Source organism: Chenopodium quinoa, unplaced genomic scaffold (assembly GCF_001683475.1).
Source record: "Chenopodium quinoa cultivar QQ74 unplaced genomic scaffold, ASM168347v1, whole genome shotgun sequence".
Lineage (NCBI taxonomy): Eukaryota > Viridiplantae > Streptophyta > Magnoliopsida > Caryophyllales > Amaranthaceae > Chenopodium > Chenopodium quinoa.
Window position 1 is genome coordinate 2,603,277 of NW_018742418.1, and position 72,089 is coordinate 2,675,365.

The 72,089-nt window shown below is 37.5% G+C and overlaps 2 protein-coding genes across 2 annotated transcripts; one reads left to right on the plus strand and one right to left on the minus strand.

Moving 5' to 3' along the window:
- The first annotated feature begins 26,165 nt into the window (after positions 1–26,165).
- Positions 26,166–31,647, plus strand: LOC110707110 (tryptophan aminotransferase-related protein 1-like). Its single transcript, XM_021885130.1, has 5 exons — positions 26,166–26,339; positions 27,633–27,963; positions 29,750–30,030; positions 30,502–30,854; positions 30,992–31,647. Exons 1-5 carry the CDS (start codon positions 26,197–26,199, stop codon positions 31,168–31,170), a joined length of 1,287 nt encoding a protein of 428 aa, XP_021740822.1. The 5' UTR covers positions 26,166–26,196; the 3' UTR covers positions 31,171–31,647.
- A 763-nt stretch (positions 31,648–32,410) lies between these two features.
- Positions 32,411–40,417, minus strand: LOC110709217 (AP-1 complex subunit mu-2). Its single transcript, XM_021887429.1, has 11 exons — positions 39,935–40,417; positions 38,800–38,946; positions 38,604–38,666; positions 38,348–38,524; positions 38,167–38,270; positions 37,426–37,533; positions 37,198–37,294; positions 36,993–37,090; positions 36,742–36,883; positions 36,502–36,624; positions 32,411–32,947 (listed from the first exon to the last, which is right to left on the minus strand). Exons 1-11 carry the CDS (start codon positions 40,061–40,063, stop codon positions 32,849–32,851), a joined length of 1,287 nt encoding a protein of 428 aa, XP_021743121.1. The 5' UTR covers positions 40,064–40,417; the 3' UTR covers positions 32,411–32,848.
- Positions 40,418–72,089: the final 31,672 nt, after the last annotated feature.

A 72,089-nucleotide genomic window follows, 5' to 3' on the forward strand; every position in this document is an offset into this window, starting at 1 on the left:
TCCTTTAAAATACCTGTTTTGCCCCTTTTAAAATACGAAATAGGAAAAATCTAAGACATTACCGCCACGGTGAAAACGGCTAAGGCAAATATCAAAGACACACAGCGGAAGACTTTCTTTAAAACCATTCAAAACAAGTCAACTCAAAAGTCAAACCAAACGAAAGTAAAGTCAAACCAAAGTTAAACAACGTCAACCTACAACTTAGAACCATTATAGGCCCTTAAAAACCAAACAATACTGAAAGCCTTTACGTTAGTCTCATGAGCATAATAAAATAAATAACATTCAAAGCAATTAAAACACATCATATTTCTATGGAAACTAAGCATGATTCGCTCTTCACTCATGCCCATAATAAAAATGCTTCATCACCTGAAAAACTTCTCTCTACTTGTCCCCACTACTCGCCATTAGAAATAGGTCGTCGTATGGCCAAGGTAAAGACAAGGCCAAACAAACACACAAACACACAATCAGCAATGTTGAGTAAATAAGCGTAATAAAAACACACTAACATGCTTTCATCCTATCATCACGCAACTTACCTTGTTGCACCTGTAAACAAGCATACAAGACATTCAACACTTAACTAGACAAAGACTAATGTCCATTTAATTTGATTACCCATCGAACGGGTTTCCCCCTAACCTGTCCCAATAAAGGGGTACTAACACGAGAGCTAACCGTGCCAGTATAAAAGAACCACTTATAAGTGGCGGAATTCTTGCGCATAATAAAAAGGAATATACAGCGTCCTATACTCCAAGTAGAAGTTATGGTCAAATATAAAGTCAACTCACCTCATATGTTCATACTCAAGGTATATACGTTCCAAGAGTTTTGGTGCGTAATCTCTTTCACTTTACGTTGTTTACATATTATTAGACTTGGTGATGACTCTCAACCATAACAAAATCCAACATTAATAATCATTCGAGCAATCCAAACATACCAATTTAAATTCTTGAATAATTAGTGACCACATAAATTTTAATAGTTGAACCCTTTTTAATCTATCTCGGTGTTAAATAACACCTTAAGCGAATAAAACACCACAAATCCTATCCCTCGGTGTTTAGAACACCTTAAGTGCACTTGGGCACCAAAATATAATTTAATCCTCGTGTACATAGACACTTAAATAGTTCATTCCTCATACTTATAGCATTAAAAAAAAATTATATGAACCATAATAAAATTCCTTTTCAATATTCCAAACCAAATTAAATACTTAGTTTAATTAAACATGCTCTCAATCATGCCAACAATAAAAGTGTGGTTCATATTCAACATGCCAACATAATTAATTCCAATCATCAATTCACCACAAATAATTCATACTCTACAATTCATTCACCAACATCAATCCATACAACAATTCCAATTAATACCTATCATGATACTTGTTTCGGGGTTTTTTGATGTGTCCTACGGGAGAGTTACAGTTCCGAGAATGCCCTTCACCGCTTGTACCTGCAAAACCACGAAGTCTCTGGTTGGTTGGAGCTCCGCCTCCGACGATCAAGTCACTAACGTACAGGAGGAAAAGTGTGCGCAAATAGTGAAATTACTTCTCACGTAATGGGAGAATTCTGCAATTAATATTGCTCGAGATTGGTGTTTTTGTATTTATGAATGAATTGAATGCCCCATTAATGAGGGTCCTTCCACTATTTATAGTGGAGAGCCTTAGTTCCCCATTTAGGGTTCATTAGACACGTGTCAGCAGGGGATTGGAGCCTTGCTGACCAATGGCTGGGTGCCACGTGTCATTGGGCCATTGGGCCACGTGTCTGGGGTATTTTTTACCCCAAACATTTTCCCCTCACAGGTGCTGACGTGGCAAGCTGCCACGTGGTGCCTGTGAAGAGTGCTGACGATTTTTTTTTTTTTTTTTTAAAACCTCTTATGATTCTAACTGAAGGAAGAGGAGGGAAAAGCAGAAGGGGAAGAGTCGTGACTCTTCGCCTTCTGGGACAATTCCTATAAATAGGAGAAGGTGCCCTCAAGCTCTCATTTACAAACTTCGCGAAATTTCTTGATTTTGAGAGCATCCGGTTTTCAGAGTTGAGAGTAGACGGAAATTTGATAGTTTGAGAGCAGCCAGTTTTCAGACCGCCTGCGTTGTTGCGAGCAATCAAAGGATTTTCGTGAGGGTACCCAAAGGAACTCAGCCGGTTTTCAGACCGTCTGTGTCTTCGCAAGCACCCCCAAGAAATTTATTGAGGTTTCAACAAATTCTCCCTTTCTTTAGGTACCGTCTCTATTCCTCCTAGCTTTTCCATGTATTCCTGTTTGCGTCTTTTGCTTGTTCTTTTATTTCTTAGTCCCATAAGTAGATGGACCCTTTATACCCATACCCGAAACATAGTTGTGAACTCAGCCGATCAATTAGTACGGCTGAGTCTAGAACTGGATCTGCCGCCTCTGATCTTTGGAATTTCCCCTTTTCAACGCCTATATCGACCGACTCCTTTTCTGTGCAGGACACGATGGCCAGGATTAGGGGAACAGCTATGGACCCTAATTATAGAGGCGGGAACTCAGACGATTTGTCGCCTGAGAGACGAGCCCCGGACGAGGTGGCTAGAGACTCACCCGGGGGCATCCCCGCCACCCCAAGCGATAGCATTTTAGGCTCCTACACCGAGGAGTCTTCCCCTGCTCAGGAGGCTGAGCTGCCAGGATCCGTCAACGAGGATCCCAACTCCCCATCCGGCTCTGATGCCGATCGTATTGAAAGCAGTAGCACTAGCTACCTGACCTCGTCTGAAGATAGCGAGGAGGCGGAGAGGCCTACTTGGCAAAGTAGAAACGACCCTCTCATGATTGCCGTGTCTACTAAGGACAGGGCCCTCATGCGGTCCTCCCTGACGGACTTTGTCACCAAGCGGCCGCTAGGAGGGGGTTATAAACTGTCAATACCGGCGGAGTTTGGAATGGTTGTATGGGAGGATGACCAACCCCATGCGGATAGCTGGTTTGGGTGCTATGAAGCAGCCTTCCTGGCCGGGCTCCGCTTCCCTTTACACAACACAATAAAGGCCATACTTAGGGGATATGGCCTAGGCGTCTGGCAACTCACCCCTAATTCCTGGGTGAATATACTCGGGTATATCGCCGCCTGCGAGATGTAGGATCTCAACCCCGGCTGGGAGGCGTTTGCCCATATGCACTATTTGAGTAGAAGCCCAGGCGGCTGGAGAGCCTGGTACACTTTTTGACGACTTATCCCCAATACTTGATGACGCTGGATAAGCCGTCTAAATGGTCGGACTGGAAGAATCGGTTTTATCTGGTTAGAGCTCCGACTGAAGAAGAGAATAGGGAATTCCGGATCTACAACCGGAAACAAGAACTTTTAGGGCAGAAGTGGCGGTTGCCTCCTGTACCGGAGAACGATAGAGAGGCTATACTGGACTCCGGATTCTTTGAGCTAGTCCCTTCCACTCTCTCAACCGGAGAGATAATAAGGGTGCCCAAAAACTGGGTGCCCAAACATGAATTCCTTAAGGACGAGTGCTTCTTGTCCGCCTGCAGGCTTAGCAGCATGTTCGAAAGACGTAGGTTAAGAGCCTCAGCCGGTTTATTTTATGTCGGCTGGCAATTTTCTTTTGATTGCAATGCTTGTGATTTTGTTCTGATCTTGACCGGATGTATTTGTTTTGTGTTTTGCAGAAGAAGCAAAGAACATGTTGCCCACCGCCAAAACACCTGCTAAAAAAGCTTCAGAAATCCGGAAGGAGAATCAGGAGAAGAAACTTGCCGCTCAGGCGGCTAAAAAGGTTAGACCGCCTGACTCTTTCTTGACTTGTTTTCCATGCTTCTGTTTTGGTTATTTCTTCACCTGACCATTTGTGACTTCGTTTTAGGATGGGAGCAAAACTCCTCGTTCCCTGCAAAAACAGATCCGGCCAAGGCCGACTGTTGAGGAGCCTGCACTTAAGGTGCAAAAAACTTCTTCAACCGCCCGGGTTACTACCGGCGGTAAAACAATAAAGACCCCAGGCGGGTCTAATGCTGAAACGGCCTCGAAAGAGGTCACGCCAATAAGGACCACAACCGGTCCATCTTCTGTCGGAGGCCAGAGAGGCTTCTAACAACAAGGTACAAACCCTTTCAACCTCACGCTGCTTGACCTACCCATGCGGGTTAAGTCATATTCTCAGTCTCAGCCGGGAGATTCTCCGATCAGCCGGTTGTCCGTAGGCGGAGCATATGCAGCTTTCTCACCGTCTGTTTCTGGTGCAGATAATTCCCCCGCTAGCCGGATGCAACTCAATATGCCCGATCCATGTTGAAAGCCTTCCCCCGGGACGAGAAGGAGGCGATCCTTGGGATCCACACCTTCAATGCCGACCGTGTAATGGTCGAGCTGGCTGATGTAAGTTTACGAGTGCTCACCTGGCATTTTATTTGTATTATGTGCACCTGATTTTTCTACTAACACCGGTTGTGTCGTTACAGGCACTGCTGCGCGTGGAGGGCCTCAAGAAAGCCTACATCCGCAAACAAGAGGAGGTAAGGAGAGCCAAACGGGCTGCGGATGATGCACATAATGTTGCTGAATATTCAATAATTATGCATGACTTAGAAACTAAATCTATAATCATGCGACAGGCGGACCAGGTTAAGACCCTCCAACAGGCCCTCAAAGAGTCCAAGACCAAAGTGGACAATCTTCAGGCGGCCTTGGAAAATGCTGAAGATGAGCTCAAGAAGCATGAGGAGCCCCTCAAACGGCTGGACCAGGCGGAGAAGACCAGCTCCTGCCTGCAAAAAGAAAATGACCGCCTGGTTATTGAGGAGAATGACCAGGACTGTGAGAACAGGATGAAGAGGGCGTTCTTTATTATCCATCCGGGGACAGACTACAACGTCTGGGAGCTCGCCTACAAATACGCAGATCTTGCCATTCTAGTTGAGGAGGAGGGCAAGCCGGGGCCTGAACCCTATGAATAGTGGGTTGAGGCGGAGTTCCAGCGGATGCAGGAGGAAACGAATGGCCAAGAGGAGGTAATCGAGGATGAAGTTGTTCCCGGCTCTGTTCCCACCACCGACCCATCTCATCCGGAAAGGAATCAAGCTCAGGCTAACCGGGTGACTGTGCAGCTAGAATAGCAACGACCTCCCGGCCTGCGTGCCGTGCATTATTTTGTAATAGCGCCGGAAGGGTCGGCTTATTTTGAATATTGATATACATTTTCACCGGCTGTGCCGGTTTTTGAATGAATTTCTTCTGCCCTCTCTTTGTTTACTCTTTGCAAATATATAAATTTTTACTCTTTGCGAGTATATTTACTCATGAACCTAAACCAGACTGGGTGGGGTTAGGGTAATTGCCCCTGGATAGGAGGCTGGGAAAAATGAATATTAATAATTTAGCTATCCATATGACATGGTGCCAGGCGGCTATCCATATGCCATAGTACGAATATTAATAATTTAGCTAAGTGCTAACATTAGAATGATTGCCAGCCGGTTTCTACTGATTTGCCGGCTGCTATTTTTGTAAAGGCCTTTTTGTAGGTTTAGGGTGTCCATTTACCGATTGGGCTTTTGCAAGAACACCCTTGCATAGGTTATAGCCTAAACCAAATGTTTGAGGCCTGCCTTCTCTTAGTGAATCAGGCGGCGACATTGGGTACCGGCTGTCTGTTTTGAGACTAGCCTTTGGTGGTACTTTTCCCAAAGAGTGAGCCAGCTGCATGTTTGGGAATGCTAGCCTGCGTTTCTTTGGTGCAATGGATCATTCAAGCGGGTAGGGCCGCCTAAATTTTGATCACTAGAACAATTTTCCACCCAAATGGGAGATGTTCTCTTCGATGAATTCACCCGTATGGGTGTCACCAGATGATTCGTTAGTTCTCAGGACCGCTTCTGTTGAGCACAAGACATGGCGCATGGAAATTTTATAAGAAGAGCCGCTTGTGGTAAGCACAAGACATGGCGTATGTAAGCATAATATGTAGTAAATTTTTCTCATTAATCATGCAGAAGTTTACAAAAGCTATACAACTTCTAGAAGTAGTATTTTTTGAGATTGTCTACATTCCAGGTTCTAGGCAGCTTTCTACCGTCTAGGGTTTCCAGGCGGTATGTGCCGCCTCGTACTTCTTCAAAGATCCGGTAGGGTCCCTCCCAATTTGGGGTTAATTTGCCTTGTTCATTGGCCCTACCGGTTGCTTCCATTTTGCGAAGCACAAAATCTCCTACTCTCAAGGGCCGTTTGTGAATCCGCTTGTTGTAGGCTCTTGTCATTTTCAGACGGTAGATCTCATGACGCAAGGTTGTGTTGCCCCTTCTCTCTGGGAGAGCATCCAGTGCAAGCCGCATGGCTTCCCATTTGGCTTCCTCATCATACAGCATGATGCGGAGGGTTGGCTCATAATGCTCAATGGGGAGTACCGCCTCGGTGTCGTATGTCATAAGAAATGGGGTTTCACCGGTTGCCCCTTTCTCGATTGTCCTGATGGCCCAAAGGACATGAGGTAATTCCTCTGCCCATAGTCCACCGGCTCTTTCCACCTTCTTCTTTATACCGTTTAAGATCAGCTTGTTGAAAGCCTCAACTTGCCCGTTTGCTTGAGGCCGGCCAACGGATGCAAAACCATAGACGTTTCAAATTGTGCTCCGTTGTCAAAAACATAGAACTGGAACCCCAAACCGGGTGATGACGTTTCTCCAGATGAAGGAGATCACGTCCTTTGTTTTTCTGCCTTTAACCGCCTCTGCTTAAACCCATTTGGTGAAGTAGTCCACTGCCACCAAAATGTAGCGGCGACCGCCTGATGCAGGTGCATAAGGACCTAGAATGTCCATGCCCCCTTTTGCGAACGGAACCGGACTGTGGATGGCTGTCAGGTCAGTTGCCGGTCGATGTATCAACCGGGCGAACTTTTGGCATTTGTCACACCGTTTCACCAAATCCATGGCATCTGCCTCAAGAGTGGGCCAAAAGTACCCTTGTCGTCTAGTTCTTCTAGCTAGGGACCTGCCGCCTATGTGTGAGGCACAAAAACCCGCGTGCAGGTCCTCTAGGACTTCTCTTCCCTTATCCGGGGTTACACACTTCAGGAACGGCTGTAGGTACCCCTTTTGGAGGAGCTCCCCTTGGTGCATAACAAAACTCAGAGCACGCTTCTTGAGTGCTACTGCTTCAGAAGGGACATCCGGCAGACTACCGTCTGTCAAGTAAGCCCGGATGGGGTCCATCCAAGTGGCACTTCAGTCTAGAATTCCAATGGGGTCATGATCAATGCTTCTTTTCTCAATGACTTCCCAAAAGACTGTCCTAGGTGCATCACAGGAGGCGGATGATGCCAATTTGGAAAGGGCACCGGGGCACCTGACTTAGATGAAATTCGTCAAGTGACCCGACCTCTTCTCTGACCTCCTGCAGATATTTGATCATAGCCGGATGGGTGGCCTCGTGGTCACCATGGTACTGGCTAACGATCAACTGAGAGTTTGAGCAGGCGCTAACTTTTCTTGCCCCTGCCGCCTTACACATGCGTATACTGGCTAGCAGGGCTTCATACTCTGCCTCATTATTTGAGGCTTGGAACTTGAACCGTAGTGCATATTCAAACTTATCCCCTTCCGGAGAATGACATATAACGCCTGCACTACAACCGTTCACTATAGAACTAATGTCCACAGATAACTTCCAAACTTGATCAAGATCTTCCGGTTGCACCGGTCTAGTCATCTCGACAATGAAGTCGGCAAACGCTTGACCTTTCGCTGCCCGCCTGGGTTCAAAAGTTATCTCAAGGCCTTGTATTTCAACAGCCCACTTGATCATTCTGCCGAATGACTCGATGGTGGTCATTGGGCGTTTGAGCGGCTGATCTGTATATACAACCACCGGATGAGCCAAAAAATAAGGCTTCAACCGCTTAACTGCTACGAACAAGGCCAACCCAAATTTTTCGATCATAGGATACCGAAGCTCAGCATTTTTAAGAACATGGCTGATGAAATACACCGGGAGCTGGTTACCATCTCTCTCAGCAAGGAGGACCGTCTCTCTCAGCAAGGAGGACGACACTGAGGGAATGATCAAAGACGGCTAGGTACGTGTAGAGAACCTCATGGGGTAGGGGGCTCACTAGCCTTGGCAAAGAGTGCAAGTGTTGCTTTAGCCACTGGAGTGCCACTTCCGCCTTTTCTCCCCACTCAAATCTGGACCTCTTCCGGATGGCCTGGAAGAAGTAGAGGCACTTGTCGTCTGACCGGCTGAGAAACCTCCCCAGCGCCGCCAGGCAACCGGTCAACTTTTGGACCTCTTTTACAGTGCGGGGAGACCGCATGTCAATGACCGCCTGTACTTTTTCCGGATTAGCCTCTATGCCCCTTTGGTCGATCAAAAATCCGAGGAACTTCCCAGACTCAACACCAAATACACACTTCTTTGGGTTAAGCATGACCCGGTGCCGCCTGAGTGTGGCGAATGTTTCTCGAAGGTCCAGTAGGTGATCCGTCTGTAGCTTGGATTTGACTATCATGTCATCAATGTACGCCTCTACATTCCTGCCAATATGGTTGATGAAAATTGTGTTTATCATGTGTTGGAATGTAGCCGGTGCATTCTTTAACCCAAACGGCATCACCTTGTAACAAAATAACCCCTGATCAGTGACGAAGGCCGTCTTTTCTTGATCTCTTTTCCACAGGGGTATTTGATGGAAACCTGAATAGGCATCCATGAAACTCATCAGAGCATGACCAGCTGTCGAATCGACCAGACTGTCGATCTTTGGAAGCGGGTAACTGTCCTTGGGACATGCTCTTTTCAGATATGTGTAGTCTACACACATCCGCCAGGTACCATTCGGCTTTTTCACGAGGACAACGTTTGCTACCCAATCCGGGTAGTAGCATTGCCAGATGAACCCAACATCTAACAACTTTTTTACCTTAGCCGCTGCCGCCTGAGATCTTTCTTCACCGTGATCCCTCTTTTTCTGCCTGACCGGCTTCTTTTTAGGGTCCACGGCGAGCTTGTGGACGGCTAGATCCGGGCTGACGCCTGACATTTCTTCCACTTCAAAGGCAAATATGACTTTGAATTCCTTCAAAAGTTGAAGTAGGTCTGCTCCCAACCGTTCAAAAGCACCCGTCCCAATCTTGATGGTTCTGTCAGGGCGGCTGTCGTCTAGGACGACATCGAGGTAGTCACCAGCCGGCTGAGGTCGTTGGTCATCTGACCTTTCCCCAGCTAGTGATTGCTATTTTTCTTGTTTGACGGGTTCCATTAGGTCCGCCTTTCTTTTCTTACCGGCTGCCCTTGGAGCCGGGACTGCTCTATCGCAGTTATCAATGTCTATGGGCTTACCGTCACCGGCTTCCCCCATAGTCGGTTTGACGTCAGAGAGATAGCACTCCCTAGCCATCCTCTTGTCCCCTTTCAGGGAACCGACTGTACCATCGTCCTTTTCAAATTTAACGAGCATGAGCGAGGGGACGATGACAACCTTGGATTCGTTGAGGGTCGGCCGGCCAAAGATCATGTTGTAGGCGGCCTGTTCCTCTACAACTAAAAATTTTACAACCATGTGGCGTCCTTCCCCCTTTTCACCCAGCCGGATGGGAAGATCTATGCTTCCTACCAGATGCACTACCCCTCCCCCAAAACCAACTAGTGGGTGAAGCGCCTGGTGCATGTTACTAGGTTTGTACTTGAGCTTGGTCAAGCACTGATAGCTAATCAGGTCAGACGAGCTCCCGGTATCTATAAGGATCCGGCCAACCCTCTGATTGGCAACTTTACATTCGATGACTATGGGATCATCGTGAGGCCGCCTGACCTTGCCTCGGTCCTTTTCAGAAATAAGGACCTCAGGAAAGGTGTCTTTCAACGCCTGGCCCTCATCCACTGAGTTGACCAGCTTCCTGATGTTATCTTTGGTGCCCCTAATGGTGGGGCCCCCTCCGGCAAAACCGCCTGCTATGGTGAAGATAGTTTCTTCATCCGTCTCAGAGTTGGTAAGCACAGGCTTTGCCGTCTGCCCCTTCTTTGCCTGGGCATTATTCTTGGCTTTGGGCAGATAGGACTTCAGAGCCCCCTCATCAGCCAGACGGTCTAGTAGCCGCCTGAGGCTATAGCAACCATTAGTGTCGTGGCCGACATCCTCATGGTATTGGCAGTATTTTCTTTTGTCCCGGTTGTTTACAGGACTTTTCATCGCAGCCGGTTTCTCGAGAGACATCCGGTTTTTGATCTCCATGAGGATGGAGGAGCAGTCCTTCGTGAACTCGTACTTGGGAACGTACGGTTCAGATTTCCGTCTGAGCTTTTGAGCCGGCTGACCAAGTCGGTCTGCCACCCAGACCTCTTTTCTCTTCCTTTCTTCCTTTTTCGCCGGCTGTTGCTGTTGCCGGCTATCTTTTCTGTCGGATTTTTTGGAATCCGACAGCTGCTTCAAAGCGCAAAGCTCCGTCGCCTGTATATAGGCTTCAGCTTCCATTAACGCCTCTTGAAGGGTGGCTACCCTTTTTCGGACGAGGTCGAACTTAAAGGTCGACCCATCCTTCAGACCCTTACAGAAGTCTGTGTAAGCAACTTCGTCAAACAGTCCTTGAATCTGAATTCTCATCAGATTGAACCGTCTGACGTAGGACCGGAGGCCTTCTCTGTCACCCTGCTGTATTGCCCTAGGTCAAGGCTAGTCTTTTTAGCAGGGATATTCATTGAAAAATTGGACGTAAATAAGTACGCCAAGGTTCTGAAGTTGTTGATGCAGGCGGCTGGTAGATTACCAAACCACCGTTGGGCAATGCCCTTCAGGGTAGCCGGGAAGCATCGGCACCAGACGACATCGTCCAACTCCTGTAGGTACATGAGGTTAGAGTAGGCCATTAGGTGGTCTTCTGGGTTGGAGGTACCATCGTAGGCCCCTACCAACACGTTTTTAACCTTAGCCGGCTATGCCGCCTGGGTTATCTCGGGGGAGAACGTTGTGGGTTGTTCTCCCAGATTTAGCAGGCGCAGCTGCTAGTCCATGGGCTGGTACGGCTGTTGCACATGCCCACCAAAGAGACCCGGTTGGGTGAAAAGGGATCTACCCAGTCCATTTGGCGAACCAAATAGACCAGGCTGAATCACTTTGGGTCCAGACCGGGCGGAGGGCTCGCCCGTCTGACTCCCTAGGCTTGTTCCCGTACGCCTGTTAGAGGTGTCACGGAAACTGTCTAGGAAGGTCGACGTTGAGGCCGACGCAGATGCTTGACTTCTCTTTTCCTGGAGAAACGTCCGGGCATCAGAGAAAATCTTCTTGGAACCATCTGGTTGTAAGTGCCGGATGGGTTTCCTAAGTTCCGCTTGAGGGAAGCGGAGCCTGTTTGGATCGAACTTGAGGCCCTCCCCCTCCTTTGGCTTTGGGTGAGGGGTAGGGACCTGATCTTTGATCATCTTCTTCCCAGAGGAAGGCTTCTTGGCCGGCTGACTCTTTTTGGGAGTAGCTGACCGAATAAGGTTCTTGATCTCGCCCTTGAAACTATTCATGAAGGTCATGAGTTCGTTCCTGGTGACGGGAGCAGAACCTTCTGCCGCCTGGGCAGCTCCAACCGGGTTGCCGGCTGAGTTGCCTGGAGCAGCTTGGTTGTTATCCCGTTCCTTCTTATCTCTGGAACGAGTGTGTTTTGTTCTGAAGGACCCGTCTGGGGCCACATAGGTGTTGACTTCATAGTCGTCACCACTTTCATGGTCCGTCTGGACCTCAGGCTCAACCGATGGCCGCTTGTCCTGATCCGGTGGTACAGGGTTAGAAGTCATCTCAGAAGTACTCTCCCCACAAACGACGCCAAATGTTTCGGGGTTTTTTTATGTGTCCTATGGGAGAGTTACAGTTCCGAGAATGCCCTTCACCGCTTGTACATGCAAAACCACGAAGTCTCCGGTTGGTTGGAGCTCCGCCACCGACGATCAAGTCAATAACGTACAGGAGGAAAAGTGTGCACAAATAGTGAAATTACTTCTCACGTAATGGGAGAATTCTGCAATTAATATTGCTCGAGATTGGTGTTTTTGTATTTATGAATGAATTGAATGCCCCATTAATGAGGGTCCTTCCACTATTTATAGTGGAGAGCCTTGGTTCCCCATTTAGGGTTCATTGGACACGTGTCAGCAGGGGATTGGAGCCCTGCTGACCAATGGCTGGGTGCCACGTGTCACTGGGCCATTGGGCCACGTGTCTGGGGTATTTTTTACCCCAAACAATACTACCTTGGAATTAATTAATCAAAGCCTAGCATGCTTCCACGTACTCAAATAACTACTAAGTACGCGAACGTACCTTGAATACGATCTCAAAATCGCCACGACTAAATAAAATTACTCACTTGAAAAAATCCTACAATCCAAAATTACAAAGAGACATTAATACCTATTCCACACAAATTTCCAGCAATATATAAACTCTTTAAATCACTCATAAACCCTCTAAAACAAGCTAAAATTTAATTTAAAACCCTTACTTTTATTCCCAATTAATAGATAAGTAAAAATCCTTTCAATAAACATAACTATAGCTTATATAAAAAAAATTCCAGCTTTATTAAATCATCTAAAATTGCTGTAATTGTGTTTTAAAACACTTATTTCAATAATTTAATGGAAAAATTGCTTTAAATAATACCACCTTTCACCCGTCCGCTAAAAACAAGTCGACCTTTTGATTATTTCTAAATAATACCACCTTTACCTAGTATCCTCTTTAAACAAGTTTATTTAACCTGCAACCTGAATGACCGGTTGACAATTTTGTTTTATTTTTATAAATTCGTTTTAACACTTTAATAATCTCTTAATTAAAACTTTAATTATTATTATTTTAACATATTATCATAATTATTAATATATTAAAAATAATAATTACCTCTTCTTCCCTCTTCCTCAATTACCTCCCTGCTTCAAAAATTAAAATTACCTCCCTGCCGGAGCTTCCCCCTCCTCCTGCCAAACACCAACCTGCCGGAGCTCCACCCTCCCCCTGCCGATCCCAGCCGCCCTTCTCCAACCTTGTCAGCCCCACTTCCTTCCCCGCCGGCGAAATCCCACTCTTTTTCCATATAACCAAACAACAACCCCCTTTCCTCTTTCCTCTTTCCTTTCCCCATCCCCCTTTCCTCTTTCCTGTAATCTTGCCCTTCCTCCTCCATGAATCCGGGCGACCCTTGCTTTTCGGCAGCCTCTTCCCTTTATTTTTCATTTTCTCTTAACCTTTCTTTTACCTTTATTTCCCTTCCATTAATTGATAACTAAGCTTATTTCATTAATTCATCCATCGATATCGACAACAAAAATCCCAATGACAAAAACCGACCACCCCAACAAACCCCAACCCACCGTTAAAATCCGACTCCACCTCCCCTCGAAAAACCCGATGGCCACCACCCCAACTCACCCCAAAAATCCGACTCCACCTGCCCTCACAAAAATCAACCGCCCTAACTCACAAAACACTCTCCCACGAAAATCCCCACCCAAGAAACCCTAGCTTTCGTATGTGGTTTTTAGGTGGGTGGGTCGGGTTTCGGGGGAGATTTTGAAGAGGGTCGTGGGTCGACGATGGCTACGGTCTGGCTGGGAAGAGAAGAGGTGGTGTGGTAGTTTCAGGCGAAAAAGGAGAGAGGTTGTGTAAGGGTGGTTGGGTGGAGTAAAGGGTGTGGCGTGGTGTTTTTGGTGGTGGGGGTGGGAGGGGTGGTGATTTTGGTGGTGGGGGTGGGAGGGGTGATGATTTCGGTGGTGGGGGAGGTATTGATGATGGCCGAGGGGGTAAGGGGCAGGGAGGGGGCTAGCTGTGGTGGGAAGGAAGGGGATGGTGGTGGCTGATGGAATTAGGGTCTTGGGGTAGTGGTGGGGGCTGTTGGTGGTGGGGTTGTGTGGTAGTTTCGGGCTGTGGGGGTAGGGTGGGGTGGGCAGTGGTGGTCGAAAATGGAAGGGGCAGTTCTGGTGGTAGGGACGGGGTGAGGGTGCGCCGGGGTATTTAATGGTGGTGGAGATGGGGTGGTTTAAGTGGGTGGACCATTGAAATGGGTAAGGAGGATGAAAGAAGGTGGGAGAATTATTATTTTTTTTAAATAAAATAAAATAAAATAATAATCTTTTAAAAATTAAAAATATTAAAAAAAAAATTTTAATTATATTTTTAGACCTACAAAATGATGACACGTGTCTATACAACCTATTAATCAGGTTACCAACAGGTTACAACTTGTTTAAAGCGGATACTAGGTAAAGGTGGTATTATTTAGAGATAATCAAAAGGTCGACTTGTTTTTAGCGGACGGGTGAAATGTGGTATTATTTAAAGCAATTTTTCTTAATTTAAATCACCCATAAATAATTTCCATCAATATACATAAACTTAGAAACCAAAATCTAAAAATTTGGGGCTTTTTAATTCAAAACCAAATCTGAAAATTATATACAAAATACTTATTATCAAACATCATAAAATTCATCACAAAACCCAAAATCAATAATTAAATACAGGTGGATTGAATTAAAAATCAAAAAAGAACAAATTATACTTTTTTCTTTGTTCTTGAAGGTGTGCGCACAGCACCACCACGACAAGGCTGCTGCCGCGCTTGCCGGTCGGTGCTGCTGCTACCGGCGCTCGCTGGTGGTGGTAGCCGATCGGGTGGTGGCCAGCCAGTGGTGGTGTATGTGTAGGTGGTGATGAAACAAAATAAAAATAAAGGGGAAGGGGAAAATAAGAGAAAATAAGAGGAGAGAGAAAGAGAGTGTTACCTTGGGTATTCTCCACCTTGGGCAAGGTTCAATTTGCCCATGTGATGGGTATTTATACCTCCTCTCTAAACCCTCCTACTTAAAATCCCCTTTCTACCCTTAATGATCCCTTCTCCTATTCAAACTAGTATTTTGGCTTTCTTTAAAAAATTGTTGACTTTAAAATTTCCTTTTATAAAATAATATGCCCCAAAGTTTCCAAATAATGAAATAAAATATTTTCAAGATTATTAAATAATTAAAAATAAACTTTTAATTAAAATAATTCTTTTTAAATTAATGAAACACCATAAATAATTCATTTCGAATTATTTAAATAATTTAAGGAATACTTATTTAAGTTAGAATACGTATAAAAATACGGGGTATTACATATACCCAAATGAAATATTTCTGAATATCTTTTATCAATTTTATATTTTGTAATATTATTGTCAAAAAATTTTAACAGTTGTGCATTGCATGGAATTTTAACCTAGTATAATTTAAGAGCAAGTTAATGGGGTTTCTCCAAAACCTCAATTCTCAATTCTCATGCATTTTTTTTTTTTTTGCACTATCCTCCAAATAACTTCCACCTTTTATAAACAAAAAACAAAACAAAAAAAAATCGAAATAACTTCCACTTCTACTATTTTTTTTTCTTCCCTATTAACGTATTCTATCTATTTTATTCAATATTACCAAATAATATAAGCAAAAAAAAAAATCACAAAAAATTACCTATTTTAATATACTCATATCATCCAATTTGCTTTTAGAAACCCCAAAATTACATGGAATCTATATTATTATTGCACATTTTTTCCTAACTTTTCCGAATAACACATCAAAATCAATCTTTAAATTATGTGTACTTCATTTAAAAAAAAAAAATACAACCACCATGAGATCCACTATTTATAATACTAACGTGGTTACCTGTATAACACTGAATGGATAACCCCTATAAAATTGATGAAATAACTCCCATAATAGCTGGCCACACAGTGTGACTAGCCACATATAAGAGTTAGTTACCATATAAAATATAATAATAATAATAATAATTTTTGTTAGGGTAATGCTATATGCAAATATGCAGCCCTAAGGGCTACATATAAGCATTTAATATACTTCGTTTTTTAGTATTAAGTTGGGAATTTATCAATAATTCACGAGTAAATTGGTCTGGTGTATTAAATGTAAAGTTTATGTCTTTTCCTTTTTACTTTTAGCTTCTCATATGCAGCCTTGCATATATTTTTTTCCTTTTTATTATTGGATTTTTTGTAATATTATTCTGTAAAATATATATCCCGTGCATTGCACAGGTACACTCTAGTGAATTATTAATTTAGCAGTTTTCAGGCTTAAAAATAATTACTGATGGTTAATTATTTAAATTCCTACAAGTGTATTATCTAGCTCACATTTGATTTTGAATAAAAAAAAGTTCTTAGACTCTATTCTCTTCAATTAATTTGAACTTGCTTGAGTTAATTTTAAATCATCACAATCGATTTTTATTGAGGTTTAAACCTAAAAAATTGTCCTTTTTTTTGTTTTTTTTTTAAAAGCTTCACCTGATGTACAAAAATGTTTTCTTATATTTTTCAGCTGATTTATCAAGCCATAATTGCTGATTACATACAGCTGATTTTTTCTGTAATTAGGCCACATTCACTTTCTTGATTATTGAATTTACAAATCATTCTCCCTCCATTCTTTTAATTTTATTTATCTTCGTGTTCTCTTCATCTTATTTTTTATGAACTTAAATTATGTTTACTAATTTGAAATTATTTATGTTGAACTTAAATTAATTTTACTCGATTGAAACTAATTAGACTAAACTGAAACTATTTGTACTGATTCTCTATTATATTTCTACTTTAAAATTATTACTGATTTTTACAAAACTGAAATTATTATTTCAGAATAGAAATTAATTTTACTGAACTGAAATCATATATACTGAATATTATTTTTTGAAGGTGAAGAATATAGGGCCTTGCTCTTCATATAAAATGAAGTCGTAAGTGCAAATTAGAAACATACATTGGTATTATTATATAGTTTAATATGCACCATGTGGTGGGGATAAGAAATGATAAAAGTAAAAATTATCTTTATCATAAAAGGAATGAAGCAAAAGTAAGAATATTAAAAAAAAAAAAAAAAAAAAAAGAAGTAAGAAGATAAAAAAAAAAAGAACGGAGAGAGTACAACATACTTAAGAATCTTATATAATTAAAGATGAATTTTACTAATTCACTAGTACTTTGTATCTTGGTTATATACGATTAATAAATTGGATTTTGACAGAATTAAAAAACAATCTTGGATTTCAACTATCAACTTAAGCCATTAAATTAGTTGACATAATATCAAAGCTTATGTGACGAACAAGAAGGTCGCATGTATGTTCAAATCTCTCATTCACATCTTTCAAAAGTGGAATATTTAGTATTGTACTAAATATGAGGGTCTTATGATGAATGAAGTTTCAACCACCAAATAAATTTTTTGGTTGAATTGGTCCTTTAACAAATTTTGTTGATTACATGGATACAAATTTGAAATACTTTTATGAACTAAAACTATCGGATTTTTACCTATCAAATTTAATACACAATGATTGTTTATATGAATTAAAGTATAAGGAAATTGACTTTATTATAATTTTTAATATAATTATTCAAATAATTTCATTGACAGTTTTTTGCGTTATGATCAGCTGACTATTCCATTATAACCATATAATGAAATTACGCTTAATAATTGGATAACAAGCTTTTGCTCTCAAATGACATACTTAATCAACAAAACATGTTATACTTAGACTCAAAGACATACGTAGTATTATTTGTTTATTATTTTGGTAGACAGTCAAAGACATATTTTATAATTAAACAAATATGATTATCTATATTTATAATTTGGTGGCTGTTTTAAATCCAAGCTAAGTATTAAGAAAAATTGATGATGACTTTCAGCAGCATTGACCTTTTAAGTATCTAGGCTGTAAGTTTATTTGCAAGCGAGTTGAGCTTCAAGTTTCCGACACTTAGCTTTCTGTTAAATTTTAAATGTATATGGGTCCAAAAAAAATCACAAGGACATCTTAAATTACAGTTGGTCCTGATATCACACTGCCTTTATGGCTTTATTTAAGAGTTTAACTAATGATTAGGAAACATTATGTTAAGGCCTTGTTCACTTCTCCTGTAAAAAAAAATGTAAAAATAATTTTAATTTAGTAAAGATTAGTAACTTTATAGAAGAAATATAATAGAGATTTAGTAAAAAAAAACTATTTTATTTCAGCAAACATAATTTTGGTTTATTAATAATAATTTCAGCTGTGTAAATAATAATTTAAGTTCTGCAAAAATAATTTAAGCTCAGTAAAAATAATTTCGGTTTAGCAAAAATAAGGTAGAGTGAACAGAGTCTAACTCGATTCTTTGTAATACTCACTAAGTAATTATTTCACAATAATACCACAATGAATTAATTACTAAACACGCACCGTGATTATTGAATCAGTAGATGTGATTCACCGTGATGAATAAATGAGCACTATTAATTGATGATTGTCAATTTTTTCAACATGTATGTATAATTGGGTATGCTCTTGTTAATGAGAGAACGGACTAGTCAATAAGATATGCATAATCTTAGATTAGAGAATACTTCAATTATTTAAAGTATAAGTACACTAAAGCATAAAGTACATATTGTTTAAGCATATGGTTGACATTTAGACAAGACTATTCAATCCGATCACTAAAACTAGGTAATAAATGTACTCCAGCGGATGTTGTGTTGTCTAGTAAAGTCGAGTAATATACTTCGTATTTACTACGAGTATTAACTATATCATCTACGTTTCAAAAAAAAAAAAGTTAATAATAATCATCTACGTACGACCAAGGAAGATATTCTTAACACATGTTATTACGTAGTATATAGTAACATGTATGGTTGCATGCAATGTATAGTCTCAATTGTCAATCATTTATTATCATTAGTTATATTCTTATCATTTCAAAATATAAGCACCCGCCATGTTATGATTAGAATTGAATTTAGACCACAATTTTACATAAACATATACTTGTACTAAATTAAACTTATTTTCTTTAACATGTAATAAAAGTTTCGGCTTTTTCATCATATACCCCTGAGTTTAACGTTATTCACCATATACTATCGAAAATTTTCAAATTCACCATATACCCTCGAATTTCACAAAAATATCACCAAATGCCCTTAATGACTAACGGCGGTGAACATCATTAGCCATAAGGGTTAATTATGCCATGTGACGACATCTGATAGGTTGATATTTAAATTATTTAATTAATTATTAAAAATAAATAAAAAAACTTAAAATGAAAAAAGAAAATCCCACCACTCCTCCACCCACCAGCCCGACCTCCCACTGTCGGGGGCTTGGTACCCAGCCTTTCCGGTTGCGCCGGCGCCGACATGCATCCCATATCCCCTTCCTAACCGATGCCGGCAATCCCAACCCTCCCTTTCCCCCAACTCACGACACCTTCCTCCCACCCGAAACCCTAGATCGAAAACCTTGAAGCACCAACAATGGCGGAATTCCTAGACCTACAAACAGATGATGGAGGTCGTATGTAATCCCAAATTTTCTCCTCTACAATCCATCAAAATCGTTCCCTAATCTCAACCATTTTTGGTCATCGACTATGCCGCCAAAATTTGGATTTACCCTTTTTGTGTTCGAATTGGAGAATAAGAGTCGCTGAAACTAATGAATTGGGCAGCAATGGTGGTGAGAAGATGCTAGTGGCAAGCATTGAAGTTGTGTGTGGCGGTGCTAATGGAGTGTCATGCGGGGGCAGCGATAGGGTTTTTGTGATATGAGCCAAAATGTGAGCATGCATGCACTGCACGTGACATCAGAGAATGAAGGAAAGGCAGCAACAACAAAAGAGAATAACGGCTAGCTGAGCTGTAATTAAGAGTTCTAGAAGAAGAATCTTTATATAACAAACTTCCTATTATTTAGCATTCTGTTATATTACAGCTAGATGAATCCAGTATGAGGGGGGATGTACTTGGCCGTTATAAAAGGCAAGCAACCTGATGTAATAGGGTATCCAGTAATCAATCAATTCCTTTCCTTCTTCTCTATCCTTCTCTATTGCTCTCAGCTGTGCACTATTCCTATTTACAGTTTGACCTCGTGAGTTCCTTTCATTTCCTCCTCTACTTCTATGTGAAAGAGGCTGGGTCTTCTGCCTCTACATTTGTGCCCTGCTTCAAACTTTGCATCACACCAGAAGCAAATTCCTCTAGCTCTTTTATCATTCATTTCTGCGGCTGTGAGAGTCTTTCTGTTCAGGTAGGGTCTGTTTATGTTTTGCTGGGCAGTATTCTGGGAAGGCTTTGGGGTAGATAGTAAGGGAGGTAAGGTTTTTTGAGGGATTTATGTGGTTATTCTGGCTTTAATTGAGGCTCTTGGAGCTTAGCTAGGCAGTGTGCCTGTTGGAGGGTAGTAGGATGGAACATTCTTACTGCTAGTTGTACCTCATCTTCTAATCCTCCCAAGTAATAACTTAAGAGATACTCAATGGGCATGCTTAGTCTACTAGCAATCTCATCAAAAGCATCATGATATTCCTGTATGCTGCTAGTTTGTTTAAGGGCCTTTAATTCTTCCATAGGGTCATCATAGAGGTCACCAAACCTACTAGTTATATCAGTCACATAGTGAGCCCAAGTTAGAGGATGATTATCTTTGGCATATGCCTGGTGCCATAACAGTGCTTTGCCCTCTAGGTGAATAGCGACCAATTTTAGCCTCTGAGACTCAGGTACATTGTCCAGTTCAAAAAATTGGTTACATTTATATAGCCATGCCTTTAAGTTTTCCCCATTAAATTTAGGAAATTCAATTTTTGTCAGTCTAGCAGAATATAAAGTTCCAGCACTGTTATCACATTTTTCTACCATGCTTTCTGAGCTACCCTCTTTTTCAATGGTTTTGTCTTGTATTAACTTGGTTACTTGCATTGACGGCCCTATAATCAGGTCATTCAAGTCTGCTATGGATTTAGTGTTCTTATCAAAATTTTCAGAGCTAAGTTTGTAAGCTTCAGTTAGTTCTTTATTCTGAGATTCAATTAAACCTTTGAGAGTTACCTCCATTTTCTGTATGTCTGAGTGAGTGGTTGTATCTCCATCATCACCCTGCTCAGTGTTCTTTCAGGGTGGCATTTCTGGTCTGAGGAAGGTGCAGCTCTGATACCAATGATGCAACCTGGATCCTTGCTACTGACTAAGATCAATGGAACCGTGTTTATGTAGATAAATAATTATACCAATCCTACCTTAATCGATTATAAGGAGTATTGGGTCACAGATTACCAGTGAATATCCGATAGAAATGAAAGGAACTCACGAGGTCAAACTGTAAATAGGAATAGTGCACAACTGAGAGCAAGAGAGAAGGATAGAGAAGAAGGAAAGGAATTGATTGATTACTGGATACCCTATTACATCAGGTTGCTTGCCTTTTATAACGGCCAAGTACATCCCCCCTCATACTGGATTCATCTAGCTGTAATATAACAAAATGCTAAATAATAGGAAGTTTGTTATATAAAGATTCTTCTTCTAGAACTCTTAATTACAGCTCAGCTAGTCGTTATTCTCTTTTGTTGTTGCTGCCTTTCCTTCATTCTCTGATGTCACGTTCAGTGCATGCATGCTCAGATTTTGGCTCATATCATTTTGCGGGTTGGGTGATGTGTGGTGGGCAAACTGGTTTTTGTGGTATGTTGGGTAATTGTGGTGGAGGTGGCTGCGGTCAAATGGTGGTCGTGGGTCTGGTGTTGTGGGTTTGTGAGGCGGTGATTTGCGAGAGGGGTTGTGTGAGAAGCAGCAGCAAAGGGGAGGGAGGGGAAATTCGGGGTGGGATATGGTGGTTCAGGGGAATTTAAGGGGCGGCATCGGCGCCGGGCTGGGTGGTTGGCGGCACCGACGCCGCGCTGGGTGGTGGGGCGGCGCCGGCAGGGATGGGGTAGGTTATTGGCTGGGGGTGGTGTAGGGGAGCGGGGAGGGTGGTGGGTTTATTTTTAATGAACTATTTAAATAATTATTTAAATATTATTAGTAAAACCAATCTAAGACTGCCATGTGGCACAATTAACCTTAATGACTAACTCCGTTAGTCCCGTTAGTCATTAAAAGCATGTTGTGATATTTTTGTAAAACTAAGTGGTATATGATGAATTTGAAAATTTTCGATGGTATATGGTGAATAAAGTTAAAACTCATGGGTATATGGTGAAAAAGTCATAAAAATTTTATTATGTGTTTATCTAATCTAGATGTCTACTTTATTTTAAAGGTTTTTTTTAAAAAAATTATTAATTTATTCATTCCTAAAAAGTTTGAAATAACTCTTATGAATAGTATGTGAACAATTACCCTCTAAAATGTTTATTTACTTATTTGTCCTCATTAATGTTAATTATTTCTTTTTTGAACTCTTAAGAATAATGTGCGGACATTTATACCCTTAAAAGTATTTATTTACATATTTCCCTAATTAATACTGCCAATAATTTAATTTGTGATAAGGCCCAAATTGAAAAAGCTCTTTAAATATGGCTAGTTATAGCGCATGCATCGCGCGAGTTAGCCTTCCTAGTTATGATAAAAATTAACACTTAAAGTCATTAACTATTGATGTATGTCAATAACATATTCTCATAAACATTGACTAATTGGTGAATTACAATTTTTAACACACGAAATATAATAACAGTATATTCAGATAGCATAGGATTAAAGACACTTATATTCAGATTAGCATAGGAGTAGTATGTGTATGTGTGTTGAATCTAGCTAGATGTTGTTAATACCTTCACAAAGCATTAATTGGTAACAAATGTTTGTTAAGTGACATAGCATCCAATTAAATTGGAATGAGGCCAGGAGCAAAAAATCAATCAAATATACGACCAAATAAAAGAGAAACTATTATTAACCTAGCTATAATTATATACTCTGTATTACTTAAGTGATTGCAATAAGTGATTGTCAATGACGAATTGACCAAACTAAATGACATTAATTAGCGCCTTATGAAAAAACATGTCTATGTATTCCACGCACGAAAAATTACAAAAAACAATTAACTACAATAAATAGTAACATCCAACAGCATACGACAAATTAAAGATTTTTGAAAAAGATGTATTATTGTCACCATCTGCTAAAGTTGCTAATTATATTTTCTCATCTTTATCTACTAATAGATTGCTTCATATACGTGTTGTTATAGCCATCTTGAACATGTTGATTGGTTAAGAGGTAGAATAAACATAAATTCAGAAACATCCAGTGTAATTGGAAATATAAGCGAATAAAATCAATCAACATTTAATGAAATGATAAATCTTTTGACACTCAATCAATATTCGCGCATGTGCATGTGTGACCTAATTGCATGATATACAAGCTGATAATTGTACTTATTGCAATCCACATAAGACATTGTTAATTAAGAGTTTGACCACATAATTATTGAGACATGATAAAATTACTATCTATATAATTGGTTCGAATATACATGTATAACCTTAAGGTTGTGCGTGTCCAGCTCACAAGATTTTAAATTATTTGAACTTAACTAAATCTATAGGAACTTATCTAAATTTATCATAACTTAATTAAGCTTACATCACATGCATTTGAACTTTTATAGAATTTACTTGAACATATTTTAGCTCTAAACTAATCATCTATTAATCCTAATAATTATCAGAATTAATATGAACTAAGTTTTTCTAAATTTAGTTAACGTTCATCTTGGTCAAACAATCATTTTTTTTTTCTTTTTTAAGAAAACAATCATATGAAGAAATAAAAGTTTGTTAAAAATGATCAATTAAAAAAGTTACTTAGATGAATGAAATGGAAACAATAAACATGTAGTCCACTTACAATTTCAAATATGATTAATTATGATTTACAAGACTCATAATTTAATTAAAAACAAAATACTATGTATCACAATTCAAACAAGATGAAACCAAAATTTGAACTCATAGCTTTTGAAATTATTGTAATTTCACTAGCTAAAGTATTTTGTTCCTATTTATTTAAGTCCCATTCACTTCACCTTATTTTTGCTAAACTGAAATTATTTTTACTGAACATAAATTATTTTTGCTAAACTGAAATTATTTTTGCTGAACTGAAATTATTTTTATTGATTTTCTATTATATTTCTTCTTTATAGTTACTGAATTTTACTAAACTGAACTGAAATTATTTTTACTAAACTGAACTTATTTTTACTGAATTGAAATTAATTATAATAAACTGAAATTATTTTTAAAGTGAAGTGAACAGGGCCTTAATAAATTTATTTATTTGGGGTTTGAAAATGTGACTTGGAAAAAGCAAGGGGTTTTTTTGTTCACACAATTCAGCCTAGAGGATCAGCACCAAAAAAAAAAAAAAAAAAAAAAAAAAAAAAAAAAAAAAAAAAAAACCACTTTTGAAATGGATCAATTATCAGGCTATGTTCGATTCACATGATCTGATCTGATTTGATATGTTCTTATCTGATTTTCATATTTGACTAAATATTGACCTAATTCATACACTAATCCATACTATAAATAATTATTAAATGAGATGTCATTAGATTCAGATTAATATGTACTTTCCAAAATATGAAATTTTCATAATTTTTAAATTACGAAAATTAAAGATATTCGATGATAAATAAACGAAAATAAAAGATAATATTTGATTTACTTTGATATTAGCCAATCTGATTATTTCTGAAATAAGTTGAACTAAATATAGCCTTACTCTAACCCACCTTACCCTCTTGACTGTTGACTTGTTGAGTCTACTAGCTAGTGTATTGGTCCATCAAGTCCTTCAATAAAATATAATTTTCTATATTTCTCAATTATAAGCAAAATAGAGATTCACAATTTTGTGGCTTTATTTGAGATTCATTAACATCCTTTGTTGATATTAGATAAGAGCAACTTCAATTGAAATATTAAGGATTTGATTGCAATAATAATGATATGTAGATCTACAATCTACAATAATATGTGGATTTGCTTGCAGCTTCAATGGTAAATGTTAAGGGGTACTAAGATTTTTAAAATTAGGTCGATATCACATCCTCGCCCTTGCCTTTTATATTTTTGCAACACAATCCTATGAGATACAGTGTTAGAAATATATGTACAAATTAAAGAATATATTGATAACTATATATGAAAGTAATAATCCTATAAATAAGAAATTAATTAATAAGTATGATATTAATACTAAAAAGCCAGATTTAGGCAAATGTTCATAAAATATAATCACAAAACATATATATATATATATATATATATATATATATATATATATATTTGACAACACACAGTATATTATAATTTGGCTACAAAATAACCCTCCAAATATCTGGGATTTTTTTATGTTCCTTGTAATTTTAATTAGTAGGAATAAGCATCCATGACTAAAAATCATTTTTAATCAATATTCTGTACTTTGTAAGAAAATCAATAACTCCAAATAAAAACTAAAACAATGAATCGGTGTAATGATCCATTTTAGTCGATAAAAATATTCAAACTTAAATCTAATCGATCAATTGATGTCAAGGTCTTACCTGAATTTAAGTACGTCATATATGAACTTGAGCTTAATTAAATTTCATCCACATCAGTGTTTTTATAATGACGATTATTTCTCCCACCAATAATTAACATATAATTAGCATATACTTAGGAGGAGTTTGGTTCATTAAATTGAAATGAATTGATATGGAATCTCATGCTAAAGAGAAATGAATTATAGCTTCATTCTAATTCATTGTAAATGATCCAACCAAACGACTTCTTAGTATAAACATACACATCACTTTTATTTTTACACAATTTCATCCAAAATATCACATAAAAATGCAGGAAATCTTCTAATTAGGTATTAAATAATATCAGTAAAAGCACTATAAAAATATTTAATTGGTCAAATCTCCCACTGATCTCATTCACACTTAACAAAAAACAGTTTCCTCAAATTACTTCACAGCTTCGCACTATCATCATGATTTACATGCCAGATCACAATATGTAAAAGTATCACGTGGGATTTGATGAAAAGAGTAATTAAATTACTAAAAATAAATTCATCAAACATGAAATAATTATAATTGAATAAATTTAGAAAGAAAAAATAATAGACAATGTAAAATATCCGAAAATAAAAATGAGTACTACCAAAGTATAGTAAGTTGGTGATTTATTAAATATTACTCTTGTCACACTTTTTTCCCTATAAATAGGCTGAAGCTAAGGTTCTTAGAATCAACATAAAACTCATTTTCAGTACTAAATAATATTGAGAAAGAAAATATGTGTCTTACTGAGGAAAAGCAGAAAAGTAATAATACTACTACTGCTAATCATACTAATGGCAATGGTAATTGCAATGGTAACGGTGTTGTTAAGAGTAATGGTAATTGCAATGGCAACGATGTTGTCATTAGCCTTGATCGGTTAGTTTTTTTGTTCATCTGTTCGTTTTTTTAATTTTTTTTTTTTTTTTTTTTTTTTTTTGGGAGTTACCGTAACATCACTTGCTTGACAATTTCTTGTTAATATATATACCACATATATATGTTATTCAAAGGGAGAATTTCTAAGTAATTTGGTATGGATTTTACCATGCATGCATACATCAAAGTACATATATTCAATTAGATTATAAGTTGTTACATGTATTCAGATATACATAGTGTTTTTTGTACTTTTTAAATGAGCAAAAATTATCAAGAGAGTGGAACAAAACACCTTAAATTCATCCTCCAATTTCAAAATTGAAGTTACTTTTTTTTATCAATCACTTCAATACTAATTTAATGTAATTGTAGTTTTATCCATCCGCAAAATTTCTCTTGTTATAAAAATTATACGGAATATCTTTTTTTTATCATATGACCAAAATTATTGTAATATCAAACATAAACTCACCTTTTTATTTTCTTTACATTTATAACGTAGAAGTATTACTTAACTATAACTCCGTATCATATGTAAGATGCGTTTTATTCACCTCATTTTTAATTATTTGAGCTAATCTTATCTTATCTTATATAAACTTAGTTGTAAATTAAACTTGGATAATCCTTATTAACTCATTTTAAAACTTAATTAAGGATTTATTTTTAGGGACATGCGTATCATCCTCTCCAAATTACTCTGGACATCATTCTGGTAACATGCATTGGATAAAAATTAATGTGTAGAGATTCTACAAGAAAATTAGTTCAATGCATAATTAATCTGTCGAGATTCTACAAAAAAATTAGTTCAATGCATGCATGAAAGGAAAATTACAACAAAAATTGAACTATTTACAGAAATAATCTCCATCAAATGAAAATTAAAAGAGATCATTTTCTTCTTATAGATCGAAATATTATCTCTTTTCTTTTCTTATCTGTTTTCTTTCAAAATGCATGCATTGTTTAGCTATCCTTATATGCAATTATGCACACTTTATAACTATACGTCATAAAATATTAAATACTTGCACCAAAAAGAAAAAATAAATATTAAATATTTATATACTCCATTTGTTTCTTAAACTTTTGGACCGTTTCTTATTATTTTCGCTATTTATTTATTTTTTGTTCTTTTTCTTAAAGAAATTCTATTACTTTACCTAACTTGACCCATTTTGTTAATCTAGTTTTCTTATATTACATTATTGCACGTGAATTTTTTTTTTTTTTTTTTGGTTACTTACCAATATGTTTTATTCATTTGATTTTTGTTTTGGAATACAGAGGTGATCCAAAGATCTACTACACATTTTGGAAGAATGTGGATGATAAGTGCAAAGTGACCATTAAGGCGTCGGACCTTATGAGCTACTTTGCTGATTTCGATGAGGGTGGCGTCTTCTACCAGCTGCCGGAGTTTAGTGAAGCCGTGCACCAGGTGCACCGCGTGGTGGGGAATGCTGTGACCGAAGGCCGGTACATCATTGGAGGAACAGGATCATCTCAATTGTTCTCCGTGGCCCTTTGTGCCTTAGCATCCACTGTGAACGTAACACCAAATAATAATATGAAGAAAAAGCAAATTCCCGTTGTTTGTGCTGAGCCCTATTACTCGGTAACTATTTTTTTTGCCCCTTTTTTTTTGGCATGGTAAAAGAGAATAGGTAACACTTATCCTAGGTGCATAAAATTATTTACGACAACTTTTATAATATTAACCCATTATAGGAGGACTCGAACATGCAATCCGTGTGTTTAGAGGTGGGAGTTCTACCACTTGGCTCTTAATTAATAACCCACCTATATTAGTTGATCAAACTTTTTACATAAACTCCAATAATTCTTAGAATCGAATGAAATTAATTAGCTTGATCTGTCAAATAATAGTGAAGTATAATAAATTATATGGTAGCGAGAATATAGGTTGTATCAAATGCTAATTACGAATTGTGCAGTGTGGTTTATTTTACGTGTTACAAGCCGTGTCTGTTGCTGCTACCTTTGCTTACTTAATTCTAAACATTTGCATGCAACATGTTTCAATTTCTTCCAACTTAATTTAATTTTGGCATCCATAAAAATAAGCAAAAGAACATAAATTTAATTTACTCGACTTTTCTATGATTTATTAATTCTCATTTAATTTTCTAATTATTCTATATTTAAAAAAAAATACAAGTTGCAATCATTTTTTTGAATTATTTTTCACTCTACAGTCATATATGGATAATTTTATTATATTGATCCCATCCTTCTTTATCTATCCCTTTTAACAAAAGACCAAGAACTAAAAATGTAAATGGGGAATAAATTATGTTGCACCTTTATTCTTTTTCACCATCTTTTCCCTAAATTTGTTAATTTATGCATTAATAATTATCAAAAATTAGTAAAAAGCTGTCAAATGTTAAGAATTAAGTAATGGTTAACATGTTAAGTGCTTCAAAAAGCAATTTAATGTTCGATAATGGGTCCTCTAAAAAATATTATTACAATGCAACTATATATATAGCTCATATTATTACATATATACTCATTTGTGGAAGCCACGCATTTAATGTGTTAATATATTGTAGAATGGACCGACAATATATACTACGAATATTTAATAATTTTGTCTATACGAAAAGTGGAAACATTTATGTTTGAAATTATATATTGAAGATTGAAAAATCAAATAAAGCTAAGAGAATATTGTTAATTATGAAAGTTTACTTTAAATTAACACATGCAAATTTAGATGTATGCTCTCCATATGAACAACCATGAGCACATGGTCATGTGTATAATTAGATGAAGCATTGATGATGATCATGTTGAATTGGCCGGTCGAACAACCCACTTTTTTTCATGTTATTTCAATTTATGATTTTTGCCATTTTGATAACAAGAAAATAAGGCAATTACAACTTAATCATTTTCGTCCGATAATAGAGAAGTAATCAATTAAAAATATACTGAACTAACGTTGTCTAAATTGAAGCTAAGTGACTCTAAACATAAAGTTTTACAGCTTTGTTTATGATTTTTATAGAACTGAACGGCTTGTAGTTAATTTTTTTTCCAATTATTGATCAAGATTGATACTGTAATGGCTAACTAAGTATTTTCAATGAGTGCGACTAATTTATGTTTTGCCTTTTTCTTTTGAGCTGGCTGGAATGGGCTGAGTTGAACTCTACTAAAACGGTCTGAACTGAATTGAACAGAATTGAAAATAAGTCCAAAGAATAAGGCCTAAATGTACTTAATGACGATTTCACTGATTAAAATTGATTTAGCACGCCCTCATGATAATACGTGCATGCATGTTGGCTTAATCCTAGGGTATAAGATAAGGTCATACACTACTCATAAAATGAATTTTGATGACAAGTTTCTCCTTTTCTCTTGCTTGGCAGTGCTATGAGGAAGCATTAGAGGAAGAGAAATCGGAGATATACAAATGGCAGGGAGATGCTAACACCTTTGATGAGGAAGGCCCCTACATTGAAGTGGTGACAACTCCCAACAACCCGGATGGTAGGCTCCGTGAGCCGGTGGTGAAGAAGGAAGGTGGGATGGTGATATGTGACCTTGCTTACTACTGGCCACAATATACACCCATCACCGCTCCTGCTGATTATGATGTTATGTTGTTCACCTTATCTAAGGCCACTGGCCATGCTGGTTCCCGTGTTGGGTAAGCATCAACTTTCATTATATTTACTCAGCATATATGAATTGTTTGGGATATGGTTCCTAATTTTAAAGGGTTTGTTTAGCGAAAACATTGTCATACATGAATCCCTATAGTATAAATTAGGACTAACATTTTCGATGAGCATATATAAATTAGGCTTTGATTGATTGATTGATATAAAAATATTGTACATGAGACTTGAGTTCCAAGTTAGTACATAATTACATATGCATCAATCAACTTTTGTGCCTCCTTATACATGACCATGCTTCAAATTTAATGTGTGGTAAATGGTAAGGTTAATAATTTGTACACACCGTGCTAAATAATAGTGTACTAACAGAGAAGTTAACTCTCTGAGAGTGCTTAGAATAAGGGGAATGATCTCTTTGTATATACGTGATGAAGCCTAAGAACGCAAATTTATATGTGAGATACTATCTAAAGTTGTAATTATGGTTTATATTGAAGGTGGGCGATTGTGAAAGACAAAGAAATTGCATTAAGGATGATAAAACTAATGTCATTGGTCACCATTGGAACTTGCCATGAAGGGCAACTTCGAGCAGCAAAGATACTCGAGTTTGTTGCTAATAGCTATGAGCGCCTTGCCAATGGTAAACTTGCCAATGGTAAGCTTTCCAATGGTAACCCTGAGGTGATGGAACAACCATTAGAGAAGTTTTTTGAGTTCAGCCACCGCATGTTGGCTGAGCGCTGGACAAGACTGAGAGCTGCCATCAAACGTTGCGGTGCCTTCAACTTGCCAGATTATTCCCCACAGTATTGCAAGTTCATGAAAAAGACCTCTCATCCTAATCCAGGTATAATCTTAGAATTCTAATATTTTCACATAAAAGCCTAATGAAGTAAGCATACTATGTGATATATATACTCTGCTTCAAAGTTATATGCTATTTGTTTGTAATATTTATAATTAACTCGAGTCTTCTGCTTGCAGCATATGCATGGATGGAGTTGAAAACAGGTGAAGATGCCGAAAAGCTGATGAATGAGCTAAAGATCAGAACAAGGGCAGGGCCAAAGTTTGGAGTCTCCTCAAAGTACATAAGGGTTAGCATGCTAGAGAGTGATGACACCTTCAACCAGTTCCTAGAGAGGCTCTCTACTCTTGAGTAGATCGACAGCTAGCTAGACAAGATAGCAGCAGTACTGCCAGTAGAAATAAAAGCAAACTTAAGAATAAAGAGTGGGTAGAGGCCCTAGTAGGTATGTTTTCGCGTATTTCCCCTAGTACAGGAAGCGTTTGCAATGACTACAATCTTGTCAAAGCCATTTAAATAGAAAGATGCACTCTTGATAATGAATAAGAAAAAATATATTAGTATACAAGATCAAAGGTGCGGTGCATATCTTTGATGGCGGTAAAAAATGTAGTCATTGTAAAATAGTCGTAGAAATATGATCATCCTGCAATATATATAGCGGTAATTTTTGGTTTTAGCATGGTGGTCGAGTATGATGTAGGGTTTGTTTGTTGTAAGACTTAATATTCGGTTTTATCCAAGGTTTTCTATCCTCTTCTAGTCAACTTGTTTCGTTAATCTCCTTTGATCAGCATATTTGGATTCTTTCATCTGATAGGTTCTCTGCAATGAAGTCACTGAAATTGTTGTTTTTATAAAAGCATCTATCCTTCTCCTAAATTTGCTACATGATCATGAAAAAGCCATTGTGGAAACCGTTTCAATTGCTTGCAAATTAGCAATTATTAGCCTCATTACTCTCTCATATACTTCTCTCTATAAAGGATACTGGTTCAACGATTTTAAAGACGTTGGAGTAATGTTAATGTTGATATCACCCATTGATTCATTTGTAATTTGTATTCATTTTGTTTCATTTTCCTTTCCAAAACTCAATCATCCTTAAGGTGATACTACCATTAAACTATAAATGGAGTAAAATCACAATTCAGGATATGGTTAAAGATTACGAAATTTCTCCAAAATCTTGGCAAAAATCTCCCAAACTAAATGGCCTGAGGGAAGGCAATGTCTAGTTGTCTACTTGTCTAGTATATACGTCCTAAAATGAAAGCATATTAAGGCCTCTTGAGGAAGATTGGCATCCAAGATCAACATCACTGATAGCCAACACACTGTTACATATAACCAAACCCTTGACTAAATGATTTCATACTATTCACCACTTAGGATATCAATACACTATTACTCAATATTCCAATGCAATGTTATTTGGCGAAGAGAAATGCAAAACTATCTCCTCAATGTGTGTACTTGACCTTTAAAAACAGTTGAAAGGATATAGGATAGAAGGTGTTTCTCGTTTTAAAATGGAACTTTAAAATCGGGAAGTAATGATTCACTTCATTTCAAAGTATCAATCTACTGAAATCTTAGTGAAAAGAATGAGATAATTAGATAGAATTACAAATTTCATAACAGGTATTCATATTCTCTTACATGAACCACATCACCAATCCTGAAACAATGAATTAAAAGTGACGGGCAAAAATTCATTTTCACAGATCAAATTACCAGCAGAACACAATCTTCACATCAGTGAAGTAAAATTCTGCACATGAACTAGCAAAAGATTAAAACAAAACGCTATCGGCTAAGGCTCAACTCACAATCACAGACTCTCAAGTGTATGCCACAAAGATAATGAATGACACAGACTCATCAGCTCGAGAATGGAGATACGTCACAAGGGACTGCTCTACCCATAAAAAGAAATCAAAGTTGCTTCATGCTCATTTTAGTCCAACTCTCCAGTTTTTTCCCCGAAATACAAATAAACATACCAAATAGCACTTGGATCACCAGTTGAATTACATTAGCCTCAGCTCGTACTCACCAGCCATTGTTATGTACCTCACCCATGGCAGAGCCTGGTATCCACTCTTCTCAATGATCTTAAGATAACGAACCTGCAGATCCAAGTATTGCAGATATACATCACAGCTGTTTTGAGCTCAAAGGACAATTAGCAGAGCAAACAAAGAACGAAAGCACACACCAAACAGGGAAAGTATAAGGCATGACAATATGACTGACTGCAGTAACTGACCAGACAAGAAAATAACATAGGCCATTAGTAAAATGATGGATTTAATTCTAACACTCCGGGTTTATCACCTAAAAAAGTAAAATGTTCAATATCAACCAATTCAAGATCAAAGTCGGCAACATATGCAAGGGATGTATAGACCATGGCCATAAGGCAACACTTTTACCTTTGTCCACTTACCAAGATTTAGAACACTTTGGAATTTTGGTTTCTCAACTTTTCGAACTACATTGTCCTTTTTTTTTTCCAGGACCCACCAAAATTTATACTTCATATCTCAAACGGGAAATATTTCCACTTGAGCACTTGGGATGGACATTCAACGGGACTACAGATAATGAAATAGTGGACTTTTCTGGAAAGGGCAACAATAGCAGTGAAGCTATCACAAAGAGCTACTACACAGTATACAAGGTCAGCCAAATGAAAATGTCCGGTTTGCATCTTACAGTTGGCTGTGCCCTATTCCTGGCGGTATATTAATGGGGTATGCACTACTTTATAGTCATTGTCCTCTTGGGCAACACATCTGCCTCAGCAACAGTTTCAGACATCAGAATATTAATCACATATCACTTCAGTTCCAAAAACAAGCCCTTTCTCCCCCAGCCAAGCAATTACACTTTCATAATGATGCTCATAAAAAGGCAGTTGGCTTCAACAGGCATGTTAAAATAAAAAGACATGACCAGAAACCCAACCCTAATACCAACCAGAAATTTTGAACAGAATTTTCTTAAATAGAACCCACAGGTACATGTGAGCTCAACCTTTTAGGATAATCCGAAAATTTACAAAAGTTTAGGCTAAGTAGTCATACACTCATACAACTAAAAATTTATGCGACCTCAATCTGTTGGGTCAACTGAAAAACCATGAATAATTTGCAACCTTTAACCAAAATTGACCTGCCTAGTAAACTTGCCCAAATCCTTAAAATAACAGCTTTAACACTTAAAACCCTTAAAACAACATACGAAGTAATAAGTAGGATGTGAGAAAGCTTTGCCCCAAATAAAATACTTGCTTATTCCTTTTCTTGTACATGTACAGCCAAGTTCCATAGGAATCTAGTTTAGCATAAGAATTCACTTTCTATTGATCTTCCTTTCCCATGCCACCAGAACATCTTAAGCCTTACCAGGTCATTTGACACAACAACAAACTACTGATTTTTCATCCTCTGCACAAAGGCAACATGCGCAAGCTATTCAAAGGGGTGAGCACCAAAGACCTGAGGCCTTAATAACCATTAGACTTCAAATTGAAGAGGAAAACTCTCCAAGGAAAATAGGAAAGGTTCAAAGCTAGAATGTGGGATCAAACCATAAACTACATTAATCATGACAGACACTCCAAATTGTAATCCTCGTTACTCTTTCTCCTAATTTATTGCTCTGGCCACCTTATGACCTTAGTTGTTGCATAGCACATTGATTTTGTACGTCCCCAAATGAGTAATTTGGGATAGCGCTATAAAGTTACTTTATCCCACATTAATCACGCAAGACAGCAAGACCATTTACAAAAATAAAAGGCCATTCCACTCCAGACACACCAAAAAAAAGCCATTATCGCCTTTTTACCAAAGCAATTTCTTCTCCTTTCCTGTACCAAACCCCACTACAGTAACTTGAAGATCTGCCCCAAAACTCTTCACGGCCTGCAAAGAGTCTTTTCCAAAGGTAGCAAACAGCATGCATCAAGTGAAGATTCTCTATTAGCCGAATAAAGCAAGCAAATGTCAGGTAATAAAGCAATCCCTTGCCACCGCTTTTGGAGCATATCATTAGTATTGAGCCGTACCAATTACCAAAGCTAAAGTCCACACAAAACCTCAGCTTAAAGGGAAAAAAGGATATCTAGGGGGACGATAAAAATAAATAAATAAATAAATGATATACTATGGGGAAAAAAAAGCCCTTCAGAATCTCCCACTTACACTCTTGAATCCTTCACATCCTATAATTGTATCCAAAAGGTCACACAAAAAACTGAACTCTGTTATCTCTCGGTCATGGGGGTGACCCTCCTCAAGTGTAAGTCCAAAGCATTGCTATAATTTAATCCCAGCACTGGAGCAATAGGGAGATTAGATAAGCAAAATTGTGGATAATAAAAACAGAATGGTTGCTCACTTGCTAGCCTATCTAAATATCTGCAGCCCAATACATGATGGAGCTAAAAAGAAGCCCAGATAACAAAGGGGGCAGCATTGTTGCCTCATGTCTGCCAGTTTCGATCGGAAGCTGATAGGATGAATCAAATAAGAGGGTGTCCTGGGGTTGATAATTAGGATGATTTAGTTAGATTAAGGTTGGTTTGAGCCCAAATGAGTCAAACTCCGGAGATTAAATAGGAGAAGAACAGGTGGAATGGACCGCACATACACACACACACTCCTACTTTTTCCTCAATTCCTCCCTCATTCTTCCGGTATCCTTAGTTCCTCTCTCGGACTTTTTCTTTCACAATTCAACAAAAACAAATAGCATAACCCTAATCCTAAGTGCTAAGTATAATCACTTTTCGTTGGCTTCTTTCTACAAAATATCACTGATGTTTCAACTATTGTTCCCAAGTTTATATTATAATAGTATAAAACCATCAATTATCACTGCAGAAAAGAAGTGGAGCTGGTGCAATGACTTAATAGTAAAATGAAATTAACTGGCAACTGGTTTAATTTGGTTTCAACTCAAGCCAAGTTGACATTCTAACCATGAAAGCGACCATAACAGATGCAAAGTTTACAGTTGTGTATAGGGTGGGGCAAAAAACATAACAGGGCTAACTACTAAGAATAACCCGAAGATGCCAATTTGGGGCACATTTATCTCTGGTTCCTGACAGAGATCAGAATGAAAATCTTACATAAATGATTCATGTCCAAGAAGTAGCTGAAAGAGAAAAGGGTTTTCAGATTCCATTAATCAAAAAATACTAGCTTACTACTAAAGGTGTGTGAAGAGATGGGTAATATTACAGAGCACAGCAGTCCACAATGTAGAGATGTTCAAAGGAGAAGCAGAAAAGAAATATGATCGTTGAACAAAATTAAAATTCGATTAATTGGACAAATACGATCATCGGACGCAGATGATCATCCCTGATCAGGATGTGGAGAAGGGAACATATTTCATTACTATGTTTCCAAAAATCTCCTTCTTCAACTAAGTAATATAGGTAACACCACAAACCAGGCAAAAAATAAACTATGTTAAATGAGGCGGAAGAAAATCCTACCACAACTATGTAACCTATTTATATGTTTACCAATGTCTGTGTTCTCCTAAAGATATAAGTAGTCACACGCCAAGCAAAAAAGATAGCAAGCAGAACCAGATCATGATGCAAGAAGCCAAGAACAGAGAAATATTGCATGCTTTTTTCAAAATCTCCAAGTTTTCATACCTGGATTCCAGACACTGTAAAATACGGGATTTCAAATTTCACCCGTATAGGAGCTTTTCTTTCAGGTAGTGTCTCTTCACTAGTGATGCTAGGAAGACTAAACTCCGCCCTCAACATGTATTCCTGAAATTTGTTCATTACAAAGTATTAAAGAACAAATTGCAAATCCTATTAAATTAGAGCCTTTAGAGTTATGTCATAATGATTCATAAAAGGCAGGTTTTAATTCCAACATTTTACCTTGCCACCAGGGAAAGATTTTATTTTCCAGACTAAAGCATCCTTCTCAGGTGCATAAGCAGCAGATCCCATCGAGGTGCGAATATTTGGATTGGTGGCATCAGATGGAACTGGTAGTTCAATCTCAACATTTGTTGCAGTGCTATAATATAGAGATCACACAAACAAGAAACTTAGATAATGTACAGTTACACTAGTACAGAGGACAGAAGAAAGCACAAGACATGATTGACCAATCATTACAGCTATACCTTCGCTCCTTAAACTGGCTTCTAGCTTTCACTGTAATCTCAATACGGCTTCTGGAGTGCCTCTCAATCTGGGCTTCAACCCAAATTAGAGGCTTCACCTGAAGCAAAATAATATCAAAAACCATTATAAAGGAAGAAAAAACATAATGTCTTCGGGGCAAGTGGCAAAGAGGAGAGAAAGTGCAGAGAAATCATGGAAGTGAACCTGAGTACTGAGTCTATATGTCATGAGATCAAACGACCCATCTGGCGGTATAAATGATATGGTCCTATCATTTTCAAAACGAGCTAAACGTACACACCTATAGCAGAAGGGAAAGCACGATCAATCATTTTACAAGAACTTACCAACCATGTATTCCACCTACTAACTACCAACATAAACAAAGAAAAAGTAGCTACTACAACTTAATCTTAAATTAGTTAAACATACTGATGAAATTTGATGTCGTCCAAGTCGATAGCCTTCCCCTTAGTTGTTCGTCCTTGAGCCTCCAGTAATACTCTATCATTCAGGCCTAGTTTACATTCAGGCATCCCACTGCCACAAAGAAGATTAAAATATAAGTATATAACCACAGAGGATGCAAATGGTTAAAAATAAAATAAAATAAAAAACAAGAGCTTAGATATTCAAGGATAATTGACTTGATTCAACAATATTATTCATTTTCCATTTTTACATCAAAGGAGATTAGTCACTTATTAGGTTTGATACATTTTTTTAAAACCTGGAGAGAAATTACAAATACCTTTCAATTCATGGATGACTAAACAAGCAGTATAGAGCTAACTTTACCATTGAAAAAATGCAACCTTACAGAAGCTTTATCACAGAAGAATAGAATTAATAAAGTGATGTAAAAAAATTTAAAAGCCACACTTATTGTTCGATGTAAATATGTAATATTAACTGAACACAAGGACTGCAATCCTCCCCCCCCCCCCCCCTCCCCGAGATAAGAAATAGGATCAGTTTCACAAAAGACCACAAACATGCACATATAGCACACAAAGAAAGAAGATAAAGGAGTCATTTATAAGCAGAGCATGTCATGGACCATGAACGAAATTCAAGCAATAGAAAGAAAAAAAAAAGTCAAAAGACATAATAAAGCAACATCTGAAAGTTTGATCTTATTCTAGCAACAATAGGAAGGAAATATAATCCAACCTCAAATATGTTCTCATCTTCAATGCCCCAACAACATCTGATCTTATAATCTGCCCGTTGCTGTTTACAAGTATATTGACACTCTCAACAACATCCAAAAATACCTGTAATAGAAGAGAGAAGCCGATCAATGAGTGCAAGTTAAAAAAGCTGAAAACAAAACTTAGAAATACAAACCGACCTCATTCTTCTTGTAAGATATTCCTTCACTACGCCATGAAACTGCATTGGTCACAGCCATAGGAGGTCTCTGTGTGACTTCCATCCTATAAGCATCAGTTTTAATAAACTCACTAAGGATCTTTGCTTCTGTGAACTGAGGATAGCCGAAATCCATAATTTCATCAAGTAACTCATACTGCAGATGAGGCATAGCATCAGTGCATCAATCTCAGCCATACCAGAATTGTCTTAAGTAGAGAGAAAATACCTCTTACCACTACAACAAAGTTATCTCTAAGTGATTCTTCTTCTAGCTCTTCGAAATAATGCTTGAACACCTGCATATGAAAGTTGTTCTCAGATAAAGGGTCTACCAGAAAATGCAGATCTTTTGCAAATGATGACAAACATATGGAAATAGAAAAATAAAAATAAAAGAGTACACCAACACTGATTACCAATGGTGCTTACATCAACTACACGGTGGAGAAAGAGAAGAAGACTAGCAGCATTGCAGTTTTGCCGAGTAGCTATAAGTAAATACACATTGTTGTGTTGTATAAACATGTATGTAACCCCATTATCATACACAACTGGATCTTGAGACTGTGGATCACCCTGAAACAAGCAACAATTGACAAAATAAAAAATTAAAAAAAAAATAAGATTCACCTACCAGGCAATCAGGCATACCATAAAAGGACAGAGAAACTTAAGCAAACATTGCTACTATGAACAGGTGTGGTATTACCACTTACAAAGAAGCTCTTGCCGACTCTTTATTGCAAATGCCCTGTACTAGTAAGGGAAATCACCAAACAAAACCTTTCTATCAATTGTGACAACCACAAATTCCCCAAAGAGATGAACCTTCGGTTGGTCCACTGCCAAATATAGTTTTAACATTAATCTATATCACTTAGTGTTAATTTCCTAATTCACAATTTTAGTACATTATCACTCTTGGAACCTTCAAACAAATCCATAAACACAAATTACTCTTTGTAAATAGTCCATTTGAGACTTTCAAACAATCCCCCAATGCCATTGTCTAAACTACAAATCTCAAAGTAACATTGATCACTAAACATAACTGCCCTTAAAACTCAAAGTCAAAGTCAAACACAAAGCTTTCTTACAATCAGATAAAAGCAAAAGAACCAGCTAATAAGATTGCAAATCAGTATAAGTCTTCAACCCCAATTCACATGCTAAGCTCAACAACAATATAGCAGGCAAAAGTTGCTACTGCTAGTCAGCTACCAAAGATCTCGGAACCACCATTGATTTCCTAATGGGCCAAACCTGAAACCTCTTCCTACATTACAGTTGCCAATCAAATACATCATTCCAAATGGGATCTATGTCATTAACGATAGCGAAAATCGAGCTTTACTAACTAAATAAGCTCAATTTAAAGCCCCCCAATAACATATAGATACGAGTAAAACAACTAAAAATAGGAAAATCATACAAACTAAACATTCAAAAATTGTATAAACAGTCTCAATTTAATCAGATCAGCCAAAAAACACTACTAATAATCAAAATTAAACTTGATTATAATCATAAAATGAAGCAATAGGTTAGATAGATCAGAACAAACCTCTTTCTCGATGAACTTGGTGAAGAATTTCTCAGCTTGAACCGCTGAAACATCACCACGATAATCCCGCCATATGAGAACTCTACCTTTAATGTCTAGAAGGAACAGCGCTGAGGCCGCTCCCGACATGTTTTCTTCGATCGAAGAAATTCAGCAGAAACCCTAGAAAATTATTATCACTCTGATTATTCAAAATTAGGGAAAGATTCAGATCAATGAAGAAGAAGGAAAAGAGATCTGGTGGAAATTGGTTAATCGAAGCTTGGAAAATGAAAAATGGAAATGGTGGTTTTATCTGTTTAAATTAGGGTGAATTTATTTTACGCCATTGGAGAGCAATTTGAAGCTCTTGAGTGTTTGATTCAGCCGAGTTTCAGAATTGTGTATTAAGGTTTGTGATCTGTGTACACTGGTGTTTTTGATGATAAAAAATAAATAATAAAAAAAGAAAGTGGTCAAAATTTTGAGGGAGTTTTTTTTGGTAGATGAGGGAGACAAAGGGAGTCTATAACACTATAACTCCATACGGAGGTATTAAAATCACACCCGATTCGACCCAATTTAAAATCGACCCGAAAAGTATTCAATTCATACTTCAACTTAGGTGGACATAATAATTTAATAGGACTCAATTTTAAAAATTTGATCCGACCTTTCATCAGACACGATCCGAACATCCGAATTGACACCTCTAACTCTACATGGTAATTGGAAATTTGGATTGGTAGGCTACACAAAATCTAGAGCTCAAATTTTGTGTAAACAAGTTGGGTTTGAGTTTTGATTTGAATTGACTCCCGAATTTATTAAAAAAATGTATAAAAGGTAGGATTTTACTTACTACTCTACATGAAAGATGATCAAATTAGATTCTATTTGGGTCTATCAACACATGTTCGTTTTCTCTCGCTTAATTTTTGTCATGTTATAGTGTCATGTCAGATATTGACACTTGTTAAAACTTGCATACCAACGGTCATCAAAGGCATCGATATTATTTGACCACAATAAAGCATGTTTGTGAAATTTAAAAATAAAATGGAATGTTGCTTAAAATCGTTAAAAGTAAAAATGTTAGGTAATAAATAAGTATTGTTACTGACACCAATAGACCTAAGTTTGATTTATAGTTCTAAACTAATAAGGATTATGGAGTACTACTTTAGGAAATATGGGGCATATTTAATGCTTTTATGTAATCCTTAAGGTTGCATACATAAAAAAAAAAATCTATATCTATATCTATAATCTATCTATAACTAACTATTAAAAGTGAGAACTTAGGGGGTTTTTTCCCTTAGTAATAGTGTGCTGACTATTTTACCCCTTAAAAAGTGTGAATTGCTAAACTTCGCCCGCAAATTACCATATAAAGCCCACAAATATGACTTGGTGTGACTTTATTGCCCTTTTCCTTTTAAAAAAAAAACACTCTCTACTTCTCTCTAAAAAAAATCATAAAATCTACCTCTCTTAAAAAAATTAATTACGACAATGTCGAGGCGGCAAGGGAAAGAGGTGGCGGCGGCGACGGCGGAGGAAAGGCGGCGACCTGGTGGCAAGGTAATTATTTAATAATTTTTTTTTAAAAAAAAAAAGGCGACGGTGGCGCGTGGTGGGGCGGCAAGTCCGGCAGCCAAGGCCGGTGGCGTGGCGTCTGGCTTGGAAGCCCAGCCACCGGACCAGGCGTCCAAACCAGAAGCCAGCCCATTGGTTGTGGCGTCCAGATCAAGCGCCTGTGCCAATGGGTGGGCGTCCAGTTCAGGCGCCTGCCCACTGGCTACGGCTGCCGGAGCTGGCGCCACCGCCAGTGGGTGGGCGTCCTGGCCAGGCGCCCGTCCTTTTTTTTTTTTTCTTTTTTTGTTTTTTTTGTTTTTGTTTTTTTTTTTTTTTTTTTTTTGTTTTTTTTTTGTTTTTTTTGGTTTTGTTTTTTTTTTTTGTTTTTCTGATTTTTTTTTGTTTTTTTTGTTTTTGTTTTTTTACTTTGCAAAATCAGAAATTTAGTTTTATTTAAAATAATTTTATTTTATGTCTAATTTTTTTTTGTTAATGTGTTTTATTTTTTAATAAATATTTATAAACTTTATGTGTTTTTTTTTTATAAATCGTGTATATTTTATTTTTATAAAATCAGATTTTTTTTTTGTGTTTATGTTTTATTTTTTTTATGTTTGATGTTTAAACATTTTTATGCCTTAATTGATGTAGTATGTGGAAATTGTTTGTGTTAATGTGTAATTGTTTTTTTTATTTAAAATGTGTAATACATTAGGGTATTATGTGTGTATTTGTGTATGTGTAATATATTTGTTTTTTATTTTTTATGTTTAATTATTTGAAATAATTTTTATTTTTTTTTGAAATCATAAATTTTGTAATATATTAGGGTATTATGTGTGTATTTGTGTATGCCGTATAATATTTTTCTATGTTTAATTAGTTGAAATAATTTGAAATTTTTGTTTTGTGTCCTATTTAGTTATTATGTCTTTGATTTTTTATAATCTTTATTAATTTTATGTTTATAAACATGACGATATCTTGGAAGTGTTGGTATTTTGTATCTGTAGGTAGTTATTTATTTTTTCTAAAAAACTTTTGTATGTTTATATATTTTTAAATTTTTTGTAGAATTCACTGGGTTGTCATGGTGCGGGGAAGAATGTAGAGCTTCTTAGTAGAAGCTATTCAGTGGAGAGGTCGGGGCATAGACATGTTAGATATCGTGGTATTTCGGCCTCGGCTCGTAGAGAACGGATCCACCGTCGGGATGAGGATGACGATGACGATGACGATGATGATGCTGAGGAGGGTGACCAGGAGGAGGAGCAGGAGGAGGGCGCATATGAGGATGAGGATGTGGACGATGGGAGTGGACCGTATGATGATTACGGTCCATTCAGTCAGAGGGTTGATGACATGTACAAGACACATATGGTGGAGGTGCGTAAGGGTAGGGTGGTAGGTTTGTTAGTAGATCTGGCACGTCATCAGCGTCCACTGTATCTGGGGCAAGCAGGAAACGGTCGAGGGTCGTTAATGATTCTTGGGTTGTTAGGAGTGAGGTGCCCGGTGGGCCTGTTGACGGGAGTGTGATTCCTAGCTTTCTAGGACACATAGCTGCCCGTATTTGGGAGGACCAGGAGAGGCCTTCAGATACGGGGTTGTTGAAATGTCATACCCGGGAAAATACTTGTAGCTTTTTGCATACATGGGCTGAGGCTTGGCCGGCGGAGAGCGAGATGTTCGAGCGACTGGAGGGCACTGGGGTGAATCACGTTCCTGCCACCATGCACGATAAGATTGACAGTACGCTGATCACGGCTTTCGTTGAGTGATGGCAGCCGGATACAAACTCTTTCCACCTTCCGTTTGGTGAGATGACGATCATGTTACATGACGTCGAGTCCATTCTGGGGATTCGTGTTGAGGGTAAACGACTTTGTGCTGTGGCTGATGCGGATCAGGCAGATTTGCTGGCGGAGTTGTTGGCGGTGGACAGGGTTGCACTGTACACCGAGGCGCTTGGTGTTTGGGAACACGGCGGTGTGAAGATCGCATCCGTGTTGCAGCGGTGTTTGTACCCCAGTGCACGTAGGACGCACGACGCACAATTGGCTGCTTATGTTTTTCTACTCCTCGGATGTACCTTGTTTCCGGATAAGAGCGGCGGAAACAAGCTCAGGCCACGCGACGTAGTAGAGGCGTGTGACCCCAACAGCGTAGGCCAGTTTTCTTGGGGATCGGCTACGTTGGCGTATTTGTATCGCCAACTAGGATTTGCGAGTCGGGCTGACGCGACAGGTATCACTGGGTGTCTGACTTTATTGCAGACCTGGATATACGAGTACTTTCCTGCATTGCGACCACATCGTGACCCGGTTCCTATTGATGAGGGGATGCTGCGTGCTTGTGCGTGGAGTCCGCGCTCGGGGAAGAAGTCCGTTGACCGCCTCCAATCGATACGGTTATTGCTGGACAGGTTGTCCCCCTTAGAGGTAACGTTTATAAATTGTTTCTACATTTTATTATATGCACATATTATATTCATGTTATTAATTTTAAAACTATGTGCAGGTGAACTGGATGCCTTTCGGCCCGAACCCTAGTGTTAGGGTACCCAGGACCCTGTACACGGGACTCACTTAGTATCGTGAGATCGTCGAGGCGTACATGCCCCAGCGTTGTCTTCGCCAGCTTGGATTTGTCCAAGTTGTCCCTCCTCCCCCGGCATGCCCGATGAAGGCGGTCCGACCTGCATCGTCGAGGGACTACGTCGTGCAATGGCCGGATATCATGACTGGGACGTGGGACCAGTTTCCGATGGTGGCCCGCTTATGGACTACGGAGTTGCAGCGGCCGCCCTCTGGGGTTCCTCCCATGTGTGACCACTACTACATGGAATGGTTCAACCGGTATTCGCACCCGAGGTTGATCGCAGATCTCGACCACAGCGATGATGATTATGTGCCACCGCCTACTGCCATGGAAGCGATATGTCTCATAAAATATTTATCGTTGTTTTTTAATCAAGTTTTATATGTTGTTATTGTATTTCATCTTTTATTTTTTGTTGTATGCAGTGGATGGGAAAGATAATGCAGGACGTACAGAAACTCTCTCTGGAGAAGGACAACATGAGTGCAACAGTGAGAGCTGTTGTTGATAGTCTGGAACAGACCCTTGCGCATTGGGAGTCGGCGTCGAGGAGGGATTACTGATGGTTTTGTCATTTTATTTATAGAGCACTTTAAATATTATCGTTTTAATTTATTAAATTGGACATTATGTTTTAAGTTTGTAACATTGTAGATTGTTCTTTTAGCTTTCAACTTAGACATATTATCATTGCTGTTTTTAAATTTTGACATAACCGTTCGTGGATCCGCGCAACTTACCCATGCAACATATAGAATGCAGTAAGCAATACAATATAAAAAATTAATGTTCTCATTAAAAGAGCAACGTACAAATAAGGTTACATAGGAAGAATGTAAACATAAAAAAGTAAAATGCAGCTAGGGTGTTCCATTCGTGGATCCGGTCATGATATAGCGCATCCCAACCCTCTACGCTCGCTGTGCGAATGGTGTACCACCGAGGTATAATCGGTGGCACTGGAAAATCGGATGACATGTCTAGTCGGATGAAATGTCTGTATGAAGACCCAAGAAACGCAATAGCTACCTCTCTGACCGGTGTGGTGACAGTCTCACGCGAACGCCAAGGGAGAACCATGGTACAAGGATAATAAGCTTGACTATGCAATCCCAGCCCGAAATGCATGACTGCGCACTTGTAAATGTTTGCAACGGCAAACAGATCTAGGGGCGCGTCAAAATAATGATTTTGACCGCAAGGTCCACCTCCCCACCGGATACGCCACAGAGCGCCATCCAAGTCATCCTGGTACACATGACGATAAACATTTCGGTTAGAGGCAATTTCGCTGTACATCAACTGACGCACCAAACCGTAGTTGTCTTCTCCCATTTGAAAAACATCAGCCACGACCCGGAATCCGCAGTTACCATCTCCAACTACATCATTCCACCCTTCCAAGTACGGCATGATGATCCCAGGTATCCTGTCCTTGTACGGAAACGAGCGTCCGCCAGAATGAATGAACCTGATCAACATGTAACGACGCCCTTTCTTCTGTAATAACGCGGTGAATGGTGCATGCGCAAGGTAATCCATGAGTTACTGAAACAGCACACCCACACCGAGCATACACTTCGTCAGCCAAGTCCCTCATCCTGTTCAGCTCAGTGAGAATCAACCCCAAGCAGTAGTGCGACACACGACCATAGAGAATCTTAAATATGAAATGGCTATACATCGTACCATGTCGTCGTCTGGAGTCCTCTAGAGAGTTCCTGATGCCGTTCTTCTGAGTTTCAATTGACTTGTTAAGTCTATCGAACAGTGTATCCAAAGCAGCGGTCGATGAATTAATCCAGTCCTTGGTAGCTCTATGAGCGCTCTCAACTCTACATGTTGTAGTGTTCCGGAAATGAAGTACCTGGTTTGTCCAATATTTGACAAACTTTTCCCTATGAGGGACCCATTGCTGCATCACATAGTCCACCGGTGCCGGACACCACTGGTACGAATCCCTGAAGTTAGCCAATTCTCGCTCGTACGCTTCCTCTGTGGTAGCCTGTAGGATCTTCCGCCACTTACCATTCACCAATCTCTCTGCCATTTCCAAATTCTTGTTGAAAAGGTTGTAGGCTTTCACTTTCACGCAGTTGTTGATGTGCCATGTGCACAATAAGTGCTTCGATTCTAGAAACAGCTCTGGTATGGGGGCAAAGAGACCTCCCTCACAGTCGCTGACGATGGCTGCTGGATGAATATTAGGCCCGATGTAGTTTCTCAGCTTCTCCAAGACCCAATAATAACTTGGAGCCGTCTCATCCTTGATGATTGCATGACCAATCAGAAAGTTCTGGTTCGTTGGAGTCATCCCCATGATCTCAACCAGTGGAAACTTGTACTTGTTTGTCTTGTACGTTGAGTCGATCAAAATCACAAATGGCCAAGACTTGATCATATCAGCACAATCAGGATGCACAAGGAAAAGATGAGTCACCTTCGCTGTATCTTCATCAGAATCAAACCAGAACAGGTAACCACGTGATTGTGCCTGGTGTAGCAGCTGTTGTATAGGGTTCCTTCCCTCTGACCGTTCAAACCTGAGTTGCTGTGTGACGTTGTAGATGTGTCTTCGGTTTGGATGGTCTTCTGGAAATTTCTCTAACACAGATGCTAATATTTTACCAGGCTTGACTTGAGCATCACTCATTTCTTTCACAACTAGTTTCGCAGCAGGACTTAAGCCGCTCAGCTGTCGATGACCCTCTTCATATACTATCATCTCATGGTTATGATACCCCATTTAGAGTAACCAATCACTTCTCAACCGTCACAACTCCGTAGTTGTCGGACCTTTACTCTGAACTCACACACACAACCTTTCCGCTTTGTATCAAACCGAGTGGTTGTACGAAAATCTCTTTCTTCTCTTTTGCGATAACGGTCACATCTCAAAATGCGATCCATTCTACCATCCCGTTGAGATTTATGAGTTACTACTACCAAGCAAAATCCAGCTGCAATTGCAACCTGTTTTGCCCAATCAATCGCTTGTTGAGCTTCTTCGAATGAACCATCATGTCCAAATATCCCACTGTAATCATTTCCGTCTCCACCATAATCCTGCATCAATTATATATTATAATAAATACATTTAACGGATAATACATTTAATTTCTATATTTACACAGAATTAACACAAAAAAAAACATAATTATGTATAATATTATTCATACACATACACATACAAATTTTAAACACAATCATTTATAAAAGTCACATAAACAATTAAATATTTTGGTATACATTAACACAAATCTACTCACTACATACATAAACACATTAAATTATTAAACATAATTTTAAAAAAACACCGTTTTGAATTTTCAATTTGAAATAAATTAAAAACAAAAAAAAAAAAAAAACCATTTCCAATTTTTTTTAATACAATTTCGAATTGTCAAACTTAATTTAAAAAAAAAAACCTTTCTCAACAACCAAACTTAATTTTTAAAAAAACCCAATTCGAATTTTCAAACTAAATTTAAAAAAATACCATTTCGAATTTTCAAACTTAATTTTAAAAAAACCTATTTCGAATTTTCAAAATTATTTTTAAAAAAACCCATTTCAATTTTTTTAAAAAAATCATTTTCGATTTTTTTAAAAAAAAAAATTAAAAACAAGAACAAAATCAAAAAAGAAAATATATATATATATATATATAGGTGGCGTCTGCCAAGGCCGCCACAGCCACTGGACTAGCGCCTGGCAGGGCCGCCTCAGCCAGTGGAGTGGCGCCTGGCCAGGACGCCAGTCTGGTGGTCTGGGCGTCTGGGCTGGACGTCGGTGTGGTGGTTCTGGCGTCTGGCTTGGACGTCCATGCTACGGTGAGGGCGTCCATCCTAGGCGCTAGAGCCACTCCTACGGTAAACCGTGAATTTTAGCGGTGACTTATCTTGTTTTCCGTCGACGACGACGTACCTCCGGCGTCCCCCGCATCTACGGCCTGCCCTCCGGTCTCCCCCGGCGAGCTATTACGGCTCCACATTTTTTAATCGAGATTTGTTCAATTTTAGAAAATGGGCATAATTGTCACACCAAGTCATATTTGTGGGCTTTATATCGTAATTTTCGGGCGATGTTTAACAAACCCCTAAAAAGTGCAAGTACTTTTCTGCCCTTGTTAAACTCCTCTGCCCCTGGTAATTTGGTAAACATTGCTGCCCTTGGTAGATTCCTTCACTTGCAATTGTTGACTATTATAGCTTTGATTTGTTTGTGGGGTTGGACTGTGCTGATTAGGCTTTGTTTGTTGTGTACATGTGTTTGCTGGATGGTATTCCACATGTGCAAGGGGATGTGACTGTTGCTGACTCCCTTAGGATCAACTACTTTGCTGGATTAATGTTATGTATTGATTTTATGTAATAGTTTGTATTTGTTTGTTTTTTTTGGATTAGGAAGTAAGCAATTGTTGAAGGCTAAACATTTGTTCATGAAGATTGTAGTATGTAGTGTTGTAAGCCATGTTTTGTTATTGTAATTCAACTTAGAATGCTTAATGTCCATTTATTTTCAGTGGATGAAGATTTATTAAAGATCAATTGCTTATGTAAAGCCACAATTTGTTATTGTAAATCTGCTTAGAATGCTTACTGTTCAGTGAATATTAGTGGATGTAGATTAAGTGAAGATCATTTGATTATGCTTTGTTTGTATTTGTTCTTTGTAATTTTGTTTTAAAGAATTTAGCTACTTACTTGGTTGTCACAATTAAGATCTATTAGGCGTGCTAGCAAGTGGCTTATTTCATAACACTTTGTTATTTTTAAAGAGTTATTGTTATTGAATTTGGCAATCAACAGCTGGGGTGCACCTAGTCTACTTGAGTCGGTATAAAACTTTAGGTAATTTGTTGTGAAATGCAGTATTTTTAAACGCTTATTGTTATTGAGTTTGGCAGTCAAAAACTGGGGGTGTGCCCTGGTCTGCTTAAGTCAGTCTAAAACCCAGCGATTATTGTGTTTGTCTATAGGTAATTTAGGTTATTTGTTGTGGAATCATGTAGTTGTTATTAGTATTGATGAGTATAGCTACATGAGCTTTTTCTTTGATGTTAAAGACTCTTACTTTTCAGAGTTTACTTTTTCTTTACTTGGACAGGATACATGTAATGATGTAAAAGGGCTTTTGGGTTAAAAAAGGGGGCCTATTTCACTAAATTTACAAATTACATATTTGCTCTCACTTACAATTTGGAGGGTATAAATAGGGTCTAATTAAGTTCAGTGTGTCTGAGCAGGAAGAAAAGATGAAAGGAAGTTGATCTTTGAGGCTGAGGTTTGATCCTAATTATGGTTATTATTTTGTTGATCTTGTACATTTGGTTTGTTAATAGTAAAATCCTTGATTGTGCAGTTTTATTGTCCTCCCTTTCATTACTTCAGTTGGAGTATATAGATGAAGATACCAAATATAGCTTCTTCTACCTTGGTGTGCAAATTATGTTGCCTTGACTTGCTGGTGAAGTTTTAAGACTTCCTCCTATTCTGCTGTTGGGTAAATAAGTGTACATAAAATGCAAACTTCCTTGAATGTGCTGATCTTGTTGTGCATATGTGGTTTGTGTTGTTTGGGTTGTTAAGGTTCATATTGTTTGGTTTTATTTTACATGAAGCTGTTAAAGATTGATTTTCTGTTTTCCTCTTTTTGTTGTTCTTGTAGCTTTGGTGGTTGTTTAATCTCTGCTGAAAGAAGTGCTCTTGTAAGTGCTGCTCTTTTTTTTGTCTTCAAAGATTTCACTTTCATTATGCCTTGTTTGTTAGCTATATAGTTTTCATAGGGTTGTAAGTGTATAAAATTACTATGAGTTCTGTCATTGTTTTTGTTGTTTATGTAAGAGATTAAATTGTTGTGACTTATGCAGTATTATGTAGTGCATTTTGGTTAGGGTTATCCTTATATGTTTGTCGATGTGGTTAGCTTTGAATGTGTTTGTGCCTGTGTTTTGTGCATATGTGTTGTATTCTTTTATACAGCTGGGGTAAGTCCTTATTGAAATTGCTTATTAGTTTGTAGGGTGGTGTATGGACAAGAATAGTCTGCTTATTAGATGGTGTGATGACGAGGCGAAAGCTTGGTTGTACTTAGGTATGATTGAGTGTTTAACTTCATTTCTTGGTGTGATGATTATTTATCATCGTAGAATAAACTTTATAAGCATGATCTATTCATTGTGGTCCTTATTTATGTGCACAAGTGATGGACCGCCAGCCTCGGGATATTTCTATTTCATACCAATGTTTGTTGAACCAAGTTGTAGCATATTTGGAACTCCCAGCCCCTGTTTTTTCTTTGTTTGAGAGTGATGGAAATAAACTCAGGCCTTATGTGTAAATGGTGGATCAGATGATACATTGAAATCCTCAAGAGAAAAGGCTTGTGAACAGGCTATAAGGGGGCTGAGGGCTGAATTTGGTGTTCAGGTTGATGATGTGTCAAGTGAAAGGATTGGCAAGCTTGAGCGTTGTGAATTCTTATATCAGATGAAGTGTTTGGGGTTGGAGTCCATTAAAAGGCCTCATGATAAGAACCCTGTGAAGTCGCCTTCTGTTACTGTGCAGAAGCATGCTGCTAAGTATGTGTGTGTTGATTACCTTGATGTGCTGCATATTGTGGCTCTTGAGACTGGTGCACATGTTTCGCTAGCTGAGGTTGTTGAGTTAACTCGCAACAAGTGGGTTTCGTGGCTTACAATATGCAATCCATGTCTTGCTGGTGGGCTGGAGTGTATTTACAGTTCAGTTGTTGGTACTTGCAAAGCTGTCAAACAAGATGTAGCAAAGAGAGGAGTTCATTTCTTACGTTCATATTAGAATCTCAATATTGTAGACTTGAACTATGGAAATATTATCTATGTTGGGATTAAGTGTTCACTAGCAAAGGAACGTGTCTTGGGTGTTCAAGAAGCGCTACATTTGCCTCTATTTCTTGGTCCAACTGAGTGCAACACTCCTAAAGGTGTTGATCACAAAATTAAGACTCTTGCTTGTCTTCTATCTGCACCACGCAAGCCTAAAGCACGTTCCTCTTTTGGTGCTCGGTCTGAAATTACTCCTATTGTAGTTCCGGCTGATTTAGAGATGGTTTTCAAACGTAGAAAGCTCGATTAGATTTCTGGGGGAAGATTAGGGCCTATAGGCATCATTCGAAGCACGCCTACTTAAGCATGTTGTGAATATGCTTGGCAATCATAGGAAGCGGGATTTGACATTATACAATAAAGGACAATAAAAGTAGGGAGCTACCAACAAGTTTTTTAAGGAACTTGTAACCCTTCACGGATCATTAAAGGCAACCACAATAAGGGACAACGAAAGGCAACAACGATTGACTCGTGAAGGTTACACCCCATTCATAATCCATGAGATTACTAACTCCATATGGTTCGGAACCACGAAAGGAGGATCGGGGATGATGGTACGAAGTGAGTCATGGAAGCCACTTCGCCCGTATTGGCCTCAACTCGATTCTTATTGCGAAAAGTATTTCCTGTGATCTCAAAGGCATACAAACAAAGATTCAATTTGCTCCAAACTAGATTAGGCTAAATTGGTTGAATATTAATGCACACATAATTCCAAATATTAGTGACCACTTGATTAAATTACAAGATTAAAAAGGAACCTAAACCGGTCGTCCAAATTATCTTACTAGTTGTGATTTTCAATTACATATTCCCTTTAAGCATGCAATATTGTGATCAATAAAACAATAGAATAAGCAATAACATTGGAAGCAATTTAACCATAACATTGTTAGTCAAATCATCAAAACCATAACAATAAATCTAATCATGATACTAGCAATAAAAATAAAAATAACATCGTTACTCATGTAACGCGCGCTCCTTTAAATTGCTACATCATGAATAAATTGTTAATAACTTCAATAAAAAAATATAAAAAAAACTATAAATTGAATTGAAAGAATTAAATTAAAGAGTTACAAAAATTGATTTCACCCTCGAGATTATATTTCAAGCCTTGGTCAAAAGGTAGAACCTTCGGATCTTGTTATGGATTTTGAATCACTTGAATAAGATTATAAATAAGTCTAAGAACAATAGATATTGTACATCAAAGCTTTACATTTAAGCCTTTTGGAAAATGTGTGGATAAAAGGTAGATTTTCAAAAGAAGATAAAATTTAGAAAACGCGTAGCGCGGGTCAGCAGTTTGTGGCTTTTGTTTTTATCATAATTTTTTATCCAGAACTCAAAATAAGATAAATAATATGTCGTTGAAAAGATCTGGAAGTCTACTTTCCGACCCAAAGATTGACATCTTTTGTTGAATTAAAGATGTGGCCAAAATAGTGGGACGGTGTCAGTTTTTAATAGAGTTTAGTATTTTGATCATATCTTTTCCGTTTCAAATTGGAATTGGGATTATGATATATCATTGGAAAACTTATTTCAAGGGATAACCAATCATTTAAGATTTGGATAAACATTATGAGACACAAAAATTAGATTATCTCGATTTTGGGATTGCAATTATGAAAAGAGAAAATTGGGATAAGGTTTATGGATTTGGAAAAAATGTCAAGAATAATACGACCTTTCGCCGGTCTTCCAAAAATAAAACGACCTTTTGATTATCCCAGAATAATATGACTTTTAAGGGGCATCATCTCAAAATAGAATAAAAAACGGGTAACCTGTTTAATAGGTTAACCATTCCACGTGGCATATTGTGATTGGTTTGGATTTTATATTTTAATTTTTAAAATTTTCTTTTTACAATAATGATTTTAATATATATATTTAATTAAAAAAAAAACCCACCCTCCTATCCCCTTCCCCGTTAGTTGTTAGTTTGTCACCCCCTCCCCTTTAGTTCCTCTTCATCCCAATCACCAACAGGCAACAACCAGCTAGTTCACTAATGTTTACAAAACCCACCTCCTTCTCCGACCATCTAATCCAACAACCACTCGAAAGCAGACCCCCACAACTTGAAATACGCTCTAACTCACTTGAAAATCTAATCCAAGAAGGGTGCTAATACTAATTGTTGTGAGGGAATTGTTATTATGGTGATGACGGTTAATTTTAGGTGAAGGAGGGCAAAGAAAGGGTCTAACAATAACATCAACAAGAATTAGTGTAACACACCAATAATTCTCTCTTAAAAACCTATAAATACCTTTAACAATTTGCAAGAGAATTACTGACGTGCTACCGCCACATGTTCAAACGTTAAGGCTAGTTCAGAATTTAGTAGCGGAAAAACTAACTCAGATATAAATAAGTTTCAAAACCAAAAATCAAAACCAAATTTAGTCTTACAAGTTGGAACCATTAAGGCCCTTATTCAAAACCCAATAAAAGTAGTAAATAAATCAAACAGAGTTTAATTAAATCCAAACTTATGAAATGAAATAAACTGTGGAAATATCCAACACTGCACTCAAAATCCCACCACCTTGATGCAAGCTCTGATTATGTATAAACCTGTGATTAATCTGCTCCCCAATATTACAAGTGTAAAAATTGGATCATTACAGGGTCATTGAAAAGGCGAAGGCCATGACTAGGAAAGAGACACACAAAAGCACGCAATCAGCAACGCTGAGTACATATAAGCTACGAAATATAACAAAGAGTCCCTAACATGTTACTAAAATAAATCAACACACACAATCTAATTATTGACTCAAACACACACGCCTAAACTATTAACATTACTAAGACCTCACTAATTACTAACAATAATTCATTTCATTCATTGGTTGGATTAGGCAATAGACTAGGTTGTCTCCCCATGCTCCAATTCGGAACATCAATAAAAGAAAAACCCTATGCCTTCTTTCGAAAACATTAATAAACATCCAATGACAGACGGGCGCGACTCCGTGGCCATGGCTAGTATGAGATCTCATCTAACTCCTTATAGTTTAGAAAAACATTTGTAAACAAGAAACTCGTAGATCAGACGGCCTCTAGAAAGTACACGGCTAATATCCCGTGTACCCTAACCCCTGATTGCCAATACTCTAGATGTGCACAAATCCAGAGTTTTATTGCTCATCCATCTTGCACTTTACGTGATTTAGAAGTTTAATCTTGGTGATGACTCAAATGCAAAACGATACCATCAATCAAATAACAATCATTTAAGCAATTCAAGTTTCTGACTCAATTCTTGTTTTATTAGTGACAAACAATATTTATTATTGAATCCTTTAACTACCTTGATGTATAAACACCTTAAGTGCATAAGGCACCTCAAATCCTTGACCTCGTCTTGTAAGAATTTAATTCTCCCTTTACCCATTCTAATTCATAAATATGAACGAGTAATAAGATAATTCATTCCACATATTTATGTACCTTAGCCTCTTAGCTCATCTTGCAAGTTATTGCATAAATAATACTTACAAGAAAAATCAATATGCATTTCTCATACATGAATCAAACCAATCATCACATTAATCATCAATCAAACTCACTACCAAACAATTTGATCCAATCTACAAGTTTCCTAACATGATTTTAAGTTTTCCAAGTCCTTAAACATGCTCCTAGAGTCAAGGTTTTCGTATCCTTGTACGTACCTTGAGTAAACGAGTTGGTTGGCCACTTTAGGAACTAGAAATCGCTTTCTACAAAGTCCTCTTCTAAAACAAACAATAATAATTCAATCAATACCCAAGCAATATAATTTACAGCAATAGTAACTTACTTTAAAACCCCTTAAACCATTGAAATAATGCTTTTAAATTACTCAAAATAGTCAAAGTTAATAATTCAATAGTTCAAGTATAAATTTATATGTTAAAATCATGAAAATATAGCTTATAACATAATATTCCAGCAACTTTAAAGTAAGGATTATAATCTGGAAATTTAGTTTAAGATTATAAAACAACCTCATAAACATCTCTACTTGAAATTATCATTATATAGTAGGTTAGTAAGTTAAAAACCTAAAAATCCATCATAAAACCATGATTTAAAACCTTTAAAACCAAGATTAAAAATCTGAAAATTTAATTTAATAGTAGAATGTATGAATACAACAATCTAAACTTAAAATATATAATTAGAATTCAACTAGTTTCATAAAAACTCAATCAAACCTTCAAAATTCAATTAAACAACACTTTTTTAAAACCTTCCTTTTTGCTAGAATTAAAAGCTTATATACTATTCTTAAAATTTCCTACATAAAAACATTAAGATACATACTTATTCATATAATTACAGCAAGTTTAGAGCTTTATAAAAATCTGAAAATTTATTTTAAACATTAAACCTTCGATAAAAATAAAAAAAAAACTGCCCGAAAACCATATTTAGAGGCTGAATTTGGCCACGAGATGGTTAGAACTGGATGAGTTAGAATCTAAACGTGATTAAAAGCAAATTAAGAATGGAGATCATAAGTAAAACTGAAAATTTATTTTTATGCTTAATTAATCATTAGAAATCCAATAGGAACAAAAGATCCAAATTAATTGATCATTAGAACCCTAAAATCCCAATTTAACTAAATTAAAACCCTAGGTTTAAAATTACAAAATCTGAAAATTAAAACAACAATTATAATATGAAATTATTAGTTTAAAACATCAAAAACATGATTTTGATACTAAATAAACTAATTTCAAGCAATAAAACCCAAAAATCAATTACATAATCTTTATGAAAATAATAAGAAATAAAGGGGGAAGAAAATAAGACTAACCTTTTTGTGTGCGGGAAAATTTGGGGATTCATGGGGTATTTATAGGAGAGAATTGTAGGGTAGGATTGGGCCTCATGAAAATAATGGGCCAATTAAATAAAAAAATGGGTTAGACTTTGTTTTTATAACAATGGATTGTAGGATGTAGGTTCATAAATTAATTTAGCCTAAAATAATTTTTGATCAATTAATAACTTGAAAATTAAATTTTGGAAAAATACAAATAAATATTATAAATAAAATAAAATTTCATTTATAAAATATTTAAAAATGCTTAACATGTTTTTAATGACAATGATTTATGTTTATTTTGGATAAGCTAATCTCAGGCTTTCAATTACCTCTCTTATTCAAGTTCTTGGTTAAATTATTGATCTTGCGCTCAGATTTTATTTGTTGTTGTTATGCATGTGTTCATATGCAGTCATGTTTAATTTTGCTGCTGATGTTCTGTCTATTTTTATGTGCTTGCTTCTAGATTTGCTGTATATGGTGTTCTGTAGTAGTCTGAATCACCAAACATAGCAGCCTAAGCATAATGAGTAAGAAATGCTTACTACCTTGGCCTTTGGAAAGTTGTGCTTGTTGTTAACGCTTAGCATATTGGAGTAGATTTAGGCCTACATCTTTTGTTACAGCTTAGCGTGTTTCAAAATTTCTTGTTAGATCGATGTCTGCTATATAAGACACATGTAAATGCTCGTGCTAGAAAGTGTGCCCGAGCTTTGGATGCCATGGTCCAACCACCTACAATACGGTATTTATAGTATTTGTATCGTGGTTATTAGCACCTGTAGTGCAATATAGCTTATAATTGAATTTGGCTTGATATAATTTTGCATTTGTAGTGAGCATGGTGAAAGTAGCTATTAGGCAGCATAGCAACATGTACCAATGAAGCCTAAGACTAAGCCTAAAACTGAGCCAAAGCTAAGCCAAAGAATGAGCAATTTCTAGTTTCCTATGATGTTATGCCATTGGTTTTGCTTATGCTCTAACTGTTTATCATTGCACAACAGTACAACCAGCAACTGTTATTTGGCAACCATTGCCATCTTGGCCTTTGACATTAAAGAATCCACACTACTGTCTAAAGTGTGATGCAGAGAAATTTGAACATGAAACATTGCAATTTTTTTGTGGAGATGGGGATATCAAAATAGGTTCAAATGAATACCCTCATGAACTTAGGCGGTTGTTTACTTCCAATGAGGAAGATGCATTGCATTTCAGGGAATATGCTCAGTTATATAATAACTTATTTGCTTCTAGTTCGCTTGGAGGTAACTTTGATGCTAAGACTTACAAGGGGATCTATGTCTTCAAATTGCATGGCAAAATATATCATTTTCTGCTTGAGCTTTTACCAGAAAATGAAGGCCCTAAGTATTTACAGCTATATTTCTATGATGGTTAATGTGAAGCTACAAATAGAACAGGGTGTTTTCTAGAAATTAAACAAGATATTATTGAAATTATCATGCAAATAACACAAGATAATCCATATGCCCGGTTTTTTAGGTCCTTAAAAGAAATTGATGTGATTGAGGATACACAGATTGTCATCAATCAGCATATTGTCCTAGATCAATGTGTGTTTAATGCACCAACCACTGATGAAGTTGCTGCTATATGGCCTGATAGCACTTCTTCTAGCAACTTAGAGAGTCCATTCATTGTTGTTTCAAGAAGATCTAATACTTCTCATCGAATATACCATTATTATGGATGTTATGATCCATTGCGGTATCCTCTTTTATTTCTGTGTGTGATTGTGGATGGACGCAGGGGCTTCGGAAGAATTACAGGAACATTCAATAACAAACATTAATGGCAGTAGACCCTGTACATTCATGTGTTGTCCACATTGAAGAAGATTTACTTGAGCAGGAGTCTAGGCGTGGGTGCTTGGTTTAGTGTAGTTCATTTCAGCGTTCTTGTATATTGTTGTTAATATAAAACATGCTGCACCACTTTAATCATTTTTTATTGTATGCAGGTGCTACAGAGAACAGTGGAACTTATGCTTCTCTGAGAGAATATTACGCTTATAAGCTGCAAAATCGCCCAAATAATATGCTGCTCCGTGCAGGCCGTTGTTTCCAACATTATATTGTTGACATGTATGTGAAAATTATAAATACTCTCCTAGATTTTTGTAGGCGAAATCAGCAAACAATTCGTGCTGATGTGTATAAGGGAATATTAAAATACAGTGAAGGGTGGTGAAACAAGTGCAATAAATGTTGTCTGCAGAGTTATTCTTCCTCCCACTTTCATTGGCGGTCCACGTGATATGAAACACCGCTACTTAAATGTAATGTATTTGGTTCAGCGCTTCGGCAAGCCAGATTTATTTGTCACTATGACATGCAATGCTAAATCGCCTGAGATAAAAGCTGAATTTGCTGTTGGGGAACTTCCACAAGATCGCCTTGACGTTGTAGCACGTGTTTTCAGAGCAAAGCTCATCAGTCTTAAGCAAAAGATAATGAAGAAGCATATATTTGGTGAAGTAGCAGCTATGATTTATGTGATTGAATTATTATAAAACATGAATACAAGGTGAAATCACCATTAGATTTTGATAACTTTGTGTGCAAAGATCCCCTCTGTTGAATCTGCCAATCGGAATCCTTCTTGTGGATGCATGAAGAAGAACACAAATGGTCAGGTTGCTTGTAAATATGGTTATCCTAAACCATTCTTGGATGACACAACTAGCAATGAAGATGGTTTTCCAATGTATAGAAGGAAAGACATTGGTGAAAGTGTCCGAATTCGTGGTGTTAATCTAGATAACCGGTGGGTTATCCCATACAATACTTATCTATCTATGCTTTGATTTATGTTATTGGTGAAGAAGCATATATTTGGTGAAGTAGCATCTATGCATGATTTATGTGATTCAATTATTCTAAAAGATGAATACAAGGTGAAATCACCATCAGATTTTGATAAATTTGTGTGTGCAAAGGTCCCCTCTATTGAATCCGCCAATCTTCGAAAAAATAGTCTTGGGGCATATGATGCATGGCCCTTGTGGCTTGCGGAATCCTTCTTGTGCATGCATGAAGAAGAACACAAATGGCCAGGTTGCTTGTAAATATGGTTATCCTAAACCGTTCTTGGATGACACAGCTAACAATGAAGATGGTTTTCCAACGTATAGAAGGAAAGACACTGGTGAAAGTGTCCGCATTCGTGGTGCTAATCTAGATAACCGGTGGGTTATCCTATACAATACTTATATATCTACGCTTTTTGACTCCCATCTGAACGTTGAGGTATGCTCATTAATTCAGGCAGTCAAATACTTGTATAAATATGTTTATAAGGGCCATGATAGGGTATCTTTCAATGTGGTTACGCCTCTCCGTGTAAGGAAGCTTGGAGAATCATTGGGTTTAACTTATTTGAGATGCATCCTCCTGTTCAGTTGTTGCCTGTGCACTTGCCTAACATGCAAACTATTCATGTGCGACCTCATGAACGTTTAGACTCAATTGTTCATAATGACAAATGTGCACGCACTACCTTAAACAGAGTTTTTTAGACTGAATGCAGCTACTGCTAGTGGTATAGGACACTTGTGTAGTAAGATGATTGAACATTATCGGTGGGATAATGGAAATAAAGCATGGTTTAGAAGAGGGAACAAGAGAATAGTTGTTGGGCGATTGGCTTTTGTTGCTCCAGGAGAGGGAGAAAGGTTTTTCTTGCGTTTTCTTCTTATTAATGTAAGGAGTCCTAAATCATTTGAGGACTTGCTAAAAGTAAATGGTTGCATTTGTGCTACCTTCCAAGAAACATCTATTAAACGAGGATTCTTAGAGGAAGATAATGCAATGACAGCTTGTTTAGTTGAAAGGAATGGTATCCTTCGAACAAGTGTATTATTCAGATAGAGGGTTCGAAATTAATTAGGAGAGCTAATTATTTAGTGAAGTCAACTGATCAGAATACCTAGCTGGAGGCCACTTCCGATCAGTATGATTAATATATAATTAATCTTACAGCTTGCTCTTAACTAAACCCTACGGGTCACACCCAATCGTGTAACTAAACAAAGGCGATGAATTAATCTGAAGGATTAAATAAGTCGATAAGAATTTACGAACTCAAACATCGGATTTCGAGCTTAGAGCGTTGAACGGAAAAAACCATAGCCTCGCATTGGCCGAGCCAAGCGAGGGCTAGGCTAGCAAGGCTGCTAGCCATGTGCGTGCCTTGGCCACAAACCTAGAAGCCACGCATGTGTGCTGGCTAAGCGAGCTGGCCAAGTAGCACTAGCTAGTAGCGCTAGACCGCAAGCATTCGAGCAAGCCAAGATAGCAGTGCTAGCATCAGCCCGCAAGCATGTGAGCAGGCCTCGCTAGCTGCTGCTAGCACCAGGCCTCGCTGCGTAGCATAACAGTGCCCAGCGCAACAAGCAGCCCGCATAATTGCGTGGCTTGCTGTTGCGGGCTGGTGCGACATGGGCCAGCAAGGCAAGCCCAGCCAAGGGACTAGGCGCCAGCGCGGCAGCCTTGGTGCCCAAGGCAGCCTGCCAATTGGCCGGTTATGATAGGGGCCGGTTTGTGGAGTTGGGTATGCTTGGGGAGCAAAGAGGCCATGTGGTCCTTACCTACTCTCTCCTTCATGTTGACACTTGTTGTTTGACTATTGATTAACTTATTTAATTTAATTTAGAATTAAATTAATTGCTTATTTTCTCACTTTATCATTTCTCCCACATGGAAAGATGATTGAGGATACCAACTTGGGAAGTTGGGAATTTACACAATTTGAGTAGAATTCAATAAGGCATCTCCCAAAAGCGTGAGAAAACCTTTAAGTTCGGAAAATTCCAATTTTAGCTTGGTATCGTCTAAGCTACGAGATAGGAGTCATGTTCGGGCCCGTGGGTGTGCAAAGTAGGAGGATTCGCGCGTGCGTGTCTCGAGCTTTCTGGGGGGGTCGTGCCCGGGTTCATGTGAGGCACGCTACAAGGGTAAGAATGTCTTTTCCCTTCTTTCTCTTTCTCCCTCTTTATGTATTTATCGCTTTATTAATTGCACGTCTGTTTGTCTAGTTGTATTAATTATGCATGCAGTCCAGGCGCGCGGGTTTTGGTTCCGCACAAGGGTAGCTTGCCGTAAAAGTTCATCAAATGTGAAACAAACAATAGATCAAGAGATGTTTGCTTGAGCCAAGAGTGGTCATCTCAAGGTTATAAAATTGGAATTTCATAATCAGCTCCACAAAGAATATAGTATGTCTTGACGGAGACCTAGAAGCCATTTGGAAATGACTCGAATAAATGATGAATCACATCCCTTCCTATAAAGATCTTAAAGATATGCACCAATGACTAAAGTTAAACTAAATAATATTGTCGAAGCTAAAAAAAGACACCATATTCAATCATGGATAGAAATAGTTTCTAGCGTCTTTTTAAGTATATGTCTAGGACTCTTAGCCTCAGTAGGAGCCCATTGGCTCAGTGGGAGCTAAATGGATCAATAAGGGCTAAGGTAGCTCAAGTGGGAGCTCACTGTTTGTTTTACAACGAACTTTTACCCAAAGACAACATACAAGTCTCTTTGTAAGCATTCAAGTGAGACTAGGGGCATTACTTCCACAACCAAAATTAAGAACATAGTACTTGTTGCTCGAAGTGGCGTTCTTCTGGAAAGTAACACATTTCCATAACGACAAGTGGGAGGAAAATGAACTCGATGACCATCGAGACGAGGAACAAACCAGAAATGAGAATCTCGAAAGACTTTAGTAGGGCTTCATGAGAATCATTGATCAAGAATACTCAAAGGACTTTACAAGTGCCTTAAAGAGAAGTCATTACTTACAAAACTTTAAAAGTGTTGGAGTAAGATCAAAACAGTAAAAAGGCTTTAAAAGCGCCTTGAAACTCAGTGTTTGATGCAATTACCCTGTATAGGTATAGAATTCACCAAAAGGCTTGGATTGAATCCTGTAAAGTTTCTATTAAGTTAGAAATGCACCTAAGACTTGCAAGCATACTATTTATTATTGGATAGTAAGGGATTAGTGTCTTGTAAGATAGCTACGACAAATTCGAATTCCGAAAATGGTTAGAGGCCATAAAATCCGTAATAGACTCCATGTTTGAAAATCATGTTTGAAACTTGATTGTTTTGCATGAAGGGTAAAGACCCATCAATCGCAAATAAGTTTTCAAGGAGAAATTAACAAATATGGAAATGTATATGCATACATAGCTAGATTGGTTAAAAAGGTTATAATTAAATTCATGACGTTGATTTTAAAACCTATTTGCTAATTGGAATGCTTAAATCTTTTCGTGATTATTCTAGCAAAACTGCGCATATGAAATATGGCAAAATAGATATCAAAACCGCCTTCCTAAAAATGGAATTTTGGAAGAGACTATGGATATAGTCTAATGGTTTTGTTAATCTATATAATTCTAGATATGAAGGTAAGCTCAAGAAATCCATTGGTGGATTAAGAGAAACATTGCATGTAGGAAATTGGAACATGTTTTCTCATAAAGGTTGGCTTATGAAGAAACATAGAAATTCTTTTAGATAAGAAGTTTAGTGGGAGCAAAAGTTAATTTTATAAGGTCTAATAAGATGTTTACGAACTCTATTGTAAAATTGCTATTAAACTCTAAATGCTTAGATTTGAAAGTATTTTTCAATAATGGACCAAGCCAAAGGCGATACTTAGTACATAGTGGGAATCAAGATCTATTGGATAGACTTAATAAAATGTTTGAACGAGTAAAGGAATTTACCGTATAAACATGAAGGACTTGAAAAAGGCTTTCGACCTATATGTATAAGAAGTAAATGTTTGAACTAAGTATAAGCTAGGCAAATACTAAGTCAAATATGAAAAACTCTAGTAGAGTTTCAACCGTATCATATAGCAAACAAGTTTAGCAAGACTCGGTGAAACTGGATGAGCTAAAAGTCGCATGAGTGGGATCAAATTGGGAATAGTTCTGTAATTGAATCCATCATGTGTGCTACGATATGGAATCGTTACATGACTTGCATGCTTAGAGCATGACAAGTATAAAGTACCAATCGATTTGAACCTAAGTAATAGATCGTTAAATTATGATCAAGAACATCCAAAGTACTTGGTTCAGTAAGAGGATGAGTTCTTGATGCATGAAAACAAGTATAATTAAGTATTGATACTGCGAGCACAACCTTAGCAAGGATTAGATCCTTAATAAGGAAGCCATTTATAAGGCACGAGCTTAGATGCGTCGTGGCTTGAGAATGACAACATGGACTTATGTCCATGTGTATTGTGCGGAAATTTAAGGTAAATTTCCGTGGTCACAAATGACTAGGGTATCCCAAATCATTGTGAACTAATTGGAGTTAAATCCAAGCAAAGCATCATTATAAAATCTACTGAAATATATGTTAAGAGCATTATTGTCTTAAAGGCAATAAAAAGGGAAGTTGTTTAATAGATAGTTCATTGTTGAACTTTGATGATTGTAGGTTGCCAAGTTGAAGGTCTCAAATCATAAAAATGAGTGGGAGCATTGGGCAATAAATCCTAAATCACGTGTAATCCATAACACACTCGAATTTTATCATCTTATTATGAAAGTGTTTGATAATGAAGATGCTAAGATTTGCAAAGTAATGATAACTAAACCTATGCAATAAGTGAACCACAACATTCACAATTGCACAAAAGAAATCAAGCATATTAGATATGGGTGTGATTTTTATCAACGTTTTGTAAAGAGTATTAAGAGTATTACTCTTAAAACATTTGGGAAAACCATTTATCATAAGATGAAACGTTGAAAAGTTTCATAGTGGTATAAATACTTATTATTATCATTCCACGATCATTTAATTATGGTTTAGAATTAAATGGTAAGTCCATTCGATTTGACGATATTCGATATAGGGTATCAAGACAATGTCTTGGATAAAAAACACCTATTAAGTGAACATTGAATATCATATCGAAATCATCCCTAATCAAGGTCATTTGAAAGTTGGACGACAAATGACCGCGCGGAATTAGTGTGTAGTATGATTTATAGCATTGTTTCTTGTGCTACAAGGACATGGATGTCATAAATCATTTGCACAGGTATAAGTTTAGAAATATACCGGATCGACCTATGAGAATACTTTAAGATATTTAATAATCGTCATAAGTATATTTCTCATTATGGCTATCGGTATCTCTTTCCTCGACCATGAGTATTGTAAGTTTTCTTGTTTGAGTACTAGTTTGCTTTGATGTTGTCAAACCGTTTGCCGTAAAAGGGAATTATAAAGGCAACACTCAGGCGGCTAGGCTTCTTAGTAAGGGAAGCTTGACAATACAAGACTGGGAATGTCCTCCTATTAACAATAGGAAACATGTATTTGTTGTTTACATGGTCTCTCGATGAGCGAAACTGTGAAAATGCATGGCCGTGCTCAAATGGATTTTAGAAATCATCTATAATTGACAATCGGACTCGGAATATTGAGAAACACTTCTAAACGTAATAAGGTTGACGATAAATCTTACCTTATAGTTCATGATGAGGCATTAAGTGACATAGGAAAAAGGCAATACACATACAGCGCGCTTGTCCGGAAGGACAAGTGGGAGATTGAAAGGAATGGTGTCCTTCGAACAAGTATATTATTCCGATAGAGGGTTCGGAATTAATTAGGAAAGCTAATTATTCAGTGAAGTCAAGTGATCATAATGCCTAGCTGGAGGCCGCTTCCAATCAGTAAGATTAATGTATAATTAATCTTACACCTTAATCTTGACTGAACCCTACGGGTCACACCCAATCGTGTAACCGAACAAAGGTGATGAATTAATCCGAAGGATTAAATAAGTCGATAAGGATTTTACAAACTCAGACATCAGATTTCGAGCTTAGAGCGTCGAACGTCGAGTCGATTCTAGGAATCGACGAGACGAGAAATAAGTTAAACAACAAGTCAATGCACAAAGTCTTAGCTATGCATTGGCCGAGCCAAGCGAGGGCTAGGAGAGCTAGGCTAGCAAGGCTGCTAGCCATGTGCGTGCCTTGCCCGCAATCCCAGCAGCCACGCATGTGTGCTAGTTGAGCGAGCTGGCCAAGCATCACTAGCTAGCAGCGCTAGCCCATAAGCAGGCCAAGTTAGCAGTGCTAGCATCAGCTCGCAAGCATGCGAGTAGGCCCCGCTAGCTGCTGCTAGCACCAGGCCTCGCTGCGTAGCATAGCAGCGCCCAGCGCAACAAGCAACCAGCATAATTGTGTGGCTTGCTGGTGCGGCATGGGCCAGCAAGGCAGGCCCAACCAAGGGACCAGGCGCCAACGTGGCAACCTTGGTGCCCAAGGCAGCCTGCCAGCTGGCCGGTTATGATAGGGGCCGGTTTGTGGAGTTAGGTAGTCTTGGGGAGTAAGGAGACCATGTGGTCCTCACCTACTATCTCCCTCATGTTAACACTTGTTGTTTGGTTATTGATTAGCTTATTTAATTTAATCTAAAATTAAATTAATTGCTTATTTTCTCACTTTATCATTTCTCCCACATGAAAAGATTATTGAGGATTTGGGAATGCTTTGCTTATAAATACCAACTTGGGAAGTTGTGAATTTACACAATTTGAGTAGAACTCAATAAGGCATCTCCCAAAGGCGTGAGAAAACATTTAAGCTCGTAAAACTCCAATTTTGGCCTGGTCTCGTCTAAGCTACGAGATAGGAGCCGTGTTCGGGCGCGTGGGTGTTCGAAGTAGGAGGATTCGTGCATGCGTGTCTTGAGCTTTTCGGGGGTCGTGCCCGGTTGTGTGAAGCACGCTACGAGGGTAAGAATGTCTTTTTCCTTCTTTCTCCTTTTCCCTCTTTATGTGTTTATTGCTTTATTAATTGCATGTTTGTTTGTTTAGTTGTATTAATTATGCATGCGGTACGGGCGGGTTTTGGTTCCGCACAGTGGTAGCTCACTGTAAAACCCAACATTAGCTGAGCGATAGAAGTGCAAATTCCAGCAGCAATGAGGCAACGTTTTGCAACTATCCTCATCTTCTGCCAGCCTAGCAACCCAAACACTCTATGGTTGCGCTTCTACAGTGACCTTTCTTAGGATTGCAGGCATAACAATCTAGGCAATGAAGACAAGGCAAGGAGGATGACTATACAATCAATAGAACAGTGTTTAGAAGGCATGGGCAAATCATTAGGAGACTTTGGCTTAAGCCATTTAGTGGACCCTGTTGAAGTAGAAATTAGGAAAACTAAGGACATTTTGTTGACTTAGAAGCACCAATACCTGATGAGTGTACTGCTTGCCAAGACTCTTTCTATCCAGCTCAACAAAGAGCATTTGACAGCATTATTGAACTTGTAAACAACAATATAGCTTCTAGTTTTTTGTGAATGGTCCTGGGGGAACATCAAAGACTTATCTGTATTATGCATTGTACGCTGAAGTACGGCTAGCTTATAAAATTGTCTTGCCCACAGCCACTTTAGGGATAGCTGCTTTAAATATACCATCTGGTAGGACAGCACATTCTAGATTCAAGCTTCCTCTCGATTTAGACATATCTCTTGCATGTGATGTTCCAAGGCAGGGGAGCTTGGCTGCCTTAATTAGAAAGGTTGCATTGATCATATGGGATGAGGCCTCCATGGCACGTCAAGAAAATGTAGAATCACTTGACTTACTTTTGCGGAATCTTTGTGATCTTGATCAGGTTTTTGGAGGGAAAGTTGTTGTGTTTAGAGGGGACTTTAGGCAATTTTTTCCAATTGTGCCTCATAAATCTCAAGGGGAAGTCGTGGCTGCAAGTTTAGTCAGTTCATAACTGTGGCCTAAGTTTATAAAATTCCGTTTGATAGAAAATATTAGGGCTCGAAACGATCATGCATATTCAAAATTCTTAATTGCACTGGGAAATGGACAGCTGTAGAATGCAGAGAGTGATTTTGTTCAGCTACTAGAGCATAATGTCCACTGCTATGAAGAAGAAATTGATCCTATTCCTGCTGTGGCATCCGCTGCATTTCCGGAAATAGGTAGCTCAAACATATCCCCAAGCATTTTTACAGAAACAACAATCCTTATACCAATTAATGAGGATGTGGACTCCATAAACACCTATTTGATTGAAAAATTCCCAGGAGAGCCTAATATCTACTAGAGTTTTGATACTCTTCTTGATGAAAATTACACACTCTAATGTCCAGGAGGTATAAGCCCACATGATCTTGTTTTGAAGAAAAACAGTCCTGTTATCCTCCTATGGAACATATCACCATCTGGGGGTGTATGTAGTGGTACACGACTTATATGTAAGCGATTTTTGCGAAATAATATTCTATGTGTTATATCAACAGGACACTATAAAGCGAAATATATGTTTATTCCACGCATAAATCTCCGTCCTTCTTCATCAGCAAATTATCCCTTCCAATTTGAGTGAAAATAGTTCCCTCTTAAACTCAGCTTTGCCATGACAATCAACAAATCTTGGGATCAAACGCTAAACAAAGTTGTTACGTACCTTCCACATCCTTGCTTTTCGCATGGGCAGCTTTATGTTGCACTTTCGCGTGCAAAGAAATCTGAGAAAGTTACTATGTTTAGCCCACAAGCATCAACAACATTGTCTAACAGACATGTGAAAAACGTCGTTTCTTATGATGTCCTTAAGTTAGCTTCTATTATCTAAAGAAATGCATATTGGTATGTGTAGGTTTATTACAGTTTATTTTTTAACTTATACCTACTTTAAATTACCATATAATTAAACAGCTTTGTTGCACATATTGCCTCATAAATGTGGTTCAATTGCAATCCTATTGGAGTAGCATAAGCAAGGCCTTGACATGAGAATAACCTACTGCACATATTGCCTCTAAGCTGTGCTAATGCTTTTTTTGGGTTCAATATAATCATTTGTTTTTTATTTCTTATGTATTTGTTTTCTTAGAGCTATAATGTAACACTATTAAAGCTTAAATTTAATAAAAAGACTTTTAACATTGCTTGTATCATGTGCTGCTGCAGCTTATACACTCATATATTTATCTGGCTTTGGCTACAATAAAAAAACACACATGCTTTTTAATGTTCATTTAAAGAGTTAAATCCACTTATGTTCAATACAGAACAAGTGGTCAATAAAAAAAATTTCAAACACATGAGCCAAGCAAATATATGTCTTGAAGTGTAGAGTTATATTGAGCTTAACAACATGATCAAAACTGTTATTTTTAAAAATCAAACTTTTTTTTTTCTACTTTTCCAGAAATTATATAGCGGGTTTAAGTTAAAGTGGCCCAGCTTTCATAGAGCCAAGATGTCACTTCATTGAACTTCTTCATATGACAAGTAATTACAACACCTTTAGCAATATTACTGAGGTCCAATGCTGGAAAAAAAATCAAATAAAGTAAAGGTCAATTTCTTGGATAAATAAAACAATGAAACAACAGTTTGTCTGCTAATCATTAAGTGGATACCATTATTATCAGTTTTTACACAAAGGTTATTACACAGCAAGCAACTACCTAAACCTAAATCATCTGGTGCTATGAATAGGTGTTACTAAGAACCAACTTCAACTCAAGGTAACTTCATAAATGTTGTTTTCTGTTCATTTACTATTTTTAGTTATAAATATACCATGAATAAAGGCTTGTAGTCGCAATTGATACCAATTATTCTCGTCATGCATGATGCAACTATCAATATGCTTGTCAATGTTGAGAATTTTTTCTTAGTTTCAATTAATATCAATCATTTCCTTCATGCAAAATGCAGCCATCAATGTGGTTTACATCTGCCTATATGTTCTTATTGTTTTACATAGCTAGCAATTAATGATCTTAGAATATTGCTTTCCTAGATCAGCTTCTATTTTGCATGCTTATCAATGTCCATATCATTTGTTTGCTTAATTTTTACTAAAAAATCTGCAAATCAATTTGAATTATTGCTTGAAAAGCTCATATTATCTGTTAGCCAAACTTCAAGGCTTGTGTTTGTAGTGTACATAAACTTATATTTAGCCAACTTAAGTGAGTAAAGTTATATGCTAAATCTATATATGTTAATGCATAATCTGCCTTAATATGCACACTTATGTTAAGTACTTCTTTTTAAACCAAACTCAGTTAAGTTGTATAGTCTGTATAATCATGTTTATAATTTGAGGTGATTCTTTTAGCTGTACTTTTTGTGCTTCAGATGAAGCCCGAATACGTGCCTGTCAATAAACTAACTTCCAAGAGCAAAGGATACAAGATCAAAGAGGACATCAAAGAGAAATCTCCTCCAAAAATTCCTAATGGGAAAAGGAGATTCCAAAAACTTGTTTTCAAAGATGATGAGGTGTTATATATATAATAGACTTGTCTACCTTCTGCTATATACAATGTTGATTTTCTTTACATCATAACCTTCTAATTATTTTAGTTATATCTGCAAGGTAATAAGATTAGAGGAACTTTGTTTGGAGATGAGATTGATCACTTTAAGAATGTACTGGAGAACCAAAAGGAGTACATAATATCATATGCTCCTGTGAAGACAACAAATCTCAGATTTGTTAGTAGGGAAGGACCAGACCGGCTGGGGTTTGGGGAAAAAATTGCAATCCAGCCTTTAGATCTTGACTCGAGACCCGTTCTGCCAATATACATCCTTGTTGTTGATGTTCCACCAACAAGCAACGATGATGACCGATTTGGTAAAGTTGCTCATAATTTTAGCTAAATCTACATATGCATACTGTATAAATTTTAATTTCATCAAAATGCTTATAAATTTACTTTGTCCATAACTTAGATATACTTGGTATTATTGTTCACTAGAAGATGTTCGTCACAAGACTATAACCAATGGATTTCCATTTGATGTTCGCGACTATAGACACCTGATGTGTCTCCCCAAAAAACCAAACCTAGTGATGAGTACCTTTCACGTCTTTGATTATCTAGTAATGTGAAGAGTTGAAGAGTCTTGTGAATTTTCCTTTAACCTTGACCACTTCTAACCTTTCCTAAAATGTTTTAACCCAAAATCATTTATTTTATGCCTTTAAACCCAAAATCATTCATTTCTTGTCTTTGAAGATCATTCATTTCGTGTCCTCTTTATAAAAACGTCCAAACCAGTCTCCAATTATTATTTAGTTGGTTGGGGCTTGAAAAGAGCTTTCTGGCAATATATCATAAGCCCAGAGCCAAAATACTAAACCGAGCCCGAACCGAACCGAGCCTTACATGCGACCAAGTGATCATGTGGAGGGTCCATTAACCTTAACCTCATTCCTAAACCAATTAGGATTTATTACAAGCTTCTAGAATCCTCTAGAAGGTTGTTTTCGATCCTAAATCCTTTAGGATTTATTGTTAGCTTCTAGAATCCTCTAGAAGGTTCTAATTTATCCTGTTTTCGAAAAGATAAAGACTTAAGAGTTTTACATTGGATAAAATATTTGTTTTTCAATGATTTTAATTCCGGTCAAAATAGAATACGTACGGAAATCTTATTAACCCAATTTGATTGGAAGTCGAATTCCATACGAGTTTTATCTTCCAAAAAACCATCGCTGAGCGACAGAATTGTCGTGCTGCGACAAGGCTGGCGCGCCGCGATGGATCCTATTTTACTCCGAGTTAAATTCTGGCTATTTTCTGATCTTTCGACTCTCTTTTTCCCTATGAATAGAGGTCGTTTCACCCTATTTTCATTCACCAACAATCATCATCTTTTCCCCTCTCTAAGCTAAAGCTTATTCTCTCTTTCTCTCTCTTCTTTCATGTTTTCTAGCCTTGCCTTAGCCTAAACACATCCCAACACACATCCTTTGATACTTTTCCCCAATCACACACCATAACTCCTTCACAAGCTTTGAATACTCCTAGCCAATCTCGAAGTTGTCTTTGACCTCGACGTGAAAGGTTGATAGTTCTGAGGGTTTGGTCCCAAATCTCTATTTCAATTCTTATTTGATTTATTTGGTTTATTTAATTTAATCTTTCTTGAAGTTACTAAAGCGTGTCTTATTTTGATAGAAAGAGATACGAGTCATCAAAGTAAGTAATTCGATTACTTAATTATTCTTTTGATATAGAAATCATGTTTAGGATATTATTTTAATTTCTAGTATCATGTTAGGATGCTTTTATGATCTCTAATATCATGTTTCTAGTGTCATGTTTAGGATAAAGCTTTGATCTTTATTTGTTGGTGACATGCTAGGATTTGTTATTAATCCGTTTAGTATCATGTCTAGGATTTTGCTATTAATCATGTTTTGATGAGATTATGATTATATTGATTAAGTTTTAATTATGATGATGATTGTGTCAATTATTGTTATATGTTGCTTGATTATTCATGATTCATTGTTATTGCTTGATCACGCCTTTTCTTGCAGGTTTAAAGGGAATTTGTAATGAATTTATTTATGCATTAATAATCAACCAACGTAGATTAAACAGGTTTAGGATTAACTTGCTGTATATGTGTTGATCGGAAAGCGCACATGAATATCATAAGAATTAAGTAGAGGCCGATTTAGGGCGGGTTCATTCTCTTTTAGGTTGGATTCGTCGTACCATCATCCCCGAATATCCAGTCATGATTTCGGACCACTATGGAGTCAACGATCTCCGTGATCGTGAATGGGGTGTAACCTTCACACCTGTGAACGGTTTACAAGTTCCTAAAACTTGGTGGCGACTCTTTTATCTCTAGCTTCCTTCCCTTTGGACGCCACCATACTTAAAAGCATGATCACAGTGGGGCTCAAAGTTGATGTTTGAAATATTCCCTACAGTAGTGCTACTTAAACTTTTTGTGTTTTTGTGGTAGTTTTTTCAAAAAAAAAATTTAATAGGTAGTTCTTAAAAATGGATATTTAAATGCTAGTTGTTGACAAATTTCCTCATTTCAATTAACTTTTGAGTTCTATTTTGAAGAAACAAAAATTGTAAAGATGTTAAACCCTAATTCATACAACACTTTTTCCCTTAATTCAATACATTCAACACCTACTTTTCTCTAATCTCAATCTATTCAACATAACAACCACAACAACAACATAGATTCTCAACAGTCATAACCATGTATGTGAAAAAAGCAATAGCTAAAACAACCAGCAAGTTTAACATAATTATTTATATATATTAAGATCATCTAAATCACATTACAATTATAAGAAAGCTGCTTTGCACACTAAGTCTATACCAGTTCTATCATCTTACTAACAATAATCATCCTACGTTAACAAAATGAACTGGCATATAGATAAACTTA

Coding starts and splice junctions, on each gene's coding strand:
- LOC110707110 (XM_021885130.1), top strand. CDS start 26,197: ATGTGTCTTACTGAGGAAAAGCAGAAAAGTAATAATACTACTACTGCT. Junction 26,340..27,632: donor GTTGTCATTAGCCTTGATCG/GTTAGTTTTTTT, acceptor TTTGGAATACAG/AGGTGATCCAAAGATCTACT. Junction 27,964..29,749: donor GTGCTGAGCCCTATTACTCG/GTAACTATTTTT, acceptor CTTGCTTGGCAG/TGCTATGAGGAAGCATTAGA.
- LOC110709217 (XM_021887429.1), bottom strand. CDS start 40,063: ATGTCGGGAGCGGCCTCAGCGCTGTTCCTTCTAGACATTAAAGGTAGA. Junction 37,534..38,166: donor AAGATGAGAACATATTTGAG/GTTGGATTATAT, acceptor TCTTTGTGGCAG/TGGGATGCCTGAATGTAAAC. Junction 37,091..37,197: donor CATATAGACTCAGTACTCAG/GTTCACTTCCAT, acceptor ATTTTGCTTCAG/GTGAAGCCTCTAATTTGGGT.